Source organism: Phoenix dactylifera, chromosome 16, assembly GCF_051530095.1.
Source record: "Phoenix dactylifera cultivar Ajwa chromosome 16, Ajwa_hap1_PhDact_Kaust_v1.1, whole genome shotgun sequence".
In the NCBI taxonomy this organism is placed as follows: domain Eukaryota; kingdom Viridiplantae; phylum Streptophyta; class Magnoliopsida; order Arecales; family Arecaceae; genus Phoenix; species Phoenix dactylifera.
Genome location: NC_143205.1, coordinates 5,512,995 through 5,585,083, shown reverse-complemented (window position 1 = coordinate 5,585,083; position 72,089 = coordinate 5,512,995). Strand labels below are relative to the sequence as shown.

General features: G+C 40.5%; 2 non-coding genes across 2 annotated transcripts; both read right to left on the bottom strand.

Annotated features, from left to right (window-relative positions):
- Positions 1 to 7,627: 7,627 nt before the first annotated feature.
- Positions 7,628 to 7,734, bottom strand: LOC120107269 (small nucleolar RNA R71). Its single transcript, XR_005509150.2, has one exon. It is a non-coding gene; the product is annotated as a small nucleolar RNA R71 (small nucleolar RNA).
- A 25,509-nt stretch (positions 7,735 to 33,243) lies between these two features.
- Positions 33,244 to 33,350, bottom strand: LOC148702679 (small nucleolar RNA R71). The gene has a single exon (XR_015968500.2). It is a non-coding gene; the product is annotated as a small nucleolar RNA R71 (small nucleolar RNA).
- Positions 33,351 to 72,089: the final 38,739 nt, after the last annotated feature.

Sequence of the window (72,089 nt, the reverse complement as noted above, 5' to 3'; positions counted from 1 at the left end):
TAGGTTTATCAAATTTGTAATATATAGATTTAGGAACAACAGAAGAGATTTTACTTAGCTTTTGTTTATCAGTATTATAAGAATCTGTTTTAGAATAATTAAAAACTGTTTTAACAAACATATTCTTAAAAGATTTTTGGGTGTACCAAGGTTGATATCCTAATCCAACTTTATCAAATTCAGCTCTTTGATTATTTATCATTAGGTTCAATTTTTCAGAGCTGAAGGTAAATCTTTCAACAATAGGTTTTAATTTGTCAACTTCTTTAGTTAATCTTCTGTTATCTTCTAAAAGTAATTCATTGTTTTTCTTAAGTTTATCATGACTTTCAGTGAGAAGTTGATCTCTTTGATTTAGTTCTTGATTTTCTTTAATTAAGATTTCAGTTTTACTAGTTAGTTTCAGTTTTTCATCTATTAGAATTTGATTTTCATTCTTCAAGTTCTTGTTCTTACAAATAAGTTTCTTATATTCTAAATACAAATCAGAAAAGGCATCATGGAGTTCATCAAATGTAAAATTGCTTTCAGTTTCAGCATGTACCTCTTGTGCCACGAAGCATGGATTTGCAATATGATACTGCTCTTCTTCTACACATGATGTTTCAGATTTGTTAGTGCATTCATATTTGTCTTCAAGCATATTCCATATTTCTTTAGCAGTCATGCAAGAAGATATGCAATTAAACTCATTCCTATCTAACGCACAATATAATAGATTCATGGCTTTTGAATTTTGTTAAACCATATTCTCATTATGACTAGTATTTGTGTGTGTTCCATTGACTATAATGCTCCATAAATTATAATCAAGTGATTGTATAAAAATGCGCATGCGTGCTTTCCAATGTGTATAGTTTATGCCATTAAATAGTGGAGGTGTATCAATTGATTGTCCTTCTCCTAGAAAACTATTTATTTGAGTTGTCATGATCTTTGGCTCTTGATCGTGAGATCAATAATTAATCTTAGAGCACCTGCTCTGATACCACTTGTTGCCCAGTAGATACAACCCAAGAGGGGGGGTGAATTGGGTCTTTTAAATCTTTTAAAACTTTTTGATTAATTATGCTAAGTTGTATAGATGCACAGTGAAAGTTAAACTTAGCAACAGTTTGATGTATAGAATGTGACTTGATTGAATATGCTTGCAACTAAAGGATGCGAGGATAAGAGTTAAGCAAGCAATTTATCTAAGTAAGTAAGTGTGTAAGTTAGACAATGACAAGAAGCATTACAAACACAACAAACATATAGTGGTTCGGTGCACCCCAGCACCTACATCCACTCCCCAAGGCCTCTTGGGAATTTCACTATAATCCTACAGATTACAGCCGGTTGTTTTACAAGCTCACAACCCAACTTGTTGTTTTACGAGCGCACAACGAACTCGGTCGGTTTTTCCAGGCTCACCGACTAGAACCACCCCGATTGTTTTTCCGGGATCACAATCGAACCCTTACACGTTGGTTTTACCCTCGGCTCACCAACCAACCTAACACCGTTGGTTTTCCCTTTGGCTCACCAACAAACCTTAACCCCTTGATTCAATCCCTTGATTGAATCAAGTTACAAGATATTAAAACAAAGGTTTAAAACAAATCAAAGCTTCTTAAACAAGCAAATATAACAATATAAACAAATAGAGTAAAGAGAAGTCCTCAAACGCGTTTTGAAGACGAAGGAGCTCGGCTTCTTCTTTACTTGACCCTCTTCTGATTTGGCACGAAGTAGAGGATCACCGAGGCAGCACACGGATGGAGAGGAAGCTTTGGGATTCACTTGGATGCTCTTCTTCTCTCTATTTTACTTTGGATGGCCCTTTTGTGCTTATGGGAGATTTTCCTTGTAATCTCTTTGAAATCTCTTCCCTAAATGTTTTCTCCCACTTCCATAACTTCTCCCCTAGCTCTCCTCTTGTTTTTATAGCTTTAGATGGCGTGAAAACAAGAATCTAGCCGTTAGAGACAAAAATAGAGCCGTTGGACACAGTCTGCACCACCTGACAATATTATCGTTGGGATCGGAGTCGACTCGCGCGATCAGGAGTCGACTCGCCTGTTGCAGGAGTTGACTCGTGCTTCACTGGAGACGACTCGGCCACTGTTCCAAATTTGAATTAATGTGCTTGCCTTGTCCTCGGGTCGACTCGGATCAAACTGGAGTCGACTCGCCAATGGCTGGAGACGACTCGGGTACTTGGGGGTCGGCTCATTCTCAGGAATCCAGAGGACATACTTTCTGATTTTCTTCCTCGAGTCGACTCGGATTCTCTTCGAGTCGACTCGGCTCTCAGAGCCCGAAAACTGATCCTCTGTATTTTGGGGTCGCGCTGCCTTGGAGTCGACTCGAACTGTCTTGGAGTCGACTCGCCTCTCAGAGACGAAAATACCGTCTTCTGTCTTTGGGGTTGCGCTGTCTTGGAGTCGACTCGGATTTTGTGGAAGTCGACTCGGCCCTCAGTGTCCGAAATTTGCTCTCTGACTTTTGCCTTGTTTTCCTTAGGAGTTGACTTGCCAGCTATTGGAGTCGACTCGAGTTCTTCAGGAGTCGACTCGCCTCTCAGGGTCCAAAATAGTTTCTCTGTCTTTCTGTCTGTTACTCCCTGGAGTCGACTCGTTCTACTCTGGAGTCGACTCGAAGACTATTCTTTTGAATTTTCCTTTGAATTTGCTCCTCCAATTTGAATCCTTTGAACTTTAAACTTGGGCCAATAAATTGTAGCTTTCTTCCAACTTTTCTTGAGAGCTTTGGAGGCCTTCTTGTGTTCTTCCAACTTGCTATGTTCCTTGCAAAATAAATATCTTTCTCCTTGCAACATAAACATTAGTATCTATACTTCAAGGTTTTGTGATCATCAAAATCAATCTTTGAATCAATCTTTGGGTCATCAATTAAGTTACTTACCTCTTCTCGCTTAACTCCTACTTCAGGTAGGCGGATCAGGTTCACCTGTTTAAATTTAATTAATTTCTTTGTTAATTTCAGAGCTAAGCAAAAATCAAAAATAATACTATTGGATTTCGGGTTCGGATTTCGGGTTTCGGATTTCGTGTTCCAGATTTCGAGTTCCGGGTTCGGATCTGAACTGGGCCCAAGTTGGGCCCACAAGGGTACTATCCAACTGGGCCCAACTGGACTAGACTGGGCCTAAGTTGGGCCTGCAATGGAATAGGGCCCATCGGCCCATCATTCTGCTCACGGCCCACAATGGCCTTCTTCACCGAGCTCCCCATGAACAGGGAAGATGGGAGAACGGGAGAGGAAGAAGAAGGGGCCGGTTGGGGGGGGGTCAGCCCAAGCGACCGGGGGCTGTTGCCCGGCCGACGGTCGGCCGACTGCAGTGGCGGCCGGCGGCTTCTGCAGTGACGGGCATCGAGGGAAAACCGAGTGATCTCGGTTTGGGGCCAAAGCAAAGGAAAGGAAATCAAGAAGAAGGCTGATGAATGATTAAGATCATTCAGGAGTAATTTGGTCAATTCGATTGGCAAATTATCTCATAAAATAATTAAAGTAATTATTGGAGGATTAATTAGTAATTAGATTGCTAATGAACTTAATTGTATTGAGTAATTGGACTAAAGATGAGCCAAATTGAATTAGATTCAACTCTGGGCTCAATCAGGATTTTTGACCTGATTGGATTAGGTCTGAATCAAGAGGACTTAGGTTGACCAAATTAAATTAGATTAAATTTGTGCGTAATTAGAGATTGACTTAATTGGATTAGGTTCAATCCAAGGTAATTGGACCATCCTAATTGTTAGAATTTAATTTAATTTAATGGGTTTGATCTGAAACTGTTCGGATCTCAAAGTCCACATGGCACATACCCACGCATGGCGCTATAAATTGATTTTTAATATGATTAAAAATTAATTTAATTTATTTAATGGTGCCATGGGACACGTGGCAACATCAAGAACCTCTTCATCATCAGATGGGGTGACATGGAGAGATAAATTCATGAAAAGAATTGGATAAGATCAAATTCTCTCTCTTCATGGCATATGTCATCCTTATCTTTATCTCACTTCTAATAAAGCTTGAATTTCAAATTTAATCACCATAAAATCACCACGTGACCCTTTAATCTGATTTGGGGCATGGGAATTTCGAAATTGAAAGAGGAAAGTGGCAACATGATGAATGGTTTAGAATAGATCAAGCTTCATCATGTAATGGCGCATGAACTTGAATTTTGAATTCTGATGAGAGTACAAAAGTGAAATCTTCATATTATCTTAATTAGTATTATAGTTAATTTTTATTAATAAAATTAATTAATTAATGTTTTATTTGTGTTTGAGTGAAATTAATCCAAGAGACCCAGTAACTCTGGATTTGAGCCCAAAGCCTGGCATTCCGAGCTCAACAAATCCTCAGCGTCTCATCTGAGCCTCAAGTCGCCCGTCATCCGCATGCAATCCATATCACTGTAACCACATGTTTCAGCTAGCACAAATGCCCGCATCGTGGAGCTTCTTAGCATCATCAAAACTGTCCATGTGGCTCTCCAAGCATCATGGTATCTCCTCCAAGGGACCTAAGCCAAACCGGCTCTTCAATTCAAGCCACATCTCATTCATGGTTTCGGATTCCCTATTTCAAGAACATTCAGCTACATTCCATTCTTCCCATCATTCATCTATACTCAAACATCAAAACAAATTTCATGCATCCACGTCAACGGGTTGAAGCAAGATCAACATCCCATCTCCTTTATTTAGGAACAAACCCAACATAAAAGTCTTCCCAGTTTTTCATCCCATCTACCCGTGAAGCACATCTTCAATGAACAGAGCATGCGTCGCCCCCGTGTATTCATGATCTCCAAGCATTTGTGGTGACATGCGTAACTCCCAAGCATATCAGCAGCCATCGGAGGAGAAGAGTCCCAAGCCGAGTCTTCTTAACTTCCCAAACGTCTGCAACGCTTCCAGCTGAAGAGTCCCAAGTGATTCAAATTCATCCCGTATCTCAAGCAAACGCGGATCATTCCAAGCTGCATTCAAATCCATGCGGTTCAGATGCTTCATCATCCCAACAGCCGTTTCGTCTAGGGAAGTCCAGCCGAATCAAAACCTTCCCATGACCGAGTCCATCGCAAAGCACCCAGCAATCTCGGTTCGACTTCCATCGCGAAAACAGGGAGCAAATTAAACGGCCGGTTTGATCTTCATTGATTCCCAGCGTCTCTTGAGCTTTGGGAAAATTCTATAAAAGGGGGAGCCATCCGGTGGAAGAGAGGAGGAGGCGAGGGGAGGTCACAAAACGGAAGGGAGAAAGCAGCCGACGAGGAAGGAGAGAACCACACGGTGGAGGAAAAGGAGGAGGCGAGGGGAAGCCACGGAACCAGGGAAGCCAACATCCATTTCTTTCCCAGCCGAGCGAGAGAGGAGAAGAGGCCACGGAAGGGAGAAAGCCCACGGGAGAAGAAGAAAGGAAACAGAGTACTCTGTTTCCTTATCAAAGAAAGGAAAAAAAAAAGGGGTTTATGTTTGTTTTATTTATTCTATGCTAATCCCTTTTATAAAATGTTCCCATTTCATATGAGTAGCTAAATCTTCTCTAGCTAAGGCTAGGGAAAAGCCTAGCATTTTCTTCATGTATTTCATTTAATCATCAATGGGATTTTAATGTTTTTGATTTAATTTATGGTGCAGGAAATTTATAGAAATTATTTCAAACTTATATATTTTCTTTGATTTGTTATTTCCCCCGGGTATAACAGATGCTTAGAAATCCCTGTAGTTTAAAATAGAATTACTGTAATGCTGCCCATAAAACTAAATCTATTTAACTGAGATAATAGATGATTTTAGGAAAAACATGATGAAGTGCTAGGCTGAATCCTGATGCCTTAGTTATATTTTGTCAATCCGAATATTATTTAGTCTTTAGTTTTTTGTTCACTGTCAAATCCCTGTGGATTCGATCTCGGACTCACCGAGAATATTACTTTGCTACACCCTATACTTGGGGTATCCTACGTTTAATTTTCCTTTTTAAAAGAGCAAGATTAAAAGCGTAGCAAGTTTTTGGCGTCGTTGCCGGGGATTTGCAACGTGCAAACGAGAACAAGGCTAAAAATTTCAAATATTTAATTTCTAGTTCTTCAATTTTTCTTTATTTTTAACACAGCTGAAATTTCAAATCTTTTCAGATTCAAGGACGACAAAGCAGGACAGTAACGAGGAAGATCAAGATCACATTTTTGGATTCCCGGAGTGAACGAACTCCGGCCGTGAGTATTTAAATTAATTTTCCTGTTTTGCTCATACTAGTCCTATTTTTCCTAGATTAGAATTTTACTCTTGTTTTTAAAAAAAATTAAAAAAATTATTATTAATTAAAATAATAAGATAATAAAAATAATAAATAAATAAAAAGAAGAAAAAAATTTTAGCTAGTTTGCTTGATCAACTATTCAAATGCAATTTAATGTCATGACATAAAATGTTAAAAATCTTCTTGATTGTTGCATATAGTATAAAGCATTTGCATAAAATAATTTAAGGGCTGAACCCATTAACAAGATAAGGTCGGGATTTCATCACTCGTCCTTAGCCCAAAAATCATCCAAGTGCATAAATACCCTAAGCCTAATTAAAATTAACTAGACGTTGGCCCCTAAGGATAATCGAGCTCAATAGGACGAAGACCACTGAAAGTTGCACCAATTTCGCTCTATGATCCCAGTCGATGTCTAGGCAAGCTTTGTCCCTTTAAGTGATTAAAGGGAGACAGTTTCTGTTCGAGGAAAGTGGGTTTTAAGTGGGACCTTTGCTATACGCATCGTGACCCCTCCACTTACCTGGGAGCTTACCTGGTCGACTAGGTTATTAGACCGGATTGGAGGCTTAAGTGTACTCTTCAAACCAGTTAGGAGTTGTCTAGAAATTTTTAGGAAAACATTAGAAATAAGGGTGTTATGCTTTGATACTGTTTGATTGTGAATAATTTTAGTAGCAGGGTGTCAATATTCATAGCTTTAGGTAATATTCATACTCATCCAAAACTTTAATATATATATATATATATATATATATATATATATATACAAAATAAATAAATAAATAATAATAATTAAAAAAAAAAAGTCGACTGGTTAATTGGTCAGTATATGCGGTTGTGGCAAAGAGATAAAATGAATAGATTATTTCGAGTTGAATCAAAAGATAAAAAATTAATTGTTCAAAATTCAAATAATCAAATAGAAGATAATGGTAGTAATCAGGGAGATAATGAATTTCAAGATGACTTACCTATTAGAACGCTTCGTGATTATCTACAACCCACTAGGACCAGTACCCCATCCTGTATGGTTATTCCTACTGCTGCGGGAGCTTTTGACATGAAACCAGGAATAATCCAATTACTTCCAAAGTTTCATGGACTTGATTCTGAAAGTCCCTATTTGCATCTGAAAGAATTTGATGAAGTATGTTCAACACTTCATTTCAATGATGTCACTGAAGAGGTAGTTAAGCTTAAGTTATTTCTTTTTTCTTTAAAGGAAAAAGCTAAGTCATGGTTACACTCCTTAAGGCCTAGGACCATAGCTACCTGGCAAGAAATGACAAGAGAATTTTTAAAGAAATTCTTTCCAACACATAAAACAAACACACTTAGAACAAATATCATGAACTTTGCACAAAAAGATGGAGAAACATTTTTTCAGTGTTGGGAAAGATTTAAGGACCTTCTCCTTGCTTGCCCACATCATGGATATGAAATTTGGAGGGTCATTAGTTTCTTTTATGATGGTTTGTCCTCCAATATGAGACAATTTGTAGAAATGATGTGTAACGGTGAATTCATGAATAAGGAACCAAATGAAGCTTGGGATTATTTTGATCTTTTAGCAGAAAATGCACAAGCTTGGGATACAACAGATAAAAATGACAAATCAAAAATAGCACCTAATGCAAAAGGAGGAATATATCTTATTAAAGATGATAATGATGTCAATGTAAAAATTGCTAATCTGACTAGGAAGGTAGAAGCCATGGAATTAAGCAAAGCCAATTTAGGAAAAGCACAAACTATTGTTGAAAGTATATGTGGAATTTGTGAGAGTAATGCACATGTAACCAAGGATTGTCCTACAATCCCTGCTTTTCAAGAAGTGTTGCATGATCAAGCAAATTTCACCAATACTTATAAAAGACCATTTCCAGAAACATATAATCCTAGTTGGCGAAACCATCCTAACTTTAGCTGGAGACATGGACCCACTGCCAATGAATCTCAAGAAAATTCTGTTCCTACTCCTTATGTGCCACCACATAGGAAATCCCTTGAAGATACTTTGCAAACCTTCATGCAAGGGCAGACTCAAATAAATCAGAATACAATGCAATCACTCCAAGAACTTAAAAATTCTGTAGGAAGAATTGAGGCTCAACTTAATGTTAGTGAAAGAGGCACATTTCCAGCCCAACCTCAATCTAACCCAAAGGGTCAACATGAGGTCCATGAAGCAAGTTCATCCCAACCTAAATTTGAGCAAGTAAAGACTGTCACAACCCTTCGGAGTGGAAAAATAATTAACAAAGAAATTCAAACAAAAGATGACAAACCTAAAAAATCTATTGAAAAGAATGATGAAGATGATAAGGAACAAAATGATCCAATACTGCATCACAAGATAGTTGCTCCATTTCCTCAGCGCTTGCTTGCAGCTAAAAAAGGAGTACATGATCAAGAAATCCTGGAAATCTTTAAACAAGTAAAGATTAACATTCCTTTATTAGATGCCATTAAGCAGATCTCATCTTATGCCAAATTTTTAAAAGATCTTTGTACCATAAAGCGAAAACTTTACGTACAAAAGAAAGCTTTTCTAACTGAACAAGTGAGTGCTATTCTCAAACACAACACCCCGCCTAAATATAAAGATCCTGGTTGTCCTACCATATCTTGCATCATAGGAAACTTCAGGATACAACGAGCCCTTCTGGATTTAGGTGCTAGTGTTAACTTACTGCCCTATTCAGTTTATGAACAGTTAGGACTTGGTGAATTAAAACCCACCAAGGTTACTCTCCAACTTGCCGATCGATCTATAAAGATACCAAGAGGAATAGTCGAGGATGTACTTGTCCAAGTTGATAAATTCTATTTTCCAGTCGACTTCATAGTATTAGATACCCAGCCTGTCATGAATTGTACCACTCCAATACCTGTCATTCTAGGCCGCCCATTTCTAGCTACTTCCAATGCTTTGATTAACTGTCGAAATGGAATAATGAAAATATCATTCGGGAATATGATTATAGATTTTAATATATTTAACATTTGCAAACAACCCGATAATGATAACGAAAATGATGAAATTCATGGAGTTAATCTGATCGACTCCATTGTAGAAGATGCTCTTGTCCCATCTCTTTCTTCTGATCCTTTAGAAACATGCCTAACTCATTTCGGAAATACAGATATCAACCAAAACTTTAGAGAAATCAGTGCTATATTAGATTCAGCTCCTTTGTTGGATACAGATAGGTGGAAATCTCGTTTTGAAGAATTGCCCACACGCAACAATAGTCCTCTACCATCTAGTGTTCAAGCACCTAACCTTGAGCTAAAGCCTTTGCCATCTGAGCTCAAGTACGCATACCTTGGTCAAGAAGAGACTTTTCCTGTGATCATATCATCCCAACTCGAACAAAGTCAAGAACTAAAATTATTGGAAATTCTCAAAGAGCATAAGGGAGCAATAGGGTGGACAATTGCTGATATCAAGAGAATTAGTCCCTCAATTTGCACTCATAGAATCCACTTAGAAGCTGATGCCAAACCTTCTCGTCAACCTCAACGTCGATTAAACCCAAACATGAAGGATGTGGTTAGAGCAGAAGTTCTGAAACTTCTGGATGCGGGTATGATCTACCCAATTTTAGATAGTAAATGGGTAAGTCCAACCCAAGTGGTCCCGAAAAAATCTGGTGTTACTGTAGTCAAAAATGCCAACAATGAATTAGTTCCAACTAGGGTCCCCACTAGTTGGCGTGTATGCATTGACTATAGGAAACTTAATTCTGTCACTAGGAAGGATCATTTTCCTCTACCTTTTATTGATCAAATTTTAGAAAGGTTAGCAGGTCATAAATATTATTGCTTCCTAGATGGCTATTCAGGTTACAACCAAATTGCAATTGATCCTGAAGATCAGGAAAAGACCACTTTCACATGTCCTTTTGGCACATTTGCTTACAAGAGAATACCTTTTGGATTATGTAATGCTCCTGCAACCTTCCAAAGATGCATGCTCAGTATTTTCTCCGACATGGTTGAGCGCTTCTTGGAAGTTTTCATGGATGATTTTTCGGTTTTTGGCTCCTCTTTTGAAAACTGTATAGACCATTTAAGGCTAGTCTTAATTCGGTGTGAGGAGAAGAATCTAATCTTAAACTGGGAGAAGTGCCAATTTCATGGTAACTAGGGGAATTGTTCTCGGGCATGTCATTTCATCTGAAGGAATTGAAGTAGACAAGGCTAAAATTGACTTAATTGCTAATTTACCCAACCCAAAAACTATCAAAGATATACGCTCATTTTTGGGTCATGCAGGATTTTATAGGAGATTCATTAAAGATTTTAGCTCAATATCTAAACCCTTATGTAATCTCCTTCAAAAGGAAACCCAATTTGTGTGGTCTGAAGAATGTCAAAAATCTTTTGATAAACTCAAAAGCTTGCTGACCTCTGCTCCCATCATGCAACCACCTGACTGGTCACTTCCTTTTGAAATTATGTGTGATGCCAGTGAATATGCAGTTGGGGTAGTTCTAGGGCAAAGAAAAGAAAGAAAGCCTTATGTTATCTACTATGCAAGTAAGACTTTAAATAGTGCACAAAAGAATTACACCACTACGGAAAAGAAACTATTTGCTGTAGTATTTGCACTAGACAAATTTAGGTCTTACTTGATTGGATCCAAAATCATTATCTACACTGACCACGCTGCCCTTAAGTACCTTCTTTCAAAAAAGGATGCTAAGGCGCGTTTGCTTAGGTGGATCCTTCTGCTCCAAGAATTTTTTCTAGAAATAAGAGATAAAAAGGGGGTAGAAAATGTAGTAGCTGATCACTTGTCCCGTCTGACTCTTTCAGATTCCTTAGACAATTCACCCATAAAAGACACTTTCCCTGATGAGCAACTGTTTGAGATCACATCTTCACCCTGGTTTGCAGACATTGCAAATTTTTTAGTCACAGGTGAACTACCAAGTCATTGGAATAAACAAGACAAAAGAAAATTTTTGACTGAAATAAAAATTTTTTTCTGGGATGATCCTTATCTTTTCAAATACTGCCCAGACCAAATTATTAGGAGATGTGTACCTAATGACGAATTTATTAGTGTCATTTTCTTTTGTCATTCTGAAGCTTGCGGTGGTCATTTCTCTGGTAAGAAAACGGCTGCAAAAATTTTACAGTGCGGTTTCTATTGGCCCACCTTGTTTAAAGATTCCCATAACTTTTGCAAAGCTTGCGAGCGTTGTCAAAAGTTAGGTGGGATAACTCGTAGGAATATGATGCCTCTCAACCCAATTTTAATTATCGAAATATTTGATTGTTGGGGAATAGATTTTATGGGCCCATTTCCTCCTTCATTCGGAAATTTATACATCTTAGTAGCTGTGGATTATGTCTCCAAATGGATTGAGGCAATTCCTTGCAAACATAATGACCACAAAACTGTTCTAAAATTTTTAAAGGAAAACATTCTTTCCAGATTTGGAATGCCTCGAGCCATCATCAGTGATGGGGGTTCACACTTCTGTAATAAGCCTTTTGAGGCTTTAATGCGAAAATATGGGATCACCCATAAAATCGCCACCCCTTATCATCTACAAACAAGCGGACAAGTTGAAGTATCCAATCGATCAATTAAGAATATTCTAGAAAAAACGGTTAACCCAAATCGCAAAGACTGGTCTTTGCATTTAACTGATGCACTTTGGGCTTATCGTACTGCTTTTAAAGGCCCGATTGGTATGTCTCCGTACCGTCTTATATTTGGCAAACCATGTCACTTGCCTGTGGAATTGGAGCATAAAGCCTACTGGGCTATTAAGAAATTTAATTTTGATATGGATAAGGCTAGTTCACTACGCAAACTTCAACTTAATGAACTAGAGGAAATCAGGAATGAAGCATATGAGAATGCTCGAATTTATAAAAACAAAATGAAAGTCTTTCATGATAGAAATATTATGAGAAAAACATTTGAGCCTTCCCAGAAAGTTCTATTGTATAATTCAAGACTTCATTTATTTTCAGAAAAATTGAGATCTAGGTGGACCGGCCCATTTATAGTTAAAACTGTTTATCCGTATGGAACTGTTGAGATAGAGAATCCAAACACCGGTAATATTTTTAAAGTAAATGGCCAACGTTTGAAGTTATTTTTGGACAACTTTACCCCAGAGGTTGAATCGACCAATCTGGAAGATCCTGTTTATGAGGATTGATCTCTATATCTGCTAGAGATCCTCTGTTTGTACATAATTTTTCTTTCTTTCATATGACAATTGGTGAGCAACAACAGTGTGCAGTCATTCTATCAGGTAAATTCTAACCTTCAGTCTTATTATCCTTCATACAATCATATTTAATGCATTCATGTTGAAACATTGGGGACAATGTTGAATTTAAGTTGGGGGGAGAGATTACTGTATTTTTCTATATATCATACCAATTATCATATCATTTCAAAAAAAAAAAAATATTAAAAAAATAATAAAAAATAATATATATATATAATAATAGTAAAATAATAACAAAAATATATTTTGTTGCATTTAATTACCACTTTAATTTTCTAAGCAAATAAATATGTGCAGCTATTAAGGCAAGGAGCGCATTATGACTTATCAGAGACCTATTACTAGATCCCCACATAAGTATTCAATGACAATAGGAAGGCCTCAGGAGTTCACTTGTGTAATCTATTTGTTTGTTGACCTTATTCGCAAGAGAAGTACGAGTGTCCTTGTCTTAAAGTTCATGATTTGGTTTTCACATAAAGATTGAGTTTGAAATTCCCGGCTAGATCACCTGGGTGCCTTATGTTCTGACCTTGGTTGACCTATAGTCACAATACAGTCACGTTACATAAAAAAAAATAAAAATAAATAAAAAAAAAAGAGAAATAATACTGTTTGTCTTCACTGAGTAACCGGGCCTCTTGCCTACAAAGCAGCGAGTGTTCGCGTAAAAAGGTGAAAATGACTGAAATAAGTGACTAGTCTGGCCTCGTGGCGTAGTCTGGTTCGAGTAATTAAGTCCGAGGGGTGTTTCACCTAATGCCTTGAGCCAACTGGATCAAGAGTCATTGACCCAAAGCTCGTTACATGGACCTTACTAGAGCCTAATGGAGTTGGACTGTTGTAGTCACTATGTGAAAAAAAAAATAAATAAATATATAAAAATAAAAAATAAAAAATAAATTAAACATGAGTGAGTTAGTTAAACTTAAACCAAGTGACATGTGGATGACTGGTTTGACTCCATTGTTTTAGAACTCTGTGTACCTGGGATGTCTAGTTGGGATTGATAGCTTCATTTTTATATGCGAACCATTCTGGATAAATAACATGTGATATTCGGAAAATTTAGTGAGTCGGGAGCTAACAAATGGTAGTTAACACTTGTGAATTTGAGTAGTGCACCTAGAACTCAAAGGGTACTCAATTGTGGTGGAGGTATAGGTATTCTGAGATGTCACATTTACATTTGCCTTAAGAGTTGCTATGTTTTAAAGTATCTTCTAACTTAAAAACGATGTTTGTGGGTAACATCACTGCAAACCCTCACGAGACAACACTCGTCCACTAGGGTAACCTAGGGGTTTAACGGCTTGTTGCACGTGCTAAGTGCAATCGTAATGCTCTACGAAAGTGAGTATTTATTTTAATTCATGCATATTGATATATATTAATAAAATAAATAATACTTTTGCACTCTCATTCTATCATTTTCACACTAAATTGCTAGAGACTAGCAATAAGCTAGTTGGGAGGTGTGATGAGAGTACAAAAGTGAAATCTTCATATTATCTTAATTAGTATTATAGTTAATTTTTATTAATAAAATTAATTAATTAATGTTTTATTTGTGTTTGAGTGAAATTAATCCAAGAGACCCAGTAACTCTGGATTTGAGCCCAAAGCCTGGCATTCCGAGCTCAACAAATCCTCAGCGTCTCATCTGAGCCTCAAGTTGCCCGTCATCCGCATGCAATCATATCACTGTAACCACATGTTTCAGCTAGCACAAATGCCCGCATCGTGGAGCTTCTTAGCATCATCAAAACTGTCCATGTGGCTCTCCAAGCATCATGGTATCTCCTCCAAGGGACCTAAGCCAAACCGGCTCTTCAATTCAACCCACATCTCATTCATGGTTTCGGATTCCCTATTTCAAGAACATTCAGCTACATTCCATTCTTCCCATCATTCATATATACTCAAACATCAAAACAAATTTCATGCATCCACGTCAACGGGTTGAAGCAAGATCAACATCCCATCTCCTTTATTTAGGAACAAACCCAACATAAAAGTCTTCCCAGTTTTTCATCCCATCTACCCGTGAAGCACATCTTCAATGAACAGACATGCGTCGCCCCCGTGTATTCATGATCTCCAAGCATTTGTGGTGACATGCGTAACTCCCAAGCATATCAGCAGCCATCGGAGGAGAAGAGTCCCAAGCCGAGTCTTCTTAACTTCCCAAACGTCTGCAACGCTTCCAGCTGAAGAGTCCCAAGCGATTCAAATTCATCCCGTATCTCAAGCAAACGCGGATCATTCCAAGCTGCATTCAAATCCATGCGGTTCAGATGCTTCATCATCCCAACAGCCGTTTCGTCCAGGGAAGTCCAGCCGAATCAAAACCTTCCCATGACCGAGTCCATCGCAAAGCACCCAGCAATCTCGGTTCGACTTCCATCACGAAAATAGGGAGCAAATTAAACGACCGGTTTGATCTTCATTGATTCCCAGCGTCTCTTGAGCTTTGGGAAAATTCTATAAAAGGGGGAGCCATCCGGTGGAAGAGAGGAGGAGGCGAGGGGAGGTCACAAAACGGAAGGGAGAAAGCAGCCGACGAGGAAGGAGAGAACCACACGGTGGAGGAAAAGGAGGAGGCGAGGGGAAGCCACGGAACCAGGGAAGCCAACATCCATTTCTTTCCCAGCCGAGCGAGAGAGGAGAAGAGGCCACGGAAGGGAGAAAGCCCACGGGAGAAGAAGAAAGGAAACAGAGTACTCTGTTTCCTTATCAAAGAAAGAAAAAAGAAAAGGGGTTTATGTTTGTTTTATTTATTCTATGCTAATCCCTTTTATAAAATGTTCCCATTTCATATGAGTAGCTAAATCTTCTCTAGCTAAGGCTAGGGAAAAGCCTAGCATTTTCTTCATGTATTTCATTTAATCATCAATGGGATTTTAATATTTTTGATTTAATTTATGGTGCAGGAAATTTATAGAAATTATTTCAAACTTATATATTTTCTTTGATTTGTTATTTTCCCCGGGTATAACAGATGCTTAGAAATCCCTATAGTTTAAAATAGAATTACTGTAATGCTGCCCAAAAAACTAAATCTATTTAACTGAGATAATAGATGATTTTAGGAAAAACATGATGAAGTGCTAGGCTGAATCCTGATGCCTTAGTTATATTTTGTCAATCCGAATATTATTTAGCCTTTAGTTTTTTGTTCACTGTCAAATCCCTGTGGATTCGATCTCGGACTCACCGAGAATATTACTTTGCTACACCCTATACTTGGGGTATCCTACGTTTAATTTTCCTTTTTAAAAGAGCAAGATTAAAAGCGTAGCAAATTCAAAATTTAAAACCCCACAAAATCCTTCCCAAATATGGGATGGTTGCACTACACAAAAAAAGAACATTACCGACTCTTATTTGCCGACGCTTATTCCAAGCGTCGGCAAAAAAAATTTTTCGTCAACATTTGCCGACGCTTTTTAAAAGCGTCGGCTAATGACGACGTTTAAAAGCGTCGTCGAAGTTAATATATAATTAACGACACTTTTAACGACGCTTTTTAGCGTTGTTAAATAACGACGCTTAAAAGCGTCGTTAAAAGCGTCGTCGGAAGCCAAAAAATCGCCTCATTTTAGTCCCACATCGGCGGATCTGAAAAAAAAACTGTTTATATAGCCAAACTCAACCACTCTGCACGGTAGAATGAAGGTACTGATTAGGGAGGTTGTTTGTATTTCTGAATGGAGGAGGAGAAGATGCAGACCGCAAATGGTATTTTTTTTGCAAATGGGAATTCGCGACGCTTTAAAGCGTCGGAAATTCGCGACGCTTTAAAGCGTCGGGAAAGAGCGACGCTTTAAAGCGTCGCTAAATTGGAATTAGCGACGTTTTTAAAAGCGTCGGAAAATATTTTTTCCACTGTAGCATAGGCGACGCTTTACCGACGCTTTGGAAAGCGTCGGGATGGTTTTTACCGACGCTTTTAAGCGTCGCTAATAGCCAAAAAAAACGTCGCTAATGTCCAAGTTTCTTGTAGTGTTGGCATGAAGTTAGAGGGGATAGCAACATTAAAAGCACCTGCATCAGCTGGTGGTCGAATTCAAGGAAAAAAGAGAGAAAAAGAAGAAAAAAAAAGAAAAAAGAAAAGAGAGGAACCCTAATTCATGCATGGAAAAATTCTGCATTCAATCTAGCCGACTTCTTCCTCCTCTATGTCCATCACGCCATTAGTGTTCGGGGTCCCTGATAAGAGTTTTTAGATCAGATCTAAGTCCTCTTCAATTTCTCTAAACCTTTCCTCCAAGTTCTTCCAAGAAGGCGGATCAAAAGTTGATAGCGTTGGAAAGATCAAATTTCAGCCTCAAGAAATTCTGCGCAAGCTATCACTTCCGCAGGATTGGATCTCTTCAGGAGCTTCGCGTGTACTTCTCGTAGAGGCCATTCGTGTGCGTGGCTGTGAAGTCAAGGATCAGATCCACAAGTTTCATCCATCATAAAAGGTATTAATCCCACATCAATCTTTTATTTTGGTGTCAGGGTCTAGGTCCGATTTTCCGAGGTTTTACCCTCCTTTGGGGCTCCTCACGGAGTTATCTTCAGAATCCATTCGATGGATATTCGGAGATTAATCGGAATAGAGTATTTAACTTTCAGATCTGTGAATCATGCATAAAGTTTTAGCATAATGGTTTAAACGATTCCGGCATAATCCTATATTTTTTTACAATGCTGATTTCAGATTTGATCTTATAAGCATGCACGAATTAAATTGTTTGATTCGATTTTTTCACTGCATTTTTGAAACTTAAAAGAACTACGTATGGCTTGATCCCCCTTATGAAGGGGTACGTAGGCAACCCGATCAGATTCAGCCATGGTTTTTCAACAAAAAAAAAAATTCAGCATGCTTAATACCGAAGAACCTCGGATTCACTTTCAGGCCGTTCTTTCGATGTGCTCCTTCCTCCATTCGTGGGTGGAAGGAGAAATTTTTCTTTCTTTCCTCCGAGCATCCGTGGGTGTTTAACTCATCGTGGGACCTGCCACGACTCAAGGCCAATAACAAGACCCCCGAACTCACCGTGAATGAGCAGAAAATCCTTGATGCTCTTCGTAGTTTAAAGTGAGACATCCTTCTGATCAACCTCCTGAGCGAAGAGACTCTGATAAACGTCGGCCTGAGCTCGGCGTGCTCTGAGGATAAGGGTGGTTGTACTGCTCCTCCCTTCATTTTGTCTCCCTTCGCTTTACTTCCGCTTTTTTATTCTTTTTTCTCTTTTTGGGGTTAGTCTGAGACTTGAGTTTCTTTTTTCTTTTTCAGAGATCGCAGGGATGGTGTCCAGCGACGAGGCTCTTCTCGCCAGGTACAATAAAAGAGCAGCCGAAGCCGATGGAGCTCACCTCATGCCTAGGAAGAGGTCTAGGCCGGCCTCGACTTCTGCCCTTGTGGAGGTTGAAGATTTTGAAGCTGAGACTTCCCAGCTCGTTTGGAAGAACAGTAGGAAGAAGGTGGGGAAGTCTAAATCGAAAGAGGCTCCCCCCGCCGAGCGCGTAGCTCCTGCTGAGGCCGTAGAGGAATCAACGGCCCGTGCTCGCCCGACCTATGGCCCTTCAAGAATCCGCGAGGTCATCCGTCTGCGGCGCTCGGGACTTGAGCCGGGCAGCGGTCTCGGGGTCCCGAGTTCTTCCCACGCTCCTTTGCCGAGCTCTTCGAGACTCAATCTCCCGAGCTTTTCAGGGGTTGACGATTGCCCTAAGAGGAGGCCCTACTACACCGAGTGGTTGATTTTCGAGGATGACTCGTTCGTCCACAACAGCGAAGTTGCCCGCGAGGTCGTCCGTTGCGCGCAGCTTCCAGCCGACCGAGCTGAACTTGAAGCTGGCGAGATCGGCGAATTTGTTGCGCAGGCCTACTATTCTGCTGTCCGAGTAAGCTCTTCTTATGCTTTCATTTTCATATCTTTCGAAGTTCTCAATCTCGGCTAACCTTTATTTTTCTTCCTCATAGCACCTCAACGAGATTGACATGTTAGCCTCCGCAGCAGCTGACTACGAAAACCGGGCTCGGAGGAGCCAGCGAGGACAGGAGGTCGTGGAGAAGAAGCTTGCCAAGGCCGAGGCCAGGCTGAAGGAATCCATCGCAAGGGCAGAGGCCGCTGAATCCGAGCTCAAGCTCAAGGCTGAGCGCCTTGAGGAGAAGGAAGCCTCTCATACCCTTACCAAGTCGACTCTTCGTGCTGTTGAGGCATGCTTAGCCGACACCCAGTCTAAGATCGCAGGCCAGAAATACGAGGCGGGGATGCTCCGGCTAAAGGTTGAGCAACTTAAGGCTCGAGAGAAGAAAGCGATGGAGCCAGCTGGAAATGCGGTGCAGATTTTCTGCGAGTCAGCCGAGTACCGAGAAGAGCTGGAGGAGGAGGCGGTCGATGGGCTCATCTGCAGCTTCGAGGACTTTCGGGTCCAAGTGCTTAGGCTTTGCCCCAAGCTCAACTTCAGCAATCTTCGGCCTCATTTGTTCAAGACCACTAATGCAAACGAGGTCGTTGATTATGACAGCATGCCCGAGAGTCCCGCCCCTATAGCCGTCGAGGCAAAGACCGAGGCGGCTCCTGAGGTCGCTCGCAAGATCCCATCTGGTGAAGCTTCAAAGGTAGCTCCTGAAGTGACTTCCGAGGCTGCTCCCGAGGCTGCTCCAGCAGACTGCTCCGAGGCCGGTGCCGAGGTCACCACTACTTCCAAGGCGGCCTGAGATTCTCCTTTCTTCTTCTTTTTTTTATATTGTCATTTGTAAATGAGGTTGGCCGCCGAAACCATTATACGGTTAAACGGGCCGACCTCATGACCAGCATCTTTATACTTAGCCTCAAGGCTTGTTATCAATGAAATATATGTTTTCGTCATTTGGTATGAATCTTGTTGCATTTTCGAACTTGTCTTTGCTTGTGTTATTTACGAAGCTTTGTCTTTGATCATTTGGGCAAGACTTTGCGCGTCGTTCACTTTTGAATCTGATTCCGACGCTTTTTGAGGAATTTTACTAAGTCTCCGGGCTCGGATCTAGTTGTAGTGCGGCCGAGGTCGAGCTATTATTCGGCCGTTAGAATCGGGAGCTTTTACAGGCTTGAGTGCCCTTCGATCTGTAGTGTCTGCCTTAGGCATCTCGAACTGTAGTCGGATTTCCGTTCGAGACGTCATCCCGAGCTTGGTCGGGACGTCATTAGGTAGTGCCCGAGGTCAAGGGAGTCTTGGCTCGCGGTCGACGCAGCGGGGCATTCCAAACTTGGTCGGGATGTCATTAGGTAGTGCCTGAGGTCGAGGGAGACTTGGCTCGCAGTTGATGAGAGTACAAAAGTATAATTTTCATACTATCATAATTAATATTAGAGCTAATCTTTATTAATAAAATTGATTAAGTAATGTTTTATTTGTGTCTGAGTGCAAGTAATTCAAAAGATCCAATAACGCTGGGTTTGAACCCAATGTTCGACAGTTCGAGGTCAACAAATTTCCCAACAGCTACCAAATCGTCCGCATTCAATATCCCAGCATCCAATTTCGGCCATCTGAATCAATCCAACCATCTCATTCCCCATCCGTTTGAAGCGTCCCAAGCCGTTCGCATGGCATCTCACGACCTCCACCCCGTGTCTCATCCGCTCCCAAACTGGCTCTTTCTTGCATCCCACCTCAGTAACTCCCCAACGAACAGAGCACGCGTGAGGAGCTTCCCAGTGTCTTCCAACCGTCCGTGGCTTCCAACGAACAGCAACGCTTCAATCTCAGCTTCCCAACCGACAGTGGACCTCCCAGCACATGCAAACCGGCTCTTCAATTCCAAGCCGCATTCAACATCCGATCGTTTCATCTTCAAATTCCCTTCCCAGCAAACAAATTCTCATCCGAGGGTCTTGCATTCAAATCCAACATCAATGACTGCAGCTCAAACTTCTTCAACGTTCAACCTCCCAACGCCGAAGAGTCCCATGTTAGATGTATGCCCTAGAAGCCAATTTGGCTGACACATTGTTGATTCTAGGGACATAATTTTGTACTTGACTATTTATTATTGAATAAATAAAAGACATCTTTTCATTCATATTGTTTATGTGTCTATGAATCGTCCAAGGAATTAATAAGATGATGATACATATTCTCAAGAGTTGAGAATTTGAGCCATGTATCATTGGTGATTAATTTCTAAATGCTCCTGATCAATGGATCATCACGAGGACGGTGATCGATCCGATCAGTGCACAGATCACTTTCCTTCTGGATGGACGAGACTTGAGTCCACAGTGTAGGGACACTGAAGTGATAGTGCAGGTGCTTGTTAGAGAACAAGGGTACTGAGCGTGACCAAGACAAGAAGTCACTTGGATGTCTATCCACTCGTCAGTGACTTGCTTGATGTTGCAGTAGTGTGACTGGTCCTTTGACCTGCGGTGCTTCGGCTACTCACAGTGAGGTTATTGTAGTTTGACTGCACACATACATGGTCTCTAGCCATATGGGTCCATGCAGTGTAGATTGGCTGCAGTAGGTTCACTGTAGGAGTAGGGTATGCACCTATAAGGAATCTATCGACCTTGATAGAAGAGGAGTGATCCTATGTGATTTGTTAGACTGAGTTCTAAGACCTTGGCCAGGGCAGTAATATAAAGTGAAAAAAGAGTTTTCCACTATCGAACTCAAGTCGAATAAATCTTGACATATGACAGACGATGGGGTTTGACGAGTTGTCCATGACCTCCGTCCTGTAGGGATCCACGATAGTAGGACTGTATCACATGTTAACTGCACCTAGAGGTTCATCATTCCATTCTGCTGGGTAGCCACTACATGCTGCTAGGTGTCACTGGTGGATGGTGGGACTCATAGGGATTATCTCGATGATCGATAAACCCTAATGAGTTGAGTTGGAACCGTTCCAACCCATTGAAAGGAGTTTTCAATGATATAGTGATAGAGATCACAATATATCTCACTACCAGTCAGAATAGAACCTATGGGGTCACACACACTAGAAGTATTGACCGATCCGATGGTTGAAATCGTGATTAGGAATCACGAGTAATCAATTTGATTGATAAGAAGTTGAAGAAGGAACAAAGGGAATTAATTAATTGGACTTAAAATAAGAGTCCTACTTCGGATAGGATTCCTAGAGTCCCAATTGAATTAGGACTGGAAATCTTAGTTGGAGTAGGACTGGGATTCCTACTTGGAATAGGATTCCTCAATCCTAATGAGATTAGGAGTTTTGAATCAAAATTGGATTCCTACTTGGAGTAGGATTCCTAGAAATCCTAATTGGATTAGGACTTTGGATTCAAATTAGAGTCCTAATTGGATAGGACTAGAATTAAACAAATTCTAATTGGATTAGGATTCCTTAAGTCTAAATTAATTAATAATCTAATGAATCAACATGACTCCTAATTGGATTAGGATTGAAGAGTTCAATTGAGTCATGGTTCATTCAAGTCCTAATTGGATTAGGACTAGCATAGATTGAACCCAATTTGGCTAACTAATTGGATTGGGATCAAACCAAAAGAGAGGCACCCAATCCTCTTTAGAAGAGGATTAGGGCATCACAAGAAGGAGGGATCACGCCCCTCCTCCTCTCCTTGTGTGCGGCATGAAGAAGGGCCGGCGCCCTCCCTCTTTGGAAAATCATCTAGGGCTCCTACTTTGGAGGAGCCCTTGATGCTTATAAAAAGGACCATGAGGCCGACGCCCTAGAGCATAGGAATCCTCTTCCTCTTGTGCCGTGGCCACCCTCTTCCTCTCTTAGTTGCAGCCGCAAGCAAGGGTAGAAGCTCTCCAAGTGTTGGCGGCCTCCTCCCCTTCCCTTCCTTCATCCAGCGCAAGCAACAGAAGAAGGCTGCGTAGGGGCTCATCTTCTTCCTCTTCTTCCTTCTTCTTCTTCCTCCTCTCAAGCACTTTCAAGAGTTGAAAGAAAGAGAGGAGATCAGCCATCAAAGCTATCTCTGCAAGGGAGCTAGCACCCCGGTGAGATAGAGAGCTTGGATCGGATCCTACTTCGTGTGGATACCCGTAGAGGCCGGACGTTTGAACGGCTTCAAGCGAACCCTCTTCCAAAAACCACGAATTCAGATTTGCGGTGATCATCTACCCGCGCAAGGTGAAGATTTGATCTTCCTATTAGTTTTAAAAGTTTTAATTCTTACCTAATTACGAAAGGTCTCGAAACAACGTTCATGCGATGAACGTCGATCCCGCACATGCCTCTTCCGCTGCCACCTGATTTATTTTTGAAATATCAGCAGCATGGGCGGGTTCCCAATAGTGGTATCAGAGCCTAGGCTTCGTAGATTAAGGTAAGAATTAAATATTTAAAGGCATATTAGATCTGAAAATTGAATGATCATGCATGCTGAAAAATTCTGCATGCAGATTTTTCAGGGGTGCTGATTTTTTGCATGCTGATTTTTATGTGATAAAAAGATGATTCTAATTGCATTGTTAATGGGATTACAAAGTTTAGAATCATGATTAGCATGATCAGCGACCTATGTCATGATATAATCAGTTAGTTTTCAGATCTGAAAATTATAATTGTTGCATACGGTGATGATCATAGGATTCAAACCCTTTTGGTATCAAATGTAATGACCTGCGATGTGATCTGCGATGTCATGTAATTTTTCAGATGCTTGCATGCATCTTATTTGATGTTTTGAGAGGCCTGCGTGCCTCCTAAAAGGAGATGTAATTTATTTTTATTTTTATTTTACATCTGGTTGTATTTCTGTGATGTGATGTACATCAACGATCAAGTTGAAGCAAAGGCATGAGATGAAAGGTGATCTAAGCGGTTGATGGCGATGGGATCAAGAGTTGATCAAGGATCGAATCAAGAAGGCTTGGAACCAATTCAAGAGTTGAAGACCACTTGATCGATTGATGTGCATGTGCTTGTAATACGACCTAATTAGAATCCATAATCATCACCTATTTAAAGTTTAGCTTTAATTTGATGCTGCGATTATAACTGCCTGTGATGAGCCGTTTGCATGTGATGTGAATGCGAGTCGGGTAGATAGGTTTACATATGATGTAGCAAACCCAATTGAGACCTAAATCAAAACCTCCTCAATCAAGTCGAGAGTGAACCGACATGAGCAAGTCATATTAGATTAATTGATCTAATTGGTGTCTAGGAAAGCATGAAAGGTGGTTACTTAATTAGGACCTTACTCTCTGAGTAAGGGGAGCCTCCCACCTGCTTACCTGGCCAATTGTTCGATTACCTCTTATGAAGGGCTCAAGTTGCAAACACTAAGACCTGATTAACCAATATTAAGTCAATAGGTCTTCCACTGTAGTAGAGCTGCTAAGGCCTTTCTGATGTTGATTTGTCTCGGCTGGACACAGTGGTCAAGTTGCATCGGGGGGCTGGACCTCTCTATAGACATGAGATGTTGTAGGATAAAGGTGGGGTTGGGCACCAATAACTGTTAGGTGAGGACCCAATGACGACTTTATTCCTACGGTTATACGGTGGGTCTGACTTAACTAAGAAATGGGACCAATAACTGTTAGGTGAGGTCTTCATGGCTTAGAGACCAAGTTGCACTGCAACATGCTTGAGAAGCATTGTACAAGAGTTGTACACTCATCCATCTATGTGTCACCAATAACTGTTAGGTGAGGTGGCATGTAAATCGGTGGGATCGCAGTACCCATTAGAAACCCTAGTCGTGTGGGATTTCCGTTTCCCTACCAGGGGAGTGTGAGGGATTCGAGAAAATAGTGGGAGTTACATTTGTTCTAAAAGACCTTAGAACAGATTAGGATCAGGTACAAAAGTCTAACTAGAATCTTTACTCTCTGCAGATACAATGTCGGCTTCAAACCCTTTGACCCGTATTCTTGAGACCAACCGACTGACCGGAACCAATTACAAAGATTGGCTTAGAAATCTCAAAATAGTTTTGGACTGTGAGAAGATAGGCTACATACTCGATTCAGATATCCCCACACTACCAGCACGTCCTACTGATGTTCAGCGTGAAATGCATAAAAAGTGGTTGGATGATGACATTAGAGTAAAATGCTATATGATGGCATCCATGTCTAATGAACTCCAATGCCAGCATGAAAATATAAAGACTGCTAGGGACATACTGGCACACCTGCAAGAGTTGTATGGTGAGCAGAGTCGCACAGCTCGTTTTGAAGTGTCCAAGAGGCTCTTCAAAGCGAAGATGCGCGAGGGGCAGTCTGTCCATGATCACGGTCTGACCATGATCAAGGACCTAGAGGAGCTTGAGAAGCTCGGTATGGACATGCACAAGGAATTACAAGTGGATTTGATCCTACAGTCACTTCCTGATTCATTTGGTCAGTTTATAGTAAACTACCACATGAATAAGATTGAATGCACTAAGACTGAACTAATCAACATGTTGGTAACTGCTGAGGGAGCCTTGAAAGGTTCAAGGGGCAATGTCCTTGCTGCTGAGTTGACTTCTGGTTCCAAGAGAAAGTCTACTTGGAAGAAAAAGAAGCCTGCTAAGAAGCAGAAGAAGGACAAGAAGCCAAAGAAGGAAGTTCAAAAGAAAGGGCTAACGACAAAGGAAAATGTTTCCACTGCAATGTCGAAGGCCACTGGAAGAGGAACTGTCCTTCATACCTCGAGAGCCTGAAGAACAAGAAAGGTGACACACCTTCAGAAGGTATAAACTTGCTCATAATTGAAACTAATCTAACGGTTTCTTCTACTTCTAGTTGGGTTATAGATTCTGGTTCTAGTGCTCATTTGTGCACTACCATGCAGGGTCTAAAGGAAAGTAGAAGGCTGGCGGAAGGTGCGGTAACCCTTCGGGTTGGCAACGGGGCAAAAGTTGCTGCTGTGGCTGTGGGCACCTACCATCTGCGACTACCGTCTGGATTTAGTTTAATACTTAGAGACTGCTATTATGTATCTGTTGCTAGCAGAAATTTGATTTCTGTTTCATGTCTAGCACAGGAAGGTCATGTTTTTACATTTGACAAAGACTGCTGTTCTATTTATTTAAGAAATAAAATAGTCGCACGTGGTTTCATGATTGACAGTCTCTATCACTTACATATGGATGTATCTGTGAATGTTACCGAGCAAGAAGTGAGTGCCAAAGGATCCAAAAGATCCAGAGATGAGATAAACCAAAGATATTTGTGGCACCTCAGGCTTGGCCATATTGGAGAAGACAGAATGAACAAAATGGATAAAGATGGGCTTTTAGGCTCATTGACTTCCAAGTCATATCCAGTTTGCGAGTCCTGTCTTCAAGGAAAAATGGCTAGACTGCCCTTTGTAGGACATGGAGAGAGGACCACTGAAATACTTACCCTAGTACATACAGATGTATGTGGCCCATTCGATGTGCTAGCCAGGGGACGTTATTCTTACTTCATTACCTTTACCGATGATTATTCACGGTATGGGTATGTGTATCTTATGAGACACAAGTCTGAATCTTTTGAAAAGTTCAAAGAGTTCAAGAATGAAGTAGAAAAACAAACTGGAAAACCTCTTAAGGCTCTTCGATCAGATCGAGGAGGAGAATACCTTAGTGGGGAATTCCGGGACTATCTCAAAGAAAACGGCATAGTCTCACAATGGACACCTCCGGGTACACCTCAACTCAACGGGGTGTCAGAAAGGAGGAATTGGACCCTATTGGATATGGTCAGGTCCATGATGAGCTTCACTGATTTACCTATGTTCCTTTGGGGAGATGCCTTACTCACAGCGATTTATTTATTGAATAGAGTTCCCTCTAAATCCGTTCCTACCACACCGTATAAGATATGGCATGGTAAGAAACCAAGTCTGGGTCATCTCAAGATTTGGGGATGTCCGGCCCACGTCAAGCGACTACAGGCGGACAAGTTAGAGGCTAGGACCATAAGTGCTCGTTTTATAGGATATCCTAAAGAGTCATTAGGATACAATTTCTACATCTCAGAGGATCACAATGTGTTTGTAAGCCGTCATGCCATCTTCTTGGAAAATCAGTTTATCCTTGATAGAGGCAGTGGGAGGAAAATTGAGCTTGAAGAGAAAGTCTCTGAAAAGCAACGAGTCATGGATCCTATAGAACCCATTCATAAAGAGCCAGTACACGATGTCCCTCAACCACCTCGTAGATCTAGTAGGGTCTCCCATCCTCCCGATAGATACTTAGGTATACTAGCAGAGGATACCGAGGAAATGTTCCTAGTGGGAGATAGGGATCACATACAGGATCCCAAAACCTACAACGAGGCGATATCTGATATCGATTCCGAGAAATGGCTGGAAGCTATGAAGTCAGAGTTAGACTCTATGCATTCCAACCAAGTCTGGACCTTAGTAGATCCACCAGAAGGTATTGTACCTATTGGATGCAAATGGATCTACAAAAGGAAGATAGGTTCGGATGGAGAGGTAGAGACCTATAAGGCAAGGCTTGTGGCGAAAGGGTATAGTCAACGCGAAGGCATTGACTATCAGGAGACCTTTTCACCTGTAGCCATGCTAAAATCCATCCGAACATTGCTTGCCATTGCAGCATTTCATGATTATGAAATCTGGCAGATGGATGTGAAAACTGCTTTCCTGAATGGATATCTTGATGAAGATATCTATATGGAACAGCCTTTGGGTTTCACTTCCAGTGATGGAGATCACAAGGTCTGCAAGCTGCAAAGGTCCATCTATGGACTAAAGCAAGCATCTCGGAGTTGGAACACTCGTTTCGATGATGCAATCAAAACGTTTGATTTCATCAAAAACGAAGAGGAACCGTGTGTTTACAAAAGGGTTAGTGGGAGTGCTGTCGTTTTTCTCGTACTGTACGTAGATGACATTCTCCTAATAGGGAATGATATTCCCATGCTAACCTCGGTTAAGGTCTGGTTGTCAAAAGAATTCTCCATGAAAGACCTTGGGGAAGCATCCTATATTTTGGGAATAAAGGTCTATAGAGATAGATCTAAAAGGATGCTTGGCCTTTCACAGAAAATGTACATAGAGGAGGTGCTGAAGAGGTTCAGCATGGAAAACTCCAAGAGGGGTCTCTTACCCCTAAGACATGGAATTCATCTCTCCAAGAAGATGTGCCCCAATACATCTGAAGAGATTCAACGCATGAGCAAGATCCCCTATGCATCAGCAATAGGGAGCCTCATGTATGCCATGCTATGTACACGACCTGATATAGCCCTTGCTGTGAGTGTCACAAGCAGATATCAGTCGAATCCAGTGAAGAACACTGGACAGCTGTGAAGAATATTCTTAAGTACTTGAGAAGAACTAAAGATTTATTCTTGGTCTTCGGAGAAGATCAGAGTTGAAGGTAGAAGGATGCACACATATTGATGATAGAAAGTCTACATCAGAATATGTGCAATTGTGGTTCAGTAAATTGGAAGAGTTCCAAACAACCGATCATTATAGATCTACCTTAGAAGCTGAATGTTAAGCCGTATCTAAGGGTGCAGTGGAAACCTTCTGATTAAAAGTTAATTGCAGAGTTAGGTGTAATATCATTAGATGCCATAACACTTTACTGCGATAACATTGGCACCATAGCACTAGCTATGGAGCCATGGTCTCATCAGAAGTCCAAGCACATAGAGCGGTGCTTCCATTTCATACGCGACTATGATGTAGAGGTGCAGAGAGTAGACTCCGCGGATAACGTGGCAGACCCGTTCACTAAGCAGCTGAGTCAGCAAAAGACTGAAGCCCACCTTGAGAAGATGGGCCTAAGATATATGACCAATTGGCTTTAATGCAAGTGGGAGATTGTTAGATGTATGCCCTAGAAGCCAATTTGGCTGACACATTGTTGATTCTAGGGACATAATTTTGTACTTGACTATTTATTATTGAATAAATAAAAGGCATCTTTTCATTCATATTGTTTATGTGTCTATGAATCGTCCAAGGAATTAATAAGATGATGATACATATTCTCAAGAGTTGAGAATTTGAGCCATGTATCATTGGTGATTAATTTCTAAATGCTCCTGATCAATGGATCATCACGAGGACGGTGATCGATCCGATCAGTGCACAGATCACTTTCCTTCTGGATGGACGAGACTTGAGTCCACAGTGTAGGGACACTGAAGTGATAGTGCAGGTGCTTGTTAGAGAACAAGGGTACTGAGCGTGACCAAGACAAGAAGTCACTTGGATGTCTATCCACTCGTCAGTGACTTGCTTGATGTTGCAGTAGTGTGACTGGTCCTTTGACCTGCGGTGCTTCGGCTACTCACAGTGAGGTTATTGTAGTTTGACTGCACACATACATGGTCTCTAGCCATATGGGTCCATGCAGTGTAGATTGGCTGCAGTAGGTTCACTGTAGGAGTAGGGTATGCACCTATAAGGAATCTATCGACCTTGATAGAAGAGGAGTGATCCTATGTGATTTGTTAGACTGAGTTCTAAGACCTTGGCCAGGGCAGTAATATAAAGTGGAAAAAGAGTTTTCCACTATCGAACTCAAGTCGAATAAATCTTGACATATGACAGACGATGGGGTTTGACGAGTTGTCCATGACCTCCGTCCTGTAGGGATCCACGATAGTAGGACTGTATCACATGTTAACTGCACCTAGAGGTTCATCATTCCATTCTGCTGGGTAGCCACTATATGCTGCTAGGTGTCACTGGTGGATGGTGGGACTCATAGGGATTATCTCGATGATCGATAAACCCTAATGAGTTGAGTTGGAACCGTTCCAACCCATTGAAAGGAGTTTTCAATGATATAGTGATAGAGATCACAATATATCTCACTACCAGTCAGAATAGAACCTATGGGGTCACACACACTAGAAGTATTGACCGATCCGATGGTTGAAATCGTGATTAGGAATCACGAGTAATCAATTTGATTGATAAGAAGTTGAAGAAGGAACAAAGGGAATTAATTAATTGGACTTAAAACAAGAGTCCTACTTCGGATAGGATTCCTAGAGTCCCAATTGGATTAGGACTGGAAATCTTAGTTGGAGTAGGACTGGGATTCCTACTTGGAATAGGATTCCTCAATCCTAATGAGATTAGGAGTTTTGAATCAAAATTGGATTCCTACTTGGAGTAGGATTCCTAGAAATCCTAATTGGATTAGGACTTTGGATTCAAATTAGAGTCCTAATTGGATAGGACTAGAATTAAACAAATTCTAATTGGATTAGGATTCCTTAAGTCTAAATTAATTAATAATCTAATGAATCAACATGACTCCTAATTGGATTAGGATTGAAGAGTTCAATTGAGTCATGGTTCATTCAAGTCCTAATTGGATTAGGACTAGCATAGATTGAACCCAATTTGGCTAATCCTAATTGGATTGGGATCAAACCAAAGGAGAGGCACCCAATCCTCTTTAGAAGAGGATTAGGGCATCACAAGAAGGAGGGATCACGCCCCTCCTCCTCTCCTTGTGTGCGGCATGAAGAAGGGCCGGCGCCCTCCCTCTTTGGAAAATCATCTAGGGCTCCTACTTTGGAGGAGCCCTTGATGCTTATAAAAAGGACCATGAGGCCGACGCCCTAGAGCATAGGAATCCTCTTCCTCTTGTGCCGTGGCCACCCTCTTCCTCTCTTAGTTGCAGCCGCAAGCAAGGGTAGAAGCTCTCCAAGTGTTGGCGGCCTCCTCCCCTTCCCTTCCTTCATCCAGCGCAAGCAACAGAAGAAGGCTGCGTAGGGGCTCATCTTCTTCCTCTTCTTCCTTCTTCTTCTTCCTCCTCTCAAGCACTTTCAAGAGTTGAAAGAAAGAGAGGAGATCAGCCATCAAAGCTATCTCTGCAAGGGAGCTAGCACCCCGGTGAGATAGAGAGCTTGGATCGGATCCTACTTCGTGTGGATACCCGTAGAGGCCGGACGTTTGAACGGCTTCAAGCGAACCCTCTTCCAAAAACCACGAATTCAGATTTGCGGTGATTATCTACCCGCGCAAGGTGAAGATTTGATCTTCCTATTAGTTTTAAAAGTTTTAATTCTTACCTAATTACGAAAGGTCTCGAAACAACGTTCATGCGATGAACGTCGATCCCGCACATGCCCCCTTTCCGCTGCCATCTGATTTATTTTTGAAATATCAGCGGCATGGGCGGGTTCCCAACATCCCAAGCATTCAAATCCACGCCTCATCCGCTCCCAGCAGCGTTCCAGCTTCTCCAATCCGGTGAAGTGTCTATAAAAGGAGGCCATTCGGGAAGAAGAGGGGGGGGGGGCCAGATCCATCCAAGTCCGAGCGAGAGAGGGAGAGAGGAGAAGAGGACAGCCGGCCATGTGCCAAAGGGAGGAGGAGAACCATTGGGTGAAGGCAGAAGCAGCCGACGGACGGGAAGAGGGGAGGCCAACGGCACCAAAGGGAGGAGGAGAACCACCAGCATCCGACGACGAAGGAGGGGGGCATCCAGGGGATCCATCCGGGAGCATCTTCTCTTTGATTTTCCATTCGGTGGGGTTCTCCAGAGAGGCCATTCGGGAAGGACGGAGGCCAATGGAACCGGCGGAAGAGGAAAGAAACAAGAAAAGAAAACATAGCACTCTGTTTTCTTAAGAGAAGAAAGAAAAAAAAAGGGATTTATGTTTTATTTTATTTATTCTATGCTAATCCCTTTTATAAAATTGCTTGCATCTCATATGGATAGCTAAATCTTTTTAAGCTAAGGCTAGGGAAAAGCCTAGCATTTTCTTCATGTATTTCCTTTAATCATCAATTGGATTTTAATATTTTTGATTTGATTTATGGTGCAGTAGATTGATAGAAATTATTTCAAACTTATATATTTTCTTTGATTTGTTATTTTCTTCGGGTATAACAGATGCTTAGAAATTCCTGTAGTTTAAAATAGAATTACTGTAATGCTGCCCATAAAACTAAATCTATTTAATTATGATTAATAGATGATTTTAAGAAAAGCATGATTAAGTGCTAGGCTGAATCCTAATACCTTAGTTATATTTTTATCAATCCGAATATTATTTAGCCTTTAGTTTTTGTTCACTGTCAAATCCCTGTGGATTCGATCTCGGACTCACCGAGAATATTACTTTGCTACACCCTAGACTTGGGGTATTTTACATTTAATTTTCCTTTTAAAAAGAGCAAGATTAAAATTGTAGCAAGTTTTTGGCGCCGTTGCCGGGGATTTGCAACGTGCGAACGAGAACAAGGCTGCAAAATTTCAATTTTTACTTTCTGTTTCTTCAATTTTTCTTTATTTCTAACACAGCTGAAATTTCAAATCTTTTCAGATTCAAGGACGATACAAAGCAGGACCAGTAACGAGGAAGATCAAGATCACATTTTTGGATTCCCGGAGTGAACAAACTCCGGCCGTGAGTATTTAAATTAATTTTCCTATTTTGTTCATACTAGTTCTATTTTTCCTAGACTAGAATTTTACTCTTGTTTAAAAAAAATTATTTAAAAAAATTATTAATTAAAATAATAAAATAATAAAAAAATAAATAAATAAAAAGAAAAAAAATTTAGCTAGTTTGCTTGATCAACTATTCAAATGCAATTTAATGTCATGACATAAAATGTTAAAAATCTTCTTGATTGTTGCATATAGTATAAAGCATTTGCATAAAATAATCTAAGGGCTGAACCCATTAAAAAGATAAGGTCGGGATTTCATCACTCGTCCTTAGCCCAAAAATCATTCCAGTGCATAAATATCCTAAGCCTATTAAAATCAACTAGACGTTGGCCCCTAAGGATATTCGAGCTCAATAGGACCAAGACCACTGAAAGTTGTACCAATTTCGCTCTGTTATCTGGTTGATGTCTAGGCAAGCTTTGTCCCTTTAAGTGATTAAAGGGAGACAGTTTCTGTTCGAGGAAAGTGGGTTTTAAGTGGGACCTTTGCTATACGCATCGTGACCCCTCCACTTACCTGGAAGCTTACCTGGTCGACTAGGTTATTAGACCGGATTGGAGGCTTAAGTGTACTCTTCAAACCAGTTAGGAGCTGTCTAGAAATTTTCAGAAAAACATTAGAAATAAGGGTGCTATGCTTTGATACTGTTTGATTGTGAATAATTTTAGTAGCAGGGTGTCAATATTCATAGCTTTAGGTAATATTCATACTCATCCAAAACTCTAAATATATATATATATATAAAATAAATAAATAAATAAATAAATAATAATAATAATAATTAATTATAAAAAAAAGTCGACTGGTTAATTTGTCAGTATATGCGGTTGTTGCAAAGGGATAAAACGAAAAGATTATTTCGAGTTGAATCTAGGGATAAAAGTTCAAATAATCAAATGGAAGATAATGGTAGTAATCAGGGAGATAATGAATTTCAAGATGACTTACCTATTAGAACGCTTCGTGATTATCTACAACCTACTAGGACCAGTACTCCATCTTGCATGGTTATTCCTACTGCTGCGGGAGCCTTTGACATGAAACCAGGAATAATCCAATTACTCCCAAAGTTTCATGGACTTGACTCCGAAAGTCCCTATTTGCACCTAAAAGAATTTGATGAAGTGTGTTCAACACTTCATTTCAATGATGTCACTGAAGAGGTAGTTAAGCTTAAGTTATTTCCTTTTTCTTTAAAGGAAAAAGCTAAGTCATGGTTACACTCCTTAAGGCCTAGGACCATAGCCACCTGGCAAGAAATGACAAGAGAATTTTTAAAGAAATTCTTTCCAATACATAAAACAAACACACTTAGAAGAAATATCATGAACTTCGCACAAAAAGATGGAGAAACATTTTTTCAGTGTTGGGAAAGATTTAAGGACCTTCTGCTTGCTTGCCCACATCATGGATATGAAATTTGGAGGGTCATTAGTTTCTTTTATGATGGTTTGTCCTCAAATATGAGACAATTTGTAGAAATGATGTGTAACGGAGAATTCACGAGTAAGGAACCAAATGAAGCCTGGGATTATTTTGATCTTTTAGCAGAAAATGCACAAGCTTGGGATACAACAGATAAAAATGAAAAATCTAAAATAGCACCTAATGCAAAAGGAGGAATATATCTTATTAAAGATGATAATGATGTCAATGTAAAAATTGCTAATCTGACTAGGAAGGTTGAAGCCATGGAATTAAGCAAAGCCAATATAGGAAAAGCACAAACTATTGTTGAAAGTATATGTGGAATTTGCGAGAGTAATGCACATGTGACCAAGGATTGTCCTACAATCCCTGCTTTCCAAGAAGTGTTGCATGATCAAGCAAATTTCACAAATGCTTATAAGAGACCATTTTCTGAAACATATAATCCTAACTGGCGAAACCATCCTAACTTTAGTTGGAGACATGGACCCACTGCCAATGAATCTCAAGGAAATTCCATACCCTATGTGCCACCCCATAGGAAATCCCTTGAAGATACTTTGCAAGCATTCATGCAAGGGCAGACTCAAATAAATCAGAATACAATGCAATCACTCCAAGAACTTAAAAATTCTGTAGGTAGAATTGAGGCTCAACTTAATGTTAGGGAAAGAGGGACATTTCCAGCCCAACCTCAATCTAACCCAAAGGGTCAACATGAGGTCCATGAAGCAAGTTCATCCCAACCTAAATTTGAGCAAGTTAAGTCTGTCACAACCCTTCGGAGTGAAAAAATAATTAATAATGAAATTCCGACAAAAGATGACAAATCTGAAAAATCTATTGAAAAGAATGATGAAGATGATAATGAACAAAATGATCCAATACTGCATCATAAGATAGTTGCTCCATTTCCTCAGCGCTTGCTTGCAGCTAAAAAGGGAATACCTGACCAAGAAATTCTGGATATCTTTAAACAAGTAAAGATTAACATTCCTTTATTAGATGCTATTAAGCAGATTCCATCTTATGCAAAATTTTTAAAAGATCTTTGTACCATAAAGCGAAAGCTTTACGTACAAAAGAAAGCTTTTCTAACTGAACAGGTGAGTGCTATTCTCAAACACAACACCCCACCTAAGTATAAAGATCCTGGTTGTCCTACCATATCTTGTATCATTGGAAACTTTAGGATACAACGAGCCCTTCTTGATTTAGGTGCAAGTGTTAACTTACTGCCCTATTCAGTTTATGAACAGTTAGGACTTGGTGAATTAAAACCCACCAAGGTTACTCTCCAACTTGCCGATCGATCTATAAAGATACCAAGAGGAGTAGTCGAGGATGTACTTGTCCAAATTGATAAATTCTATTTTCCAGTCGACTTCATAGTATTAGATACCCAGCCTATCATGAACTGTACCACTCCAATACCTGTCATTTTAGGCCGCCCATTTCTAGCTACTTCTAATGCTTTGATCAACTGTCGAAATGGAATAATGAAAATGTCATTCGAAAATATGACTATAGATTTTAATATATTTAACATATGCAAACAACCCGATAACGACAATAAAAATGATGAAATTCATGGAGTTAATTTGATCGTTTCCATTGTAGAAGATGCTCTTGTCCCATCTCTTTCTTCTGATCCTTTAGAAACATGCCTAACTCATTTTGGACATACAGAGATAAACCAAAACTTTAGAGAAATCAGTGCTATATTAGATTCAGCTCCTTTGTTGGATACAGATAGGTGGAAATCTCGTTTTGAAGAATTACCTCCATACAACAATAGTCCTCTACCATCTAGTGTTCAAGCACCTAAACTTGAGCTAAAGCCTTTGCCATCTGAGCTCAAGTACGCATACCTTGGTCAAGAAGAGACTTTTCCTGTGATCATATCATCCCAACTCGAACAAAGTCAAGAATTAAAATTGTTATAAATTCTCAAGGAACATAAGGGAGCAATAGGGTGGACAATTGCTGATATCAAGGGAATTAGTCCCTCAATTTGCACTCATAGAATCCACTTAGAAGCTGATGCCAAACCTTCTCGTCAACCTCAATGTCGATTAAACCCAAACATGAAGGATGTGGTTAGGGCAGAAGTTCTGAAACTTCTAGATGCGGGTATGATCTACCCAATTTCAGATAGTAAATGGGTAAGTCCAACCCAAGTGGTCCCGAAAAAATCTGGTGTTACTGTAGTCAAAAATGCCAACAATGAATTAGTTCCAACTAGGGTCCCCACTAGTTGGCGTGTATGCATTGACTATAGAAAACTTAATTCTGTCACTAGGAAGGATCATTTTTCTCTACCTTTTATTGATCAAATTTTAGAAAGGTTAGCAGGTCATAAATTTTATTGCTTTCTAAATGGCTATTCAGGTTACAACCAAATTGCAATTGATCCTGAAGATCAGGAAAAGACCACTTTCACATGTCCTTTTGGCACATTTGCTTACAAGAGAATGCCTTTTGGATTATGTAATGCTCCTGCAACCTTCCAAAGATGCATGCTCAGTATTTTCTCTGACATGGTTGAGCATTTTTTGGAAGTCTTCATGGATGATTTTTCGGTTTTCGGCTCCTCTTTTGAAAACTGTGTGAACCATTTAAGGCTAGTCTTAATTCGGTGTGAGGAGAAGAATCTAATCTTAAACTGGGAAAAGTGCCATTTCATGGTAACTAGGGGAATTGTTCTCGGGCATGTTATTTCATCTGAAGGAATTGAAGTAGACAAGGCTAAAATTGACTTAATTACTAACTTACCCAATCCAAAAACTATCAAAGATATACGCTCATTTTTGGGTCATGCAGGATTTTATAGGAGATTCATTAAAGATTTTAGCTCAATATCTAAACCCTTATGTAATCTCCTTCAAAAGGAAACCCAATTTGTGTGGTCTGAAGAATGTCAAAAAGCTTTTGATAAACTTAAAAGCTTGCTGACCTCTGCTCCCATCATGCAACCACCCGACTGGTCACTTCCTTTTGAAATTATGTGTGATGCTAGTGAATATGCAGTTGGGGTAGTTCTAGGGCAAAGAAAAGAAAGGAAGCCTTATGTTATCTACTATGCAAGTAAGACTTTAAATAGTGCACAAAAGAATTACACCACTACGGAAAAGGAATTACTTGCCATAGTATTTGCACTAGACAAATTTAGGTCTTACTTGATTGGATCCAAAATTATTATCTACACTGACCACGCTGCCCTTAAGTACCTTCTTTCAAAAAAGGATGCTAAGGCGCGTTTGCTTAGGTGGATCCTTCTGCTCCAAGAATTTTTTCTAGAAATAAGAGATAAAAAGGGGGTAGAAAATGTAGTAGCTGATCACTTGTCCCGTCTGACTCTTCCAGATTCCTTAGACAATTCACCCATAAAAGACACTTTCCCTGATGAGCAACTGTTTGAGATCACATCTTCACCCTGGTTTGCAGACATTGCAAATTTTCTAGTCACAGGTGAACTACCAAGTCATTGGAATAAACAAGACAAAAGAAAATTTTTGACTGAAATAAAAAATTTTTTCTGGGATGATCCTTATCTTTTCAAATATTGCCCAGATCAAATTATTAGGAGATGTGTACCTAATGACGAATTTATTAGTGTCATTTCCTTTTGTCATTCTGAAGCTTGCGGTGGTCATTTCTCTGCTAAGAAAACGGCTGCAAAAATTTTACAGTGCGGTTTCTATTGGCCCACCTTGTTTAAAGATTCCCATAACTTTTGCAAAGCTTGCGAGCGTTGTCAAAAGTTAGGTGGAATAACTCGTAGGAATATGATGCCCCTCAACCCAATTTTAATTATCGAAATATTTGATTGTTGGGGAATAGATTTTATGGGCCCATTTCCTCCTTCATTCGGAAATTTGTACATCTTAGTAGCTGTGGATTATGTCTCCAAATGGATTGAGGCAATTCCTTGCAAACATAATGACCACAAAACTGTTCTAAAATTTTTAAAGGAAAACATTCTTTCCAGATTTGGAACGCCTCGAGCCATCATCAGTGATGGGGGTTCACACTTCTGTAATAAGCCTTTTGAGGCTTTAATGCGAAAATATGGGATCACCCATAAAGTCGCCATCCCTTATCATCCACAAACAAGTGGACAAGTTGAAGTATCCAATCGATCAATTAAGAATATTCTGAAAAAAACGGTTAACCCAAATCGCAAAGACTGGTCTTTGCGTTTAACTGATGCACTTTGGGCTTATCGTACTGCTTTTAAAAGTCCGATTGGTATGTCTCCGTACCGTCTTATTTTTGGCAAACCTTGTCACTTGCCTGTGGAATTGGAGCATAGGGCCTACTGAGCTATTAAAAGATTTAATTTTGATATGGATAAGGCTAGTTCACTACGCAAACTTCAACTTAATGAACTAGAAGAAATCAGGAATGAAGCATATGAGAATGCTCGAATTTATAAGAACAAAATGAAAGTCTTTCATGATAGAAATATTATAAGGAAAACATTTGAGCCTTCCCAGAAAGTTCTATTGTATAATTCAAGACTTCATTTATTTCCAGGAAAATTGAGATCTAGGTGGACCGGCCCGTTTATAGTTAAAACTGTTTATCTGTATGGCACTGTTGAGATAGAGAATCCAAACACCGGTAATATTTTTAAAGTAAATGGAAGTTATTTTTGGATAACTTTACCCCAGAGGTTGAATCGACCAATCTGGGAGATCCTGTTTATCAGGATTGATCTCTATATCTGCTAGAGATCCTCTGTTTGTATTATAATTTGTCTTTCTTTCATTTTCTGTTAATATGACAATTGGAGAGCAACAACAGTGTGCAGTCATTCTATCTGGTAAATTCTCACCTTCAGCCTTATTATCCTTCATACAATCATTAATGCCATATTTTATGCATTCATGTTGCAACATTGGGGACAATGTTGAAATTAAGTTGGGGGGAGAGATTACTGTATTTTTCTATATATTATACCAATTGTCATATCTTTTTAAAAAAAATCTATTAAAAAAAATAAAATAAATAAATATATATATATATAAATAAAAATAATAATAATAATTTTTTTTTATAGAATTAAACAGGTGCAGCTATTAAGACAAGGAGCACATTATGACTTATTAGAGACCTATTATTAGATCCCCACACAAGTATTCAATGACAATAGGAAAGCCTCAGGAGTTCACTTGTGTTACCTATTTGATTGTTGACCTTATTCGCAAGAGAAGTACGAGTGTTCTTGTCTTAAAGTTCATAATTTGGTTTTCACATAAAGATAGAGTTTGAAATTTCCGGCTAGATCACCTGGGTGCCTTATGTTCTGACCTTGGTTGACCTATAGTCACAATACAGTCACGTTACATATGTATATAAAAAAAAAAAAGAGAGAGAAATAATACTGTTTGTCTTCACTGAGTAACCGGGCCTCTTGCCTACAAAGCAGCGAGTGTTCGCGTAAAAAGGTGAAAATGACTGAAATAAGTGACTAGTCTGGCCTCGTGGCGTAGTCTGGTTCGAGTAATTAAGTCCGAGGGGTGTTTCACCTAATGCCTTGAGCCAACTGGATCAAGAGTCATTGACCCAAAGCTCGTTACATGGACCTTACTAGAGCCTAATGGAGTTGGACTGTTGTAGTCACTGTACATCTTAAAAAAAAAAAAAAAATATTTTAAACTTGAGTGAGTTAGTTAAACTTAAACCAAGTGATGTGTGGATGACTGGTTTGACTCCATTGTTTTAGAACTCTGTGTACCCAGGATGTCTAGTTGGGATTGATAGCTCATTTTTATATGCGAACCATTCTGGACAAATAACATGTGATATTCGAAAAATTTAGTGGGTCGAGAGCTAACAAATGATAGTTAACACTTGTGAATTTGAGTAGTGCACCTAGAACTCAAGGGTACCCAATTGTGGTGGAGGTATAGGTATTCTGAGACGTCACATTTACATTTGCCTTAAGGGTTGCTATGATTTAAAGTATTTTTTTTTTAAACTTAAAAACGATGTTTGTGGGTAACATCACTGCAAACCCTCACGAGACAACACTCGTCCACTAGGGTAACCTAGGGGTTTAACGGCTTGTTGCATGTGCTAAGTGCAATCGTAATGCTCTACGAAAGTGAGTATTTATTTTAATTCATGCATATTGATATATATTAATAAACAATACTTTTGCACCCTTATTTTATCATTTTCACACTAAATTGCTAGAGACTAGCAATAAGTTAGTTGGGGGGTGTGATGAGAGTACAAAAGTATAATTTTCATACTATCATAATTAATATTAGAGCTAATCTTTATTAATAAAATTGATTAATTAATGTTTTATTTGTGTCTGAGTGCAAGTAATTCAAAAGATCCAATAATGCTGGGTTTGAACCCAATGTTCGGCAGTTCGAGGTCAACAAATTTCCCAACAGCTACCAAATCGTCCGCATTCAATATCCCAGCATCCAATTTCGGCCATCTGAATCAATCCAACCATCTCATTCCCCATCCGTTTGAAGCGTCCCAAGCCGTTCGCATGGCATCTCACGACCTCCACCCCGTGTCTCATCCGCTCCCAAACTGGCTCTTTCTTGCATCTCACCTCAGCAACTCCCCAACGAACAGAGCACGCGTGAGGAGCTTCCCAGTGTCTTCCAACCGTCCGTGGCTTCCAACGAACAGCAACGCTTCAATCTCAGCTTCCCAACCGACAGTGGACCTCCCAGCACATGCAAACCGGCTCTTCAATTCCAAGCCGCATTCAACATCCGATCGTTTCATCTTCAAATTCCCTTCCCAGCAAACAAATTCTCATTCGAGGGTCTTGCATTCAAATCCAACATCAATGACTGCAGCTCAAACTTCTTCAACGTTCAACCTCCCAACGCCGAAGAGTTTCAAGCATTCAAATCCATGCCTCATCCGCTCCCAGCAGCGTTCCAGCTTCTCCAATCCGGTGAAGTGTCTATAAAAGGAGGCCATTCGGGAAGAAGAAGGGGGGGAGGCCAGATCCATCCAAGTCCGAGCGAGAGAGGGAGAGAGGAGAAGAGGACAGCCGGCCGTGTGCCAAAGGGAGGAGGAGAACCATCGGGCGAAGGCAGAAGCAGCCGACGGACGGGAAGAGGGGAGGCCAACGGAACCAAAGGGAGGAGGAGAACCACCAGCATCCGACGACGAAGGAGGGGGGCATCCAGGGGATCCATCCGGGAGCATCTTCTCTTTGATTTTCCATCCGGTGGGGATATCCAGAGAGGCCATTCGGGAAGGACGGAGGCCAACGGAACTGGCGGAAGAGGAAAGAAACAAGAAAAGAAAACAAAGCACTCTGTTTTCTTAAGAGAAGAAAGAAAAAAAAAAAGGGATTTATGTTTTATTTTATTTATTCTATGCTAATCCCTTTTATAAAATTGCTTGCATCTCATATGGATAGCTAAATCTTTTTAAGCTAAGGCTAGGGAAAAGCCTAGCATTTTCTTCATGTATTTCCTTTAATCATGAATTGGATTTTAATATTTTTGATTTGATTTATGGTGCAGTAGATTGATAGAAATTATTTCAAACTTATATATTTTCTTTGATTTGTTATTTCCTCCGGGTATAACAGATGCTTAGAAATCCCTGTAGTTTAAAATAGAATTACTGTAATGCTGCCCATAAAACTAAATCTATTTAATTATGATTAATAGATGATTTTAAGAAAAGCATGATTAAGTGCTAGGCTGAATCCTAATACCTTAGTTATATTTTTATCAATCTGAATATTATTTAGCCTTTAGTTTTTGTTCACTGTCAAATCCCTGTGGATTCGATCTCGGACTCACCGAGAATATTACTTTGCTACACCCTAGACTTGGGGTATTTTACATTTAATTTTCCTTTTAAAAAGAGTAAGATTAAAATCGTAGCAGCAGTCGACACAGCGGGGCGTCCCGAACTTGGTGGGGACATTATTAGGTAGTGCCCCAGGTTGAGGGAGACTTGGCTCGCGGTCGACGCAGCGGGGCGTCCCGAACTTGGTCGGGACGTCATTAGGTAGTGCCTCAGGTTGAGGGAGACTTGGCTCGCGGCCGACGCAGCGGGACATCCCGAGCTTGGTCGGGATGTCATTAGGTAGTGCCCGAGGTCAAAGGAGACTTCGCTCGCAGTCGACACAGCGGGGCGTCCCGAGCTTGGTCGGGACGTCATTAGTGTTAGATGTATGCCCTAGAAGCCAATCTGGCTGACACATTGTTAATTCTAGAAACATAATTTTGTACTTGACTATTTATTATTGAATAAATAAAAAGCATCTTTTTATTCATATTGTTTATGTGTCTATGAATCGTCCAAGAATTAATAAGATGATGATGCGTATTCTTAAGAGTTAAGAATTTGAGCCATGCATCATTGGTGATTAATTTCTGAATGCTCCTGATCAATGGATCATCACAAAGACGGTGATCGATCCGATCAGTGCACACATTGCTTTCTGTTGCCCAGATAGACAACCCAAGAGGGGGGGTGATTTGGGTTTTAAAATAATTTGGCTATTAAAACTTTTGTGGATAACTAATTAATGCTTTTGCGAGATGATTAATTAGTTTCTATGTGCGGTGAATGAAATGCGAGAGATAGAGAGAGACAAACAATCACAAACACAATGTTTTATAGTGGTTCGGAGCTAACCCTTGCTCCTACGTCCACTCCCCAAGTCTCACTTGGGAATTCACTATAACCCCTTGGATTACAGCCGGTTGTTTTCCATGCTCACAACCAAACTTGTTGTTTTACGAGCTCACAACGAACTCGGTCGGTTTTTCCAGGCTCACCGACTAGAACCAACCCGATTGTTTTCCCGGGATCACAATCGAACCCTTACACGTTGGTTTTACACTCGGCTCACCAACTAACCTCAATACCCTTGATTCAATCCTCCGATTGAACCAAGCAAAGACAAGATGGAAGTAAAAAGGAGTAACAGAAAAACAGAGCTTCTCAAAAGCAGATAAATAACAATATAAACAAAAGAGAAGTTAGAAGCCCTCAAACACGTTAGAGTTGGAGTAGAGTAGGGCTTCTTGAACTTCGGGTCTCCTCTTGAATGTCTGGTCGACTTGAATGCAGGAGGAGATCTCTTTCAATGTTGGGAAGAAGTAGGTGGATGCAGTTAATGTTGCTCTTCCCTCTTTTCCGTTGAAAACCATGTTGCAGAGATTGAAAGCTTGATTACTTTGAGTGGAATAGTTGTTCTCTGCCTTGCTACAGTCCTCTATGGCTATTTAAGCCATCCCCCACGGAAACTAGCCGTTAGAGACCTTTTTCTGCCCGTTCTGCACACTCTGCACAGCCTGACAATATGTCCGTTGGTGGGTTGGAGTCGACTCGCGCGATCAGGAGTCGACTTGGCTGTAGCGGGAGTCGACTCATGCTTTTCTGGAGTCGACTCGGCAACTGTTCCGGATTTGAATTAAAGTCGCCTCTTCGACTGGGAGTCGACTCGACTTGACCCGGAGTCGACTCGCCAACTTCTGGAGCTGACTTGGCATTTTCGGAGTCGGCTCATCCCATGGAGTCCGTGGATCTATTTTTGAACTTGGTCCACTCGAGTCGACTCGACAATCCTGGGAGTCGACTCGGCGCTCAGAGCCCGAACTCTCGATCTACTGTCTTTTGGCTCATCCAGTCTTGGAGTCGACTCGAACTGTTCCGGAGTCGACTCGGCTCTCAGTTTCCGAAACTTAGTCTTCTGTGTTTTTGGTGAAGCGCTGCCTTGGAGTCGACTCGAGCTGTCTGGGAGTCGACTCGAATCTTAGAGACAGCAAATTGGTCTTCTGTCTTCTTTGGGGTCGCGGTGTCTCGGAGTCGACTCGTGCAATGCGGGAGTCGACTCGAATCTCAGAGTCCGAAAAACTGCTCTCTGACTTTTTCCTTGTGTTCCTCTGAGAGTCGACTCTCACTATCTTTGGAGTCGACCTGCCAACCATCGGAGTCGACTCGCGTTCCACAGGAGTCGACTCGAATCTCAGGGTCGAAAACCGCTCTCTGACTTTTCTGCTTGTAACTCCTTGGAGTCGACTCATACTTCTCCGGAGTCGACTCGGTAAACATCGGAGTCGACTCGCGCACTTCAGGAGTCGACTCGCTGACAGATTTTGAGTTGATGCTTTCTGTTTGTCTGTCTGTTCTCAGTTGGAGTCGACTCGTAATGGTCAGGAGTCGACTCGAGCCCGTGCCAGTGATCCTGATACGCTTGGAGTCGACTCGTAATACTCTGGAGTCGACTCGAGTCTCAGACTTCGGTTCAAACTGACTTCTTAACTTATCCAAAATATTATGAACCAAGTCTTGAGACACTTAGACAAGATTTTCACTGAAACACTCAATTGAATTCATTAGTAAACAGCATATATACTCTAATGCTTTGAGCTCATCAAAATCAAATAGGGTTTTAATCAATCACTCCACAATCTCCCCCTTTTTGATGATGACAAAACTTTGAGTATATGTAAAGTGAATTGCTCAATAAACAAGGAAATAAAATCCATAAATGAATTCATATGTCTGGTAATTTAATATATCCAAGCTTGAAAGGTGTGAAACAATAAATTTTGGAGTTAAAGCTCCCCCTTTCATTTGGAATTATATAAGCCTTCATATCATGCAATCAATTGTTTGGCTTATATATATTTAATGATTTGGCTTTCTTAAAAAAAAAAATTCAGATTCTCCCCCTCAACATATGCATTCTATTTTTTTGATTCTCTGAATCTCCTTTTAATGCATTGAAGTTTTTGAGCTTAAATTTTTGGTTTTTAGAGGGAAAATCTGTCAATTTGTTCTTGAGTAGGATTCAACTAATCTCCGAATATCCCTTGAATAGATTCTGGAGATTACTCCATTAGGAGCCCCAAAAGAGAGATAATGAGCCTCGAGGTACCAAATCCACTAAGAACAAATTATGTTTTAATTTTTGATTCTCATTTTGATTTCTTTTATGTTGATTCCATTTACATATCTATTCAATATTTCTCCCCCTTTTTGTCATTGTATCAAAAAAAAAGGAGGTAAGCAGAACACACAATCAACCATAGATCAAATTGCACAGAAATGAAGATAAGATGTCTACTCATTGTATTGATGTGTATGTGAATACATTTGAGAATACAATAAGTAAAGCAAAACAGTACATGTCAAAATAAAACACAAAAGCAGCTACGGTCTCCTCGAGGATGTAGCTCCTCCTCTCGAGGATGTATCTCCTCCTCTCGAGGATGTATCTCCTCCTCTCGAGGATGTGGCTCCCCGAGGCATGCGCTCAACCAGTGCTTGGACTGCATTGGTGATGTTCTCGAGCTGTCGGATAACGGCCTGGATGGCCCTGCTCTGTGTCGTATCGAGCTCGAGGACCGACTTCTGCAGTGCGTCCAGCTTGTCGATGAGCACATTCGACAAGCGCTCGGCCCCCTGGGTAGTGGTGCTCATGTCCTTCCGGATGTCATCGCGCATCTTCCGAGTGATGCCCGTGACCTCACTCATACTGGAGAACTGAGCCTGAATCAAACTCCTCACGTTGTAGATCTCTTCCCGTACATGGGCCGTCATGTCAGTCATGGCTGTCAAGGAAGGGACCAACTCAAAAGATGTGGGTGCAGGAGTGGGAGCTGGCACTGAACCTCGGAGCTCCCGAAGTAGCTCATCTCGCAGGTCTCTAACAATCTCCTGCCGCAACTCCAGGAGCTGCTCAGGAGCGATCCGGACCTCCATAGGTGGTGGAGCTGAGGAGGAAGGTCCGGCTGAGGTGGTAGGAGCAGAAGTGGAGGGAAAGTCAGGATAGTCAGAATCTGGCTCAGGGCTAGGAGAGTGTCTGGAGGTATGTGTGGAGGTGGATGACTTCCTAACCCATGTTCCCTCTACCTTCCGAAACCCCATCCTGTGTAGGGAAGGGTGAGCCTAGGTCTATCTAGTGGCTCACATAGATACCTATAAATGAGTTTGGGAAAGTTGATTGGGGTGTCCTGAAGAATATAAAACATAAGGGCGAGGTCCCTCTCAGAAACAAAATCGAAGCGGCCAGTCTTCGGAAAAATGGACCTAGACAAAATACTCAGGAGGATCCGCACCTCAACAGGAAGTGAGCTAGCGGATACCTCGTCTAAAGGGGACTGAGGAGGATATCCTAGTATGGCCGTAAGGGCCTCAGTCCTGTCCTCGGGGTGTGTGGGAGCCACCCCTACTTGTGGAAGGTGGAGGATGTGGGCAATAAGATCCTCCATAATGAACAGAGGGACACCGGCTACCGTGCCCTCGATACCCCCATCTCCCCGATGGACGGTACCGTAAAACTCTCTAACTAATCCAGGGTAAGTGGGGAGATCTAATGTAAGGAAATACTCTAAGCCCTGGACACGCAATCTCTCACCTATGGTGAAGCCCTCCCGGGAGAGATAGTCGAAATCGACGTATCTTCCGGTGGAGACCACCTTCCCGGCGCACGGCCTCGCGGGAACCGCCCTCGGCGGGGAACGAGCCGGAGGTTGTGACCTCGCGGGATCGTGCCGAGCCTTGGAGCGCCTCTCGGGACCGGCCTCGGGTTGGGGCCTCTTCCGGACGATGGCTTTATGAGGCATAGTGACCTAGAATGGGAGGAAAAGCCCTAATGGACGGTGAAAAGTCGACGGAAAAAGCTTGGGGACGACCGGGGACGACCTAGGAGTCGGCTCTAGGGCTTGTGAACAGTGGCGGCGGAGAATAGAAATGTTTTGAAAACGATGGAGCTAGGGTTAAAAAGTTGGATCCCGACTGCGAGTCGACTCCTCTGAGTCGCGAGTCGACTCGACCTCGAGTCGACTCCAAAATATGCGCGAGTCGACTCTCCTTATGCGCCTATTGACCCCGACTCTCCTTATGCGCGAGTCGACTCCCGACTGTGTGCGAGTCGACTCCATCTCTGCTGCCATCGACCTCGAGTCGACTCCCGACTAAGCGCGAGTCGACTCCCCCTTACGAGCCGACTCTGAAACTTACTCGAGTCGTCTCGAACTTTGGCACGCACCTAAAAATCATGCTATGTTCGTGCCGAATGAGGGAAAATCACTAAATTATGATCTGATTTGATGATCATTGAAAAGAAACTCTATTTTAACCACAATCTAATCATCAAAATCAATGAATCTAGTGGAAACTACCACTAGAATGGATCAATCACTCCTAATCCCCTCCTAAGCACACTAAATCTCTCTTCACTTAGGGGTTTTGTAAAAATGTCAGCTAATTGATCATCAGTACAAACAAATTGGAGTGTCACATCACCATTCAGTACATGATCTCTTATGAAGTGATGTCTTATCTCAATATGTTTAGTTCTTGAATGCTGAATTGGATTTTTAGTTAGATTAATGGCACTTGTATTATCACAATTAATGAGTATTTTATCTTGTTTAATGCCATAATCTTCTAATTGTTGTTTGATCCATAAGATTTGAGCACAACAACTCCTGGCTGCAACATATTCAGCTTCAGTAGTAGATAATGCAACCGAGTTTTGTTTCTTGCTAAACCATGATATTAAGTTTTCTCCTAAGAATTGACATGACCCGCTGGTGCTTTTTCTATCAAGTTTACATCTAGCAAAGTCTGAATCTGTATAACCTATTAAGTTCAGGCTAGATTCTTTAGAATACCATAACCCTATATTCTTTGTTCTTATTAGGTATTTAAAGATTCTCTTTACTGCAATTAGATGTGATTCCTTAGGATTAGCATGATATCTAGCACACATGCAAACACTAAACATGATATCAGGTCTACTTGCAGTAAGATACAATAAAGATTCTATCACACCTCTATATAGTTTCTGATCTACAGATTTACCTGATTCATCTTGGTCTAATTTGCATGATGAGCTCATGGGGATGCTGATTGATTTGTTTCCCTCCATATCAAACTTCTTGAGCATCTCCTTGATGTATTTGGCTTGATTGATGAAGATGCCTCCTTCAGATTGTTTGATTTGAAGTCCAAGGAAGTAATTCAGCTCTCCCATCATGCTCATCTCAAATTCACTCTGCATCAAGTTAGCAAATTCTTCGCAGAGACGATTGTTAGTAGCACCGAAAATAATATCATCAATATAAATCTGTATTAACAACATATCTTTGTTTTTCTTCTTTAGAAACAATGTAGTATCTACATTACCCCTAGAGAACTCATGTTCTAATAGGAATTTGCTAAGCCTCTCATACCATGCTCTAGGTGCTTGTTTTAAACCATAAAGTGCTTTGTTCAATTTATAAACATGATTAGGGTATTGATGATTTTCAAAACCAGGAGGTTGTTCTACATATACCTCCTCATTAATATACCCATTTAAAAATGCACTTTTTACATCCATTTGAAATAACTTAAAGTCCTTAGAGCATGCAAAAGCTAGTAAAAGTCTAATTGCTTCAAGTCTAGCTACCGGAGCAAAGGTTTCATCAAAATCTATACCTTCTTCTTGATTATAACCCTTGGCTACTAATCTAGCCTTATTCCTTATTACAGTACCATTTTCATCAAGTTTATTTTTATAAATCCATTTGGTACCTATAATTGAATATTCAGTAGGTCTTTCAACTAGATTCCATACTTTGTTTCTAGTAAATTGGTTTAATTCTTCTTGCATTGCATTTATCCAATTTACATCTTTTTCAGCTTCTTCTATGTGTTTGGGCTCAAAACGAGAAACAAAGGCTAGATGATTATTTAAGTTCCTAAGGGATGCCCTAGTCCTAATAGGTTGAGATGGATCATCTAGAATTAATTTCTTAGGATGCCCGTGAGCATACCTCCAAGCTTTAGTTAGTCCATGATCCACAATAGCCTCTTGGCTTGATGATGCACCTTCAATTAATTTTTGATTATCATCTTGTAATGTCATCTCATCTATCTTTTCTTCAAGAATTTCAGCATCATCATCAAAATTAACTCTCTTGCTAGAAGAGATGTCACTAGAATCATCAAATACAACATGTATAGATTCTTCTATAACTAGGGTTCTTTTATTAAAGACTCTATAGGCTTTGCTAGTTGTAGAGTACCCCAAGAATATAGCCTCATCAGATTTTGAGTCAAATTTTCCTAGATTATCTTTCCCATTATTATGAACAAAACACCTACATCCAAAAACATGAAAGTAGTTTACCTTTGGTTTTCTATTTTTCCAAAGTTCATAAGGTGTTTTCTTTATAATGGGTCTCAATAAAACTCTATTTAATATATGACAAGAAGTATTAATGGCTTCTCCCCAAAAGTACTTAGGGAGGTTACTTTCACATAACATAGTTCTAGCCATTTCCTCTAGAGTTCTATTTTTCCTCTCCACAACTCCATTTTGTTGTGGTGTCCTAGGTGCAGAAAAATTGTGAGTTATTCCCTTTTTACTACAAAACTCATCAAATAAATGATTTTCAAATTCGGTACCATGGTCACTTCTAATAGCTATTACTGTAGTATCTCTAGCATTAGTTACTTCCTTATGAAACTTTTTAAATACTGAAAAAGTTTGATCTTTATGTGCTAAGAACATAACCCAAGTGTATCTAGAATAATCATCTACAATGACTAGACCATATTTATTTCCACCTAGGCTTGTTGTTCTAGTTGGTCCGAATAGGTCCATGTGTAATAATTCTAGAGGTCTAGAGGTAGAGACACATTTTATGGATTTAAAGGAGTTCCTAGATTGTTTGCCAGATTTAAAGGAGTTCTTAGTTTTGGCAAACCTATCACAGAATCTCTTTTAACTAGTTTAGATATTGTGTCCATGCTTGCATGACCTAACTTACGGTGCCATAACCAACTAGCATCATTGTCCTTAGTTTCATTAACAACTAAGCATGGGTTGTGTTTGGCAAGATCCTCAAGATCTACAACATACACATTTCCACGTCTTATTCCTTTAAAAACTAAACTATTATCATTTGGGTTTGTTATGATGCATAGTGATGGTTTAAACATAACATTATAGCCTCTATCACATAATTGACTAATGCTTAATAAATTATGCTTAAGACCATCAACATATCGAACATTATCAATAAAAGTAGAAGGGGTAATTTGAACTTTACCTATACCAATGATGTGACCTTGGTTATTGTCTCCAAAAGTCACAGCACCTCCCTTCTTAGCTTCAAGGGTGAAGAATTGATCCTTGTCACCCGTCATGTGTCTTGAGCAGCCACTATCCAAGTACCAGCAATTTTTGTTGACCTTGGCTGCAAGACACTCCTACACAAGCAAATCATGTAATCTTAGGTACCCAAGTTTTCTTGGGTCCTTCATGGTTAGTCATGTTGGTTCCTTTTGGAACCCATACCCTTTTAATTTTTTCTTTTGTTTTTCCTTTTCTATAATTACACACATTTGCCTTATGTCCTAATTTTCCACAACAAAAACAGGTTATTTTCTTAGTTTTACTTTCTCCTGCTTTAACAAAGAAGTTACTAAGAAGTTTTTGCTTATTTTTAGGTTTATATTCTAAACCTGCTCTATTGAATACTGCACGTTGACTATTAAGTATCATATTTAATTTTTCAGAACTATAAGTAAATTTCTCAACCAAAGGTTTGTATTTTCCAAGTTCTTTAGTTAGAGTTTGTTTTTCCGTTTTTAGAGTATTCAAGTCTTTTATGAGATTTTTGTTTAAGATTTGTTTATTGTTTTTAAGTTCTGAAATTTCCTTAGTTAGTTTTTCATTATCTTTACTTAAGGTGTTAGTTTTTTTAATTAAGAGTTGGTTGCTTGTCTTAAGTTCTAGATTTTCTTTGGTGATACAGTCCTTATCCTTAACTAGTTTATCATATTTATGTATGTAAGTTTGATTAGCTAGTTTTAGCTCTTTATTCTTAATGTTTATAGCCTTATATTCAATCATTAGTTCATTAAATGCATCATAAAGTTCATCAAAAGTAAAATCTAGATGCGTTTCGGATGTTACCTCATTTTCGTTGGCCATGAAGCAGAAATTGGCCTTTTCTTCTTGTTCCTCATCCGATGATGAAGATGATGCGTCGGAGTCCGATAAGGTGGTGACAAGGGCTTTCTTCTTCTTGTACTTGCTGCCCTTCTTAAGTAAGGGACACTCAGCTCTGATGTGTCCCGGCTTCTTGCACTCATAGCATCCAATCCCCTCATTTTCCCTTTCCTTACCTTTATCCTTGCGATAGAAATTTGAGGGGCCTCTCCTTTGATGATAGGACTTCTTGTGGTTGATGAATTTTCTGAACTTGCGCACAAGAAGAGCCTCATCATCATCTCCCTCATGATCTTCTTCTTCACTGCTGCTACTGCAAGACAAATCTTTGTTAGATGATGTGGATTTAAGAGCTATTACCTTTTTCTTATGTGAGGACTCTTCTTCGCTGTGTTGCTTCATGGTTAGCTCGTGAGTCATTAGGGATCCAAGGAGCTCTTCAAGTGGAAGCTTGTTCAAGTCCTTAGCTTCTTGGATTGCCGTCACCTTGGCTTCCCATGACCTTGGTAGACATCGAAGAATCTTCCTGACAAGCTCACTGTTAGTATAGTTTTTGCCAAGGCTTTTTAAGCCATTGACAATGTCAGTGAATCTAGTGAACATGCAAGTGATTGTTTCATTAGAATCCATTTTAAATAGTTCATACTTATGAACCAATATATTTATTTTGGATTCTTTGACTTGATTCGTGCCCTCATGGGTCACTTCAAGTCTATCCCAAATCTCTTTTGCAGAATTGCAAGTAGAGACTCTATTGAATTCATTCCTATCTAGTGCACAGTAAAGCACATTCATTGCTTTAGAATTGAGTTGTGCCTTTCTCATGTCGTGTTCATCCCAATCCTTTTCGAGTTTGGGTACAGTGACCCCCTCTACATAAATGGATGGGATGTATGGCCCATTTGCTACAATGGTCCACATCTCATAGTCTTGGGCTTGGATGAATATTCTCATCCTAGCCTTCCAATATGAGTAGTCAGATCCATTAAAGAATGGGGGTCTTTGGGTGGACTGACTCTCAATGTGGGAAGATCCAAATGGGGTTGTCATTTTGATCTTTGACTCTTAGGGTAGAAGAGTTTAGGCTCTGATACCACTTGTTGCCCAGATAGACAACCCAAGAGGGGAGGTGAATTGGGTTTTAAAATAATTTGGCTATTAAAACTTTTGTGGATAACTAATTAATGCTTTTGCGAGATGATTAATTAGTTTCTATGTGCGGTGAATGAAATGCGAGAGATAGAGAGAGACAAACAATCACAAACACAATGTTTTATAGTGGTTCGGAGCTAACCATTGCTCTTACGTCCACTCCCCAAGTCTCACTTGGAAATTCACTATAACCCCTTGGATTACAGCCGGTTGTTTTCCAAGCTCACAACCAAACTTGTTGTTTTACGAGCTCACAATGAACTCGGTCGGTTTTTCCAGGCTCACCGACTAGAACCAACCCGATTGTTTTTCCGGGATCACAATCGAACCCTTACACGTTGGTTTTACACTCGGCTCACCAACCAACCTCAATACCCTTGATTCAATCCCCCGATTGAACCAAGCAAAGACAAGATGGAAGTAAAAAGGAGTAACAGAAAAACAGAGCTTCTCAAAAGCAGATAAATAACAATATAAACAAAAGAGAAGTTAGAAGCCCTCAAACACGTTAGAGTTGGAGTAGAGTAGGGCTTCTTGAACTTCGGGTCTCCTCTTGAATGTCTGGTCGACTTGAATGCAGGAGGAGATCTCTTTCAATGTTGGGAAGAAGTAGGTGAATGCAGTTAATGTTGCTCTTCCCTCTTTTCCGTTGAAAACCAGGTTGCAGAGATTGAAAGCTTGATTACTTTGAGTGGAATAGTTGTTCTCTGCCTTGCTACAGTCCTCTGTGGCTATTTAAGCCATCCCCCACGGAAACTAGCCGTTAGAGACCTTTTTCTGCCCGTTCTGCACACTCTGCACAGCCTGACAATATGTCCGTTGGTGGGTTGGAGTCGACTCGCGCGATCAGGAGTCGACTCGGCTGTAGCGGGAGTCGATTCATGCTTTTCTGGAGTCGACTCGGCAACTGTTCCGGATTTGAATTAAAGTCGCCTCTTCGACTGGGAGTCGACTCGACTTGACCCGGAGTCGACTCGCCAACTTCTGGAGCTGACTTGGCATTTTCGGAGTCGGTTCATCCCATGGAGTCCGTGGATCTATTTTTGAACTTGGTCCACTCGAGTCGACTCGACAATCCTGGGAGTCGACTCGGCGCTCAGAGCCCGAACTCTCGATCTACTGTCTTTTGGCTCGTCCAGTCTTGGAGTCGACTCGAACTGTTCCGGAGTCGACTCGGCTCTCAGTTTCCGAAACTTAGTCTTCTGTGTTTTTGGTGAAGCGCTGCCTTGGAGTCGACTCGAGCTGTCTGGGAGTCGACTCGAATCTCAGAGACAGCAAATTGGTCTTCTGTCTTCTTTGGGGTCGCGGTGTCTCGGAGTCGACTTGTGCAATGCGGGAGTCGACTCGAATCTTAGAGTCCGAAAAACTGCTCTCTGACTTTTTCCTTGTGTTCCTCTGAGAGTCGACTCTCACTACCTTTGGAGTCGACCTGCCAACCATCGGAGTCGACTCGCGTTCCACAGGAGTCGACTCGAATCTCAGGGTCGAAAACCGCTCTCTGACTTTTCTGCCTGTAACTCCTTGGAGTCGACTCATACTTCTCCGGAGTCGACTCGGTAAACATCGGAGTCGACTCGCGCACTTCAGGAGTCGACTCGCTGACAGATTTTGAGTTGATGCTTTCTGTTTGTCTGTCTGTTCTCAGTTCGAGTCGACTCGTAATGGTCAGGAGGCGACTCGAGCCCGTGCCAGTGATCCTGATACGCTTGGAGTCGACTCGTAATACTCTGGAGTCGACTCGAGTCTCAGACTTTGGTTCAAACTGACTTCTTAACTTATCCAAAATATTATGAACCAAGTCTTGAGACACTTAGACAAGATTTTCACTGAAACACTCAATTGAATTCATTAGTAAACAACATATATACTCTAATGCTTTGAGCTCATCAAAATCAAATAGGGTTTTAATCAATCACTCCACACTTTCCTTATGGATGGACGAGACTCGAGTCCACAGTGTGGCGACACTGAAGTAATAGTGCAGGTGCTTGTTAAGAACAAGGGTACTGAGCTTGACCAAGACAAGAAGTCACTTGGATGTCTATCCACTCGTCAGTAACTTGCTTGATGTTGCAGTAGTGTGACTGGTCCTTTGACCTGCGATGCTTCGGCTACTCACAGTGAGGTTATTGTAGTTTGACTGCACATATACATGGTCTCTAGCCATATGGGTCCATGCAGTGTAGATTGGCTGCAGTAGGTTCACTGTAGGAGTAAGGTATGCACCTATAAGAAATCTATCGACCTTGATAGATAAGGAGAGATCCTATGTGATTTATAAGACTGAGTTCGTAAGACCTCGGCCGAGGCAGATTGCACAGTGGAGAAAGAGTTCTCCGCTCTCGAACTTAAGTCGAATAAATCTTGACATATGACAGACGAAGGGGTTTGACGAGTTATCCATGACCTCCGTCTTGTAGGTATCCACGATAGAAGGACTGTATCACATAATAACTGCACCTAGAGGTTCATCATTCTATTCTGCTGGGTAGCCACTACATACTGCTAGGTGTCACTGGTGGATGGTGGGACTCACAGGGATTATCTCGATGATCGATTAACCCTAATGAGTAGAATTGGAATCGTTCCGATCCATTGAAAGGAGTTTTCAATAATATTGTGATAGAGATCACAATATATCTCACTACCAGTCAGAATAGAACCTATGGGGTCACAAACACTAGAAGTATTGACGGATCCGATGGTTGAATCGTGATTAGGAATCACAAGTAATCAATTCGATTAATATTCAGTTGAAGAAGGAACAATGGAATTAATTAATTGGACTTAAACACAAATCCTACTTCGAGTAGGATTCCTAGAGTCCTAATTGGATTAGGACTGGAAATCCTAATTGGAGTAGGACTGGGATTCCTACTTGGAGTAGGATTCCTACAATCCTAATTAGATTAGGAGTTTTGAATTAAAATTGGATTCCTACTTGGAGTAGGATTCCTAGAGTCCTAATCGGATTAGGACTTCGGATTCAAATTAAAGTCCTAATTAGATTAGGACTAAAATTAAATAAGTCCTAATTGGATTAGATTTTCTTAAGTCCTAATTAATTATTAATCTAATGAATCAACATGACTCCTAATTGGGTTAGGATTGAAGAGTTCAATTGAGTCATGGTTCATTCAAGTTCTAATTGGATTAGGACTAGTATAGATTGAACCCAATTGATTCATGATTTGGTTAAATCCTAATTGGATTAGGGCTAAACCACATTAGGGCCTCTCAATCCTCATTAGATGAGGATTAGGGCAACATAAGAGGGAGGGGCTCACGCCCCTCCTCTTTTGATTCCTTAGTGCGGCAACAAGAGGGGCCGGCGCCCCTCTTGGAATAATTTCAAGGGAGCTCCTAAAAGTTAGGAGCTCCACATGTTATTTAAAGGAGGCTTTTGGGGGCTGACCTAAATGATGTGAAACCCTCTTCTCCTCAGCCGTACGCCCCCTCCTCCTTCTCCTTGGGTTTCAGCCGCAAGCAAGGAAAAACAAGGAAGAAAGCTTGGCGGCCTCCTCCCTCCTCCTTTGCTTCATCCAACGCAAGGGAAATAAATAGGCTGCAGGGGCTTCGTTCCTCTTCTTTTCTTCATCCTTCTTCTTCCTCCTCTCAAACACATTCAAGAGTTGAAAGAAAGAGAGGAGATCAGCCATCAAAGTTATCTCTGCAAGGGAGCTAGCACCCCGGGGAGATAGAAAGCTTCGATCGGTTTCTGCTTCGTGTGGATACCCGTAGAGGCCGGACACTTGAACGGCTTCAAGCGAACCTTCATCCAAAACCACGATCATCAGTTTACGGTGATCATCTATCCGCACAAGGTGAAGATCTGATCTTCTAATGTTTTAAAAAGTTTTTAATCCTTATCTATCTACGAACGGTTTTAAACAACGTTCATGCGATGAACAGTTGATCCCGCGCATGCCTCTTCCGCTGCATCTGAAATTTTTGAAATTTTTCTGCGGCATGGGCGGGTTTCTAACAGTGGTATCAGAGCCTAGGCATCGTAGATTAAGGTAAGGATTAATTATTAATAGGCTTATTAGATCTTAAATTTAAATAATTATGCATGCTGAAAATTTTCTGCATGCAGATTTTTCTAGGGTGCTGATTTTTGCATGCTGGTTTTTATGTGATAAAAAGATGATTCTAATTGCATTGTTAATGGGATTACAAAGTTTAGAATCATGATTAGCATGATCAGCAACCTATGTCATGAGATAATCAATTAGATTTCAGATCTGAAAATTATAATTGCTGCATGTGGTGATGATCATAGGATTCAAACCCTTTTGGTATCAAATGTAATGACCCGCGATGTGATCTGTAATGTCATGTAATTTTTCAGATGCTTGCATGCATCTTATTTGATGTTTTGAGAGGCCTGCATGCCTCCTAAAAGGAGATGTAATTTATTATTATTTTTATTTTACATATGGTTGTATTTCTGTGATGTGATGTACGTCAACGATCAAGTTGAAGACAAGGAATGAGATGAATGGCGATCTAAGCAGTTGATGGCGATTGGATCAAGAGTTGATCAAGGATCGAATCAAGGAGGCTTGAAACCAATTCAAGAGTTGAAGACCAATTGATCGATTGATGTGCATGTGCTTGTAATAAGACCTAATTAGAATCTATGATCATCACCTATTTAAAGTTTAGCTTTATTTGATGCTGCGATTATAACTGCCTGTGATGTGCCGTTTGCATGTGATGTGAATGAGAGCGGGGTAGATAGGTTTATATGTGATGTAGCAAACCCAATTGACACCTAAGTTAAAACCTCCTCAATCAAGTCGAGAGTGAACCAACATGAGCAAGTCATATTAGATTAATTGATTTAATTGGTGTCTAGGAAAGCATGAAAGGTGGTTACTTAATTAGGACCTTACTCTCTGAGTAAGGGGAGCCTCCCACCTGCTTACCTGGTCAATTGTTCGATTACCTCTTATGAAGAGCTCAAGTTGCAAACACTAAGACCTGATTAACCAATATTAAGTCAATAGGTCTTCCACTGTAGTAGAGCTGCTAAGGTCTTTCTGATGTTGATTTGTCTCGGCTGAATACAGTGGGCAAGTTACATCGGGGGGCTGGACCTCTCTATAGACATGAGATGTTGTAGGGTAAAGGTGGGGTTGGGCACCAATAACTATTAGGTGAGGACCCAATGACGACTTTATTTATACGGTTATACGGTGGATCTGACTTAACTAAGAAATGGGACCAATAATTGTTAGGTGAGGTCTTCATGGCTTAGAGACCAAGTTGCACTGCAACATGCTTGAGAAGCATTGTACAAGAGTTGTACACTCATCCATCTATATGTCACCAATAACTGTTAGGTGAGGTGCCATGTAGATTGGTGAGACCGCAGTACCTACTAGAAACCCTAGTCGCGTAGGATTTCCGTTTTCTTACCAGGGAGTGTAAGGAATTCGAGAAAATAGTGGGAGGTACATTTGTTCTAAAAGATCTTAGAACAGATTAAGGATCAAGTACAAAAGACTAACTAGAATCTTTACTCTCTGCAGATCATAATGTCAGCCTCAAACTTTTTGACCCGTATTCTTGAGACCAACCGATTGACTGAAACCAATTACAAGGACTGGCTAAGAAACCTCAAAATTATTTTGAACTGTGAGAAACTGGGCTACATACTCGAAAATGATATCCCTAGACTACCAGCACGTCCTACTGATGATCAGCGTGTGACGCATCAAAAGTGGACGGATGATGACATCAGAGTCAATTGCTATATCATGGCATCCATGTCCAATGAACTACAATGCCAGCATGAAAATATGAAGACTGCTAGGGACATACTGGCACACCTGCAAGAGTTATATGGTGAGCAGAGTCGCACAGCTCGTTTTGAAGTGTCCAAGAGGCTCTTCAAGGCAAAGATGCGCGAGGGGCAGTCTGTCCATGATCACGGTCTGACTATGATCAAGGACCTAGAGGAGCTTGAGAAGCTCGGTATGAACATGCATAAGGAATTGCAAGTAGATTTGATCCTTCAATCCCTTCCTGATTCATTTGGTTAGTTTATAGTAAACTACCACATGAATAAGATTGAATGCACTAAGACTGAACTGATAAATATGTTAGTAACTGCTGAGGGAGCCTTGAAAGGTTCAAGGGGCAATGTCCTTGCTGCTGAGTTGACTTCTGGTTCCAAGAGAAAGTCTACTTAGAAGAAAAATAAGCCTGCTAAGAAGCAGAAGAAAGACAATAAACCAAAGAAGGAAGTTCAAAAGAAAAAGGCTAATGAGAAGAAAAATGTTTCCACTACAATGTCGATGGCCACTGGAAGAGAAACTGTCCTTCATACCTCGAGAGCCTGAAGAACAAGAAAGGTGACACACCTTCAGAAGGTATAGACTTGCTCATAATTGAAGCTAATCTAACGGTTTCTTCTACTTCTAGTTGGGTTATAGATTCTGGTTCTAGTGCTCATTTGTGCACTACCATGCAGGGTCTAAAGGAAAGTAGAAGGCTGGCGGAAGGTGCGGTAACCCTTCGGGTTGGCAATGGGGCAAAGTTACTGCTGTGGCTGTGGGTATCTACCATCTGCGACTACCGTCTGGTTTTAGTTTATTACTTAGAGACTGCTATTATGTACCTGCTGCTAGCAGAAATTTGATTTCTGTTTCATGTGTAGCACAGAAAGGTCATGTTTTTACATTTGACAAAGACTGCTGTTCTATTTATTTCAGAAATAAAATAGTCGCACGTGGTTTTATGATTGACAGTCTCTATCATTTGCATATGGATGTATCTGTAAATGTGTCTGAGCAAGAAGTGAGTGCCAAAGGATCCAAGAGATCCAGGGATGAGATAAACCAAAAATATTTGTGGCACCTCAGGCTTGGCCATATTGAAGAGGACAGAATGAACAAAAAGGATAAAGATGGGCTTCTCGGCTCATTGACTTCCGAGTCATATCCAGTTTGCGAGTCCTGTCTTCAAGAAAAAATGGCTAGATTACCCTTTGTAGGATATGGGGAGAGGACCACTGAAATACTTACCCTGATACACATAGATGTGTATGGCCCATTCGATGTGCAAGCCATGGGACGTTATTCATACTTCATTACCTTTACCGATGATTATTCACGGTATGGGTATGTGTATCTTATGAGACACAAGTCTGAATCTTTTGAAAAGTTCAAGGAGTTCAAGAATGAAGTAGAAAAACAAACTGAAAAACCTCTTAAGGCTCTTCGATCAGATCGAGGAGGAGAATACCTTAGTGGAGAATTCCGGGACTATCTCAAGGACAATGGCATAGTCTCACAATGGACTCCTCCGGGTACACCTCAACTCAACGGGGTGTCAGAGAGGAGAAATCGAACTCTATTGGATATGGTCCGGTCCATGATGAGCTTCACTGATCTACTAATATTTCTTTGGGGAGATGCCTTACTTACCGCGGTATATCTACTGAATAGAGTTCCCTCTAAATCCGTTCCTACCACACCGTATGAGATATAGCATGGTAAGAAACCAAGTCTTGGTCATCTCAAGATTTGGGGATGTCCGGCCCACGTCAAAAGACTACAGGCGGACAAGCTAGAGGCTAGGACCATAAGTGCTCGTTTTATAGGATATCCTAAAGAGTCATTAGGATACAATTTTTACGTCTTAGAGGATCACAATGTGTTTGTGAGCCGTCACATCATCTTCTTGGAAAATCAGTTTATCCTTGATAGAGGCAGTGGAAGGAAAATTGAGCTTGAAGAGAAAGTCTCTGAAAAGCAACGAGTCATGGATCCTATCGAACCCATTCATACAGAGCCAATACACGATGTCCCTCAACCACCTCGCAGATCTAGTAGGGTTTTCCATTCTCCCGATAGATACTTAGGTATACTAGAAGAGGATACCGAGGAAATGTTCCTAGTGGGAGATAGGGATCACATACAGGATCCCAAAACCTACAACGAGGCGATATCAGATATCGATTCCGAGAAATGGCTGGAAGCCATGAAGTCAGAGTTAGACTCCAAGCATTCCAACCAGGTCTGGACCTTAATGGATCCACCAGAAGGTATTGTACCTATTGGATGTAAATGGATCTACAAAAGAAAAATAGGTTCGGATGGAAAGGTAGAGACCTTTAAGGCAAGGCTGGTAGCGAAAGGGTATAGTCAACGCGAAGGTATTGACTATCAGGAGACCTTTTCACCTGTAGCCATGCTAAAATCCAACCGTACACTGCTTGCCATTGCAGCATTTCATGATTATGAAATTTGGCAGATGGATGTGAAAACTGCTTTTCTGAATGGATATCTTGATGAAGATATCTATATGGAACAGCCTTTGGATTTCACTTCCAGTGATGGAGATCACAAGGTCTGCAAGTTGCAAAGGTCCATCTATGGACTAAAGCAAGCATCTCGGAGTTGGAACACTCGTTTCGATGACGCAATCAAAACATTTGATTTCATCAAAAACGAAGAGGAACCGTGTGTTTACAAAAAGGTTAGTAGGAGTGCTGTCGTATTTCTCGTACTGTACGTGGACGATATCCTCCTGATAGGAAATGATATTCCCATGCTAACCTCGGTCAAGGTATGGTTGTCAAAAGAGTTCTCCATGAAAGACCTTGGGGAAGCATCCTATATTTTGGGAATAAAGGTCTATAGAGATAGATCTAAAAGGATGCTTGGCCTATCACAGAAGATGTACATAGAGGAAGTGTTGAAAAGGTTCAGCATGGAAAACTCTAAAAGGGGTCTTTTACCCCTAAGGCATAGAATTCATCTCTCCAAGAAGATGTGCCCCAACACATCTGAAGAGATACAATGCATGAGCAAGATCCACTATGCATCGGCAATAGGGAGCCTCATGTATGCCATGCTATGTACACGACCTGATATAGCCCTTGCTGTGAGTGTCACAAGCAGATATCAGTCGAATCCGGTGAAGAACATTGGACAGCTGTGAAGAATATTCTTAAGTACTTGAGAAGAACTAAAGATTTATTCTTGATCTTTGGAGGATCATCAGACTCCGCGGACAACGTGGCAGACCCATTCACTAAGCTGCTGAGTCAGCAAAATACTGAAGCCCACCTTGAGAAGATGGGCCTAAGATATATGACCAATTGGCTTTAGTGCAAGTGGGAGATTGTTAGATGTATGCCCTAGAAGCCAATCTGGCTGACACAATGTTAATTCTAGGGACATAATTTTGTACTTGACTATTTATCATTGAATAAATAAAAGGCATCTTTTTATTCATATTGTTTATGTGTCTATGAATCGTCCAAGAATTAATAAGATGATGATGCGCATTCTTAAGAGTTAAGAATTTGAGCCATGCATCATTGGTGATTAATTTCTGAATGCTCCTAATCAATGGATCATCACAAGGACGGTGATGTTGGATTGCCCCACAGCGGCGCGACGTTCGCGGCGGAATCCGCATGCATCGCATACGCCGGAACAGGATCGGGTAGATTTCAAAATTTTTCTGAATCAGAACGATTCAGAACCCTTTTGAATTAAGATGGGGACTAAACTAAGATCTAATAATTAATTATGAATTGTTAAACTACCAGAAAATCAAAAATATAAAAGTTCAAATGAAGATCTCATCTTCACCTTTGTGCGGGTAGAAGAACACCGCAACCGATGATCGTGGTTTGGTTCCTTGTAGCCGCACAAACGTCCGGCCTCTACAAGTATCCACACGAGGTTGCTGAAGATCAGAGATGGGGCTTCACCGGGGTGCTAGCTCCTTGCAAAAGCCTCTCTTGGATGTCGAAGAAGAAGGAAGAAGAAATCACAAGGATCCCACCTTGTGCAGCCTTCAAAAGGAAGAAGAAAACCCTTCACCGTTTTGATTCTTCTCTCTCCCTTTTGCTGATTTAAAAATCTCCAAAAACATAGCCTTGCTGCCCCACGCCTGGGAGAAGAGCTCTGATTTTTCTTGGGGCGTGGGGCTCCCTTTTTATAGGGTTCAAAACCCTATGCGCCAGAAACCTATTCCTAATAGGTTTCTTGGTGCCTTTCTTTATTGGCGGGGGCGTTGGCTCCCAGCAAAGAAGGAGAGGGGGCCACGTCCCTCCTTGTCCTCTTGGCTGCCCCTTCTTGCCTATTTTGACCCCTCAAAATAAGGCATCAAGAGGGAGGCTCCAATAATAGGAAAAAGGCTGAATTTGGCAGGGTTTTTAAGGACTCGATCTAGCCAACTTTTGACTAGGATTTGAGTCAAATTTCTTTGGATAAGACCCAACATAATTTGACTCAATTAATCAGCAAATCAAAGACTTAATTATAATATAATTATAATTATTTAATTCTTCCATTTAACTCACTAACTCTTAGTAGGTTATTTCAAACATCAATCTCATTGACATTGTGATTCCAAATCACAATTCGACAATCCTAGTAATCAGAACCCCTAATGTGTGTGACCTCGTAGGTTCTAATCTAACTGGTAATGAGACATATTGCGATCTCCATCTCAATATCACTGAAACACTTTTCAGTGGACTGAAATACTTTCAGTTCTACTCGTCAGGGTTTACCGATCATCAGGTAAATTTCCGTGAGTCCCAACATCCACAAGTGACACCTAGCAGTATGTAGTGGCAACCCTGTAGAATAGAATAATGATCCTCTAGGTGCTGTTATCGTATGATACAGTCCTACTATCGTGGATCCCTACAGGACGGAGGTCATGGACAACTCGTCTAACCCCATCGTCTGTCATATGTCAAGATTTATTCGACTTAAGTTCCAGAGTGGAAAACTCTTTCTCCACTATGCATACTGCCCCGGCCGAGGTCTTATGAACTCTGTCTTATAAATCACATAGGATCTCTCCTTATCTATCAAGATCGATAGATTCTATATAGGTGCATACCCTACTCCTACAGTGAACCTACTGCAGCCAATCTACACTGCATGGACCCATATGTCTAGAGACCATGTATATGTGCAGTCAAACTACAATAACCTCACTGTGAGTAGCCAAAGCACCGCAGATCAAAGGACCAGTCACACTACTGCAACATCAAGCAAGTCACTGACGAGTGGATAGACATCCAAGTAACTTCTTATCTTGGTCACGCTCAGTACCCTTGTTCTCTAACAAGCACCTGCACTATCACTTCAGTGTCCCTATACTGTGGACTCGAGTCTCGTCCATCCATAAGGAAAGCGATCTGTGCATTGATCTCATCGGATCGATCACCATCCTCGTGATGATCCATTGATCAGGAGCATTTAGAAATTAATCACTAATGACACATGGCTTAAATTTTCAACTCTTGAGAATATGCGTCATCATCTTATTAATTCCTTGGACGATTCATGGACACATAAGAACATGAATGAAAAGAATGCCCAACTTAATAAATTCATAATAAGGTCAAGTACAAATTTATGTCCCAGAATAAAATAATGCATCAGCCAAATTGGCTTCTAGGGCATACTTGTAACAATCTCCCACTTGCACTAAAGCCAATCAGCCATAAACCTAAAGCCTCATCTTCTCAAGATGCGCTTCAGTTTTCTGCCGACTTAGCTGCTTAGTCAATGGGTCCACCACATTTTCTGTGGAGTCTACTCTCTGATCCTCTACTTATTTCTTTTTGAGGTAATCGCTTATTAGGTTAAACCGCCGCTCTATGTGCTTCAGCTTCTGGTGAGACCTTGACTCTTTAGCTAGTGCTATGGTACTTTTGTTATCGCAGTTGAGTATTATGGCATCTGATGACATTACACCTAACTTAGCAATGAACTTCTTAAACCAGAAGTTTCCTCTGCACCCTTAAACATGGCTTAACATTCAGCTTCTAAGGTAGAATCTACAATGATCGGTTGTTTGGAACTCTTCCAATTTACTGAACCATCATTGCACATATTCTGATGTAGACTTTCTATCATCAATATGTGTGCATCCTTCTACCTTCAACTCTAATATTCTTCCTATTGGAAATGGTGTTCCCATGCTAACTTAGGTCAAGGTATGGTTGTCTAAGGATTTCTCCATAAAAGACTTTGGAAGCTCTTATTATCTATGTACAATACGAGGAATACAATAGCCCTCCCACTAACCTTTCTTATAAACACATGGTTCCTCTTCGTTCTTGATGAAATCAAATGATTTGATTATATCGTTGAAATGAGTATTCCAACTCCGAGATTCTTGCTTTAGTCCATAGAAGGACCTTTGCAGTTTGCAGACCTTGTGATCACCATCACAATATCTCATAATCATATTATGCTGCAATATCAAGCAATATTCGAATGGACTTCAGCATGGCTACAAGTGAAAAAGTATCCTGATATTCAGTGCCTTCGCACTGACTATAATCTTTTGCCATTAGCCTTGCCTTATAGGTCTCTATCTAGCCATCCGAACTTAATTTTCTCTTGTAGATCCATTTACACCCAATAGGTACTATACCTTCTGGTGGATCTACCAAGGGCCAGACTTAGTTGGAATGCATGGAGTCCTTCTCTGACTTCATCGCTTCTAGCCATCTATCGGAATCGATGTCTAATATCGTCTCGTTGTAGGTATTGGGATCCTTACCTTGATCCCCATCTCCCATGAGGAACACTTTCTCTACGAGGTGGAGGAGGTACTACGTGTACTGGCTTAATAGGTTCTATAGGCACAATGGCTCGTTGCTCTTTAGAGACTTTTTCTTCAAGCTCAATTTTTCTCCCACTGTCTCTGTCAAGGATAAACTATTTTCCAGGAAGATAGCATCTAGGCTCACAAACACTTTGTGATCCTTTGGGACGAAAAGTCGTATCCTAATGACTCTTTAGGATATCCTATAAATCGAGCATTAATTGTCCTATCTTCTAACTTGTTCGCCTATTGTCGCTTGAGTTGAGCTGGACATCCCTAAATCTTGAGATTACCAAGACTCGGCTTCTTACCATGTCATATCTCATATGGTGTGGTAGGAACGGACTTTAAAGGAAATTCTATTCAATAAGTAAATAGCTGAAAATAGAGTATCTATCTAAAGAAACAAGGGTAAATTAGTGAAGCTCATCATGGACCGAACCATATCCAATGGAGTCCGATTCCTCCTTTCTGACACTCCGTTGAGCTGAGGTATACCAGGAAGAGTCCATTATGAAACTATACCATTCTCCTTGAGATAATCACAGAACTCTCCACTAAGGTATTCACTTCCTCGATCTGATCGAAAAACCTTAATGAGTTTTCCTGTTTATTTTTCTACTTCATATCTCTACTCTTTGAACCTTTCAAAAATTTCAGATTTGTGTATCATACACATATCTATACCGTGAGTAATCATCGGTAAATGAAGTAAAAAATTACAACCCCTAGCCTGCACATCGTATGGGCTACACACATCAGTGTGTACTAGGGTAAGTATTTTAGTAGACCTCCCTGTGTCCTACAAAGAATAATTTGGCCATCTTTCCTCGAAGGCAGAATTTACAAATCGAATATGACTCGAAAGTCAATGAGTCCAAAAGCTCATGTTTCTCCAATTTGTTTATTCTGTCTTCTCCTATATGGCCAAGCCTGAGGTGCCACAAATACTTTAAATTTATCTCATTTCTGGATCTATTAGATCCTATGGTATCACTGTTTTCTCAGATACATTCATAGATACATCCATATGTATGTGATAGAGACTGTCAATCATAAAACCACGTTGAACCAATTTATTTCTCAAATAAATGGAACAGTAGTCTTATAAAAATCTTTCTGTGCTAAGCAAGATACAGAAATTAAATTTCTGCTAGCAATAGGTAACAGTCCCTAAGTATCCTGAGCATTTCTGACATATCTTCTGAAGGTCTGTCACCCTTTATGTTCTTTATGCTTCCCATGTATGTAGGACAGTTCCTCTTCCAATGGCCGTCCATTATGCAATGGAAACACTTTTTCTTGCAATTGGCCTTTTTCTCGGAACTTCCTTACTTGGCTTCTTGTCCTTTTTCTGCTTCTTTGCAGGCTTCTTTTTCTTCCAGATAGACTCTCTCTTGGAAGTAGAAACCAACTCGACAACGAGAACGATGCCCCTTGAACTCTTCAAGGTCCCTAAGGTAGTTACCAATTTATTTAACAATTCTGTTTTGGTGCATACAATCTTGTTCATATGGTAGTCTACTATAAACTGTTCATATGAATCTAGAAGGGATTGTAGGATCAGATCTATTTGCAATTCCTTATACATGGTCATACCGAGCTTCTCAAGCTCCTCTAGGTCTTTGATTATAGTCAAACAGTGATCGTGGACAGACTGCCCCTCACGCATCTTTGCCTTAAAGAGCCTCTTGGACACTTCAAAACATGCTGCGCGACTCTGATCACCATACAACTCTTGCAGGTGATTTAATATGTCCCTGGCAGTCTCATGTTCTCATGCTGGCATTGTAATTCATTGGACATACATGCCATTATGCAGCACCTAACTTTATTGTCATTGTTCGTCCACTTAACATGCATCTTACGCTAATCAATGATCAGACAGATTGGTAACACGGGGATTCCATGGTCTAGTACATACCCTAATTTCTCACAATTCAAAACTGTTATGAAATTTGCTGAGCCAGTCTTTATAATTGGGTTTGGTCAAACGGTTGTTCTATAGGATATGAGTTAAAAGTCTAGAAGCTGACTTTATAATCCTCAGAGAGTAAAGATTCTAGTTAGAATTTTGTACTTGATCTTAATTTGTTCTAGGGTCTTTTAGAACAAATGTACCTCCCATTATTTTCTCGAATTCCTCACACTTTTCTGGTAGGAAAACGGAAAACCTACACGACTAAGGTTTCTAGTGGGTACTGCGGTCCCACCGATTTACATGCCACCTCACCTAACAGTTATTGGTGACACATAAATGGATGAGTGTACAACTCTTGTACAATGCTTCTCAAGCATGTTGTAGTGCTACTTGGTCTCTAAGTCATGAAGATCTCACCTAACAGTTATTGGTCCCATTCCTTAGTTAAGTCAGACCCACCATATAACCGTAGAAATAAAGTCGTCATTGGGTCCTCACCTAACAGTTATTGGTGCCCAACCCCACCTTTACCCCTACAACATCTCATGTCTATAGAGAGGTCCAGCCCTCCGATGCAACTTGCCCACTGTGTCCAGCCGAGACAAGTCAACATCAGAAAGACCTTAGCAGCTCTACTACGGTGGAAGACCTATGGACTTAATATTGGTTAATCATGTCTTAGTGTTTGCAACTTGAGCTCTTCATAAGAGGTAATCGAACAATTGGCCAGGTAAGCAGGTGGGAGGCTCCCCTTACTCAGAGAGTAAGGTCCTAATTAAGTAACCACCTTTCATGCTTTCCTAGACACCAATTAGATCAATTAATCTAATATGACTCGCTCATGTTGGTTCACTCTCGACTTGATTGAGGAGGTTTTAGTTTAGGACTCATTTGGATTGGTCTATTAGTTTGCATCATATGTAAATCTATCTACCCCGCATACATTCGCATCACATGCAAACGGCACATCGCAGGTAGTTAAAATCGCAGCAATAAATAAAATCTGAATTTTAAATAGGTGATGATCATGGATTCTAATTAGGTCATATTACAAGCACATGCACATCAGTCGATCAGCTGGTCTTCAACTCTTGAATTGGTTATAAGCCTCCTTGATTCGATCCTTAATCAACTCTTGATCCAATCGCCATCAACCGCTTAGATTGCCGTTCATCTCATGTACTATCTTCGACTGATCGTTGACGTACATTATATCACAAAAATACAAAACCAGATATAGAAATAAATTACATCACTTTTAGGAGGCACGCAGGCCCCTCAAAACATCAAATAAGATGCATGCAAGCATCTGAAAATATTACATGACATTATAGATCACATCGCAGGTCTTTACATTTGATACCAAAAAGGTTTGAATCCTATGATCATCACTACATGCATCTTATGCATGATTTTATCAAATCTGATTTTAATTTTATTATGCAACCATCTGAGATCCAGATCATGCAATATCTTAATTTTAAACATCATAATCACATCATAATTTTAAAACTAACATCGCATGATCGATCTAACAAAATCAGCATGCTGAAAATTTCAGCATCACGAAATTTCAGCACGCAGAATTTTTCAGCATGCATAATAATTAAAAAATCAGAACTAATTCATAATCAATTAACTATTATCTTAATTGGATCCCCAAAACCATGGCTCTGATACCACTAAAAGGGGGAGTCTCCACTCCTACATGGGTTCGGTCCTATTAAAAATAGGGTGACACCCATGTATACCTATCAGAGCACGCATCTCTATACGCCTCCGGACGGAGAGCCACGCTTCGTCACACGATCACGTGTGAGAGTTTCCGGAGATCGGTCACAACTCTTGGACCTTTGCTTTAATACCACTGTTGGATTTCCCCACAGCGGCGCGACGTTCGCGGCGGAATCCGCATGCCAGGCCCGGTGCATCGTATACGCCGGAATAGGATCGAGTAGATTTCAAAATTTTTCTGAATCAGAACGATTCAGAACCCTTTTGAATTCAGATGGAAACTAAACTAAGATCTAATAATTAATTATGAATTGTTAAACTACCAAAAAATCAGAAATATAAAAGTTCAAATGAAGATCTCATCTTCACCTTTGTGCGGGTAGAAGAACACCGCAACCGATGATCGTGGTTTGGTTCCTTGTAGCCGCACAAACGTCCGGCCTCTACAAATATCCACACGAGGTTGCTGAAGATCAGATGATAGAGACGCAACCAATGATCGAGACGCAACCAGCCCATCTAAAGATCCTTTGCATGGAATTGAAGGTCCTATGACTAGGGCCAAGACTAAGAGGATGAAACAAGCTTTGGAAAGCCTGATCATAAAAATCAAAGGAAAAGAAGACCAACGTGAGATAGAGGCTGCACCTAATTAGGTCACTTTCATACAATTGGGTGAAGATGCTTTGAGTCCAACCTGAAGACAACACTTTGGAAAGTCCAAATCACATGACAAGAAGCATTCATGGGAAGGCCAACTTTCCTATTGTATTTGGATTTTCGTGCATACTTTTGGGGTGATATTTCAGATGATGTTTTGCATTCCCCAAGTCACATTCAGACTTTCTTGTAGTTCCCAAAGTCACTATAATTACTTTGGGATCTTTTTCCTAAGTTCTGGTTACTTTTCTAGGAGTAGGTGTAACATGCATCTTTTCCAAGCCTTGGTAAATGCAGCCTTGGAAAATGCATGACAAGTAGTGCTATGTAATTTTCTAGGAGTTGCTTCTCTTTGAAGCCATTTCAGCCTTAAAATAGCACCTGATTGTACTTGAGAGAGGGAGAATGCATGAATGAAATTTGAGAGTTTCTCTTATGTGAGAGCTTCACCTTTGTTCTTGGATTAGAACTTGATAGTGTTGGTTCTACCAGCAGGTCGCGGTTAGGGTCACGCTTCTTTTGATAACTTTGGTTCTACCGGCAGGTCGCGGTTAGGGTCAAGTTCCTCTTTCTCTACCTGTTTTCAGGACGGTCCGAAGTGTGCTCTTATCATTTGGTATCAGAGCCCGGTTCCTGAAATCAGGTGTTATCTATCCTTTGTGTGTTTATCTTGTTTAATTCAAAAAAAAAAAAGGTGTTCCGCTGTTGTTTATCTCTATATCCTTGGTGACATCTTCCTTTAATCGGTTTGTGTCATCGTCCTTGTTCCTTTCTGTTCTGCTATTTCAAAAAAAAAAAAAGAAAGAGAAGGAAGAAAGAAGAAGAAGAAGAAGAAGAAGAAAAAAAGAAAGAAAAAAAAAAGAAGAAAAAATTCGGGGCAGATTTTGCTTCTAATTTTCTTGTGGGTTCTTTAACGCTTCCATTGAATTGTTCTCAATTCAAACCTTCCTTGAACCCTTTGTTGGTTCCAATTAAATTGTTCCTTGCGAGTTCTTGTTCCCTAAGGTTATCATCGACTCCTTACTGTTTCCTGTTGTGTAGAAACATCCAAAAGGTTCTTATTTAAGAGCTCATAAGGTGAAGCTAAGTGGTAAAAGGCAAGAGGGTGAGATCATCATCAAGAAAAAGCCATAAAAGAGTGTCCACCAGAGAGAGGAGTGTGTGAGGACCTATTCTGTTTATACTAATCTTTTGATTGCAGCATACAAAGATGAGTAGTGAAGGTAGTAAACAACCAGATGTTGATATGAAGTTATGGATGAAAGCCATTGCTGATCAACTTACTAAGCTTGGTGCACGAATGAATGATTTGGAATCACCAAGCAGACTCAAACCTTTGAGGGGGCGGATGTTTGAAGAAGAAGAAGAAGAGGAGTATTCGGATGGAAGAAGTAATGGAAGGAGGCAAAGAGATGAATCAAGAAAAGACAGTCATTTGGGAAGTATTAAGATGACAATCCCTGCATTCCAAGGTAAAAATGATCCTGAATTATATTTAGAGTGGGAGAGAAAGGTTGAACATGTGTTTGAATGTCATAATTATTCCGAGGAGAAGAGGGTTAAACTAGCCATTGTTGAGTTCCATGATTATGCTAGTATTTGGTGGGATCAAATGGTGACTAGTAGACGTAGAAATGGGGAGAGGCCTATTGGTACATGGGATGAGATGAAGGCTGTCATGAGAAAAAGGTTTGTACCCAGCCACTACTATAGAGATTTGCACAGAAAATTACAAAGTCTAACTCAAGGCTTCATGAGTGTGGAAGATTACTATAAGGAGATGGAAATAGCCATGATTAGAGCCAATGTTGAAGAAGACCGAGAGGCAACTATGGCTAGATTCATTGGAGGTTTAAAGAAGGAGATAGCTAATGTGGTAGAATTGCAACATTATATAGAGATGGAGGATTTGCTGCACAAAGCTATTCTAGTGGAAAGGCAATTGAAAGCTAAGAGTACTTCCAAATTTACTACTAGTTCCTCATGAAAATCGAATTGGCAAAATAACAAATCTGTGTCAAAGCCAAAAGAAGATGCAAAGGCCAAAAATTCGATTGCTGCACCTAAAGCTAAAATGGAAACTAATTCATCCTCTAGATCTCGTGATATCAAATGTTTTAGGTGTCAAGGAGTTGGACATATTGCTTCTCAATGTCCAAATAAAAGAGCCATGATACTGCTGGATAATGGAGACATAGAGAGTGTGAGCTCAAGTGATGATGACATGCCACCATTGGAGGATTGTAGTGATGTTGAAGTTGCTGAACCTGTTGTTGGAGATGTGCTTGTTACTAGGCGTGCTCTCAACATGCAACCTAAGGCGGGTGGTAATGAGGAGCAACGTGAGCATATATTTCATACAAGATGCCATATAAACGACAAGGTATGCAGCTTAATCATTGATAGTGGAAGTTGCACTAATGTTTTTAGCACCTTGTTGGTTGAAAAATTGAGTTTGCCCACATTAAAGCACCCCAATCCATATAGACTTCAGTGGCTGAATGATTGTGGAGACATAAGGGTGACTAAGCAAGTGATGATTACATTTTCCATCGGTAAATACAAGGATGAAGTTCTTTGTGATGTGGCACCTATGCATGCTAGACATCTACTTCTTGGGCGTCCGTGGCAATTTGATAGAAGGGTTATTCATGATGGGTACAAAAATAGATACACTCTTGTTATGAACAATCACACTATTGTTTTAACACCTCTCCAACCAACCGAGGCCTATGCTGATCAAATCAGAATTACAAGAGAGTGTAAGTTGAGAGAGGAGCAATTGAGCATTCAAGAAAAAGAGAGGAAAGATAAGAAAAATGAGAGTGAGCAGACGAAAGAAAAGAATAAATCAGAATCCAAAGAAGAGAAAAAAAAGAGAGTGAGTGCATTTGCAAGCAAAAGAGAGGTTGAGAGTGCCTTGTTAGCAAAAGAGCAGCTACTTGTGCTCATACACAAGGATGTTTATTTCACTAACGAACTCAATTCTTCTTTGCCTAGTATGGTTGCTTCTTTGTTACAGGAATTTGGTGATATTTTTCCAGAAGAAATTCCCCATGGATTACCTCCTACAAGAGGTATTGAGCATCAGATTGACTTAATTCCAGGTTCTTCAATCCCAAATAGACCAGCCTACAGAACAAGTTCAGAGGAAGCAAAAGAAATTCAAAGGCAAGTAGATGAGTTGCTGCAAAAAGGATTTGTGAGGGAGAGTCTTAGCCCGTGTTCTGCTCCTGTGATCTTGGTTCCGAAGAAAGATGGGACGTGGCGCATGTGTACGGACTGCCGAGCCATAAATAAAATCACTGTAAAGTATCGATATCCTATCCCTAGATTGGATGATATGCTTGATGAATTGCATGGTTCGTGTGTGTTTTCTAAAATAGATTTGAAGAGTGAATACTATCAAATTCGCATGAAAGAAGGTGATGAATGGAAAACAGCTTTTAAAACAAAATATGGTTTATATGAGTGGATGGTGATGCCATTTGGCTTATCTAATGCACCCAGCACCTTCATGAGGTTAATGAACCATGTTTTGCGTTCTTTCATTGAGAAATTTGTTGTAGTATATTTTGATTTATAGCAAAACCTTAGATGAACATGTTAATCATTTGCATGTTGTTCTTAATGTTTTGAGAGAAAACAAATTATATGCTAATCTTAAAAAGTGTTCATTCTGC